The sequence below is a fragment of the Dasypus novemcinctus genome, chromosome 9, assembly GCF_030445035.2.
Source record: "Dasypus novemcinctus isolate mDasNov1 chromosome 9, mDasNov1.1.hap2, whole genome shotgun sequence".
Taxonomy (NCBI): Eukaryota; Metazoa; Chordata; class Mammalia; order Cingulata; family Dasypodidae; genus Dasypus; species Dasypus novemcinctus.
In genome coordinates, this window is record NC_080681.1 from 99827824 (window position 1) to 99899371 (window position 71548).

Consider the following 71548-nt stretch of genomic DNA (forward strand, 5'->3'; position numbering starts at 1 on the left):
CATTCCTCGATCTTGAGGATTTTGGGGTGGTTTTGCTCACTCTGCTTCCAATTGAGAGGGAACTTAGATTGTTGGAAGGTTTTTTTATTTTTTATTTTTTTAAAGGAGTTACCAGGGATTGAACTTGGGACCTCATACATAAGAAGCAGGTGCTCAACCACTGAGCTATACCTGCTCCCCTGGAAGGTTTTTGATGACTGATTCAATCTCTTTACTTGTAGTTAGTCTGTTGAGGTCTTTTAATTCTTCTATAGTCAGTGTAGGTTTGTGTGTTTCTAGGAATTTGCCCATTTCATCTAGGTTATCTAATTTGTTAGCATAGAGTTGTTCATGGTATCCTCTTATGATCCTTTTTATTTCTGTGGAGTCAGTAGTATGATTTTATTTACTTGCATCTTCTCTTTTTTTCTTTGACAGTCTAGCTAAGGTTTTGCCAATTTTATTGATCTTTTCAAAGAACCATCTTTTGGTTGTGTTAATGCTCTCTATTTGTAATTCTCAATTCTGTTGATTTCTGCTCTAATATTTGTTATTTCTTTCCACCTGCTTGCTTTGGGTTTACTTTGCTGTTCTTTTTCTAGTTCCTCCAGGCGTGCAGTCAGGTCTCTGATTTTAGCTCTTTATTACTTAAATTTTTTTTTTCATTTTTTAATTAGAGAAGTTGTGAGCTTACAAAACAATCAAACATAATGTGTCAATTCCCATACAGCAACCCTCCATTGTTGTGGAACATTTGTTACAGATTATGAAAGAACAGGATCAGACTTAACCCTAACTATGGTCCATAGTGTAAACTTGGTATATTTTTTCATATGGCCTCTATTATTCTTTATTGCTTTTTTTAGCAAATCAGTTTTATTGATACATATTAATAAAGTATACAATTCATCCAAAGTGTACAATCAGTGGTATTTGGTATAATAACATATTTGTGCATTCATCACATCAATCATTATTGCAACATTTTCATTATTTCAAAAATAGTAATAATAATAAACAAGAACCAGATAAATAAGAAAATGCTACACCTCTCCATCTGTTTCCCCTGCTGTATATAGCTGCTATTTCTAGCTATTCTTGCACAATTATTTATTTATTAAGTAGTTTTATTAAGATATATTCACATACCATATGATCTATCCAAAGTGTATAATCAATGGATTTTTAAAAACAAATCAATTTTATTGATACATATTAATAAAGAATACAATTCATCCAAAGCATACAATCAATGGTATTTGGTATAATCACATAGTTGTGCATTCATCACTTCAATCATTATTGAGCATTTTAATTACTTTTTAAAAAAAATTTAGACATATAAAAAGAAAATTCCTCATCTCTCAATCTCTCTATACTTCCCCCACTGTACATAGCTGCTGTTTCTGGCTATTCTCTCCAAAGTGTATAAACAATGGCTTTTAGTAAAATCACAACGTTGTGCATTCATCACCACAAAAAATTTTAGAACCATTTCATTACTCCATAAAGAAAAACTCCACACCATTTAGTGCACCTTCCACAGCCCTACATAACCACTAATCTAATTTCATCTTTAATAACTGATTTATATTTATATTTTATATAAATGGAATCATACAATATGTTACATAATATATTTAGTTCATAGTAGCACAATCATACAGTATTTGTCCTTTTGTGTCTGGATTGCTTCACTCAATGTAATGTCCTCCAGGTTCATCCATGCTGTCATACGCTTTATGACTTCATTTCTTCTTACAACTGCATAATATTCCATCATGTGAATACACCAAAATTTGTTTATCCATTCATCTGTTGATGGACACCTGGGTTGTTTCTCCCTTTTCACAATTGTCAATAACACCGCTGTGAACATCGGTGTGCAGATGCTTATTCGTGTTTCTACTCTTGGTTTTTCTGGGCATATACCCAGTAGTGGTATTAAAGAGTTACATGGCAAATCTATACTCAACTTCTTTAGGAACTGCCAAACAGTCCTTCACAGTGGCTGTACCATTCTGCATTTTCACCAACAGTGAATAAGTGTTCCTATCTCTCTACATCCTCTCTAACACTTGTACTTCTCTGACTTTTTAATAGTGGCCACTCAGATAGGTGTGAAATATCTCATTGTAGTTTTTGTTTGTTTTTGTTTTTTTGAAGTACTGGGGCAGGAGATTGAACCCTAGACCTTGTATGTGGGATGCTCAACCACTGAGCCACATTTGCGGCCCTGAGTTTGATTTTTTGTTGTTTCCTTGTTGGCTTTTTTTTCAGGAGGCACTGGGGACAGAACCCAGGACCTCCCATGTGGGAAGCAGGTGCTAAATAGCTTGAGCCAAATCTGCTCCCCCTCATTGCAGTTTTGATTTGCATTTCCCTAATTGCTAGTGATGTAGAATATTTTTTTCATGTGCTTTTTTTTTGCCATTTATATTATTTCTTGGACCAATGTCTATTCAAGACTTTTTTTTAATTAAAAAAAAAATCTCTCCCCTCCACCCCCAGTTGTGTGTTCTCTGTGTCCATTTGCTACGTGTTCTTCTTTGTCCGCTTCTGTTGTTGTCAGTGGCACAGGAATCTGTGTTTCTTTTTTTGTGTTGTGTCATCTTGTTGTGTTAGCTCTCTGTGTGTGCGGTGCCATTCCTGGGCAGGTTGCACTTTCTTTCGTGCTGGGCAGCTCTCCTTATGGGGCACACTACTTGTGCGTGGGGCTCCCCTATGCGGGGGACACCCCTGTTTGGCAGGGCACTCCTTGCACGCATCAGCATTGCACGTGGGCCAGCTCCACACGGGTCAAGGAGGCCCGGGGTTTGAACCGCGGACCTCCCATGTGGTAGACGGATGCCCTAACCACTGGACCAAGTCGTCTTCCCTATTCAAGACTTTTGCCCATTTTAAAATCAGGCCATTTGTCTTTTTGTTGTTGGGTTGTAGCATCTCTTTATATATCATGGATATTAAATCCTTTTTGGATATGTGATTTCCAAATATTTTCTCCCATTGAGTCAGTTGCCTTTTCAACCTTTTGACAAAGTCCCATGAGGTGCAAAATTGTTTAATTTTGAGGAGGACTCATTTATCTATTTTTTCCTTGCTGTTCTTGCTTTGGGTGTAAGATCCAAGAAACCACCACCCACCACAAGATCTTGAACATGGTTCCCTACATTTTCTTCTATTAGCTTTATGGTCCTGGCTTTCATATTTAGGTCTTCTATCCATTTTGAGTTGATTCTTGTATAGGGAGTGAGATAGGTATCCTCTTTCATTCTTTTGGTTATGGAGTTCTCCCAGCACCAGTTGTTGAAGAGGCTGTTTTGTCCTGGTAATATGGACTTGGTAGGTTTGTCAAAAACCAGTTGGTCTTAGAGGTGATAGTTTATTTCCAGACTTTCAATTCTATTCCACTGATCAATGTGTCTATCTCTATGCCAGTACCATGATGTTCTGACAACTGTAGCTTTGAAATATGTTTCAAGGTCAGGCAGTGAAATTTCTCTTGTCATTCTTCTTTTTTAGAATGCTTTTTGGCTATTTGGGTGCACTTTTCCTTCCAAATGAGTTTAGTAATTGCCTTTTTTATTTCTGTAAAGTAGGTTGTGGCAATTTTGATTGGAATTGCATTGAATCTATAAATCATTTTGGGTAGGATTGACATCTTCACAATATTTAGTCTTTTAATCCATAAATGTCTTTGCATTTACTTAGATCTTCATTGATTTTTTTCAGCATTGTTTGGTAGTTTTCTGCATATAGGTCCTGTACTTCTTTTAAATTGATTTCTATGTATTTGAGTCTTTTTGTTGCTATTGTAAATGGATTTTCCCCCTGATTTCCTCCTCAGATTGTTCAATACTAGTGTAGAAAATCATTACTGATTTTTGTGTGTTGATATTGTATACTGCCACTTTGCTGAACTCATTTATTAGTTCAAGGAGCTTTTTCATAGACCCTTCAGAATTTTCTAAATTAGGGTTAAGTCATCTGCAAATAGTAAGAGTTTTACTTCCTCTTTTCCTGTTTGAATGTCTTTTTTTTCTTGTCTAATTGCTCTAGATAGAACTTCTAGTACAATGTTGAATTATAATGGTGACAGTAGGCATCTTTGTCACATTCCTGGTCTTAGAGGGAAAGCTTTCAACTTTACCTCATTGAGTATGATGTTGGATTTTTCATATATGCCTTTTATCATATTGAGGAATTTTTATTCTATTCCTGTCTAAGTGTTTTTATGAAGAAAGGATGCTGGATTTTGTCGAATGCCTTTTCTGCATCAATTGAGATAATCATGTGGGTTTTTCTCCTTCAATTTGTAAATGTGGTGTATTATGTTGATTGATTTTCTTAAGTTGAAACAGCCTTGCATACCAGGAATAAATTCCACTTGGTCGTGACGTAGAAGTCTTTTGATATGCTATTGGATTTGATTTGCAAGTATTTTGTTGAAAATTTTTGCATCTATGTTCTTTAGAGAGATTGGTCTGAATTTTCTTTTCTTGTAGTATCTTTATCTGGCTTTGGTATTAGGGTATTGTTGGCTTCATAAAACATGTAGGGTAATTTTCCCTCCTCTTCAATTATTTGGAAGAGTTCAAACAGAATTGATGCTAATTCTTTTTGAAATGCATGGTAGAATTCACCTGTGAAGCAATCTGGTCCCAGACTTTTCTTTGTTGGGAGATTTTTGATGATGGGTTCAATCTCTTTAAATGTGATTGTTTTGTTAAGCTCTTGTATTTCTTGTAGCATTAGTGTAGGTTGTTTGTGCAGTTGTAGGAATTTGTCCATTTCATCTTGGTTGTCTAGTTTTTTGGAATAGTTTCTTTTAATATCCTCTTACAATCCTTTTTTTCTTCTGTGGGGTCAGTCATAACTTCTCCCTTTTCATTTCTGATTGTACTTATTTGCATATTCTCTTTTCTTCTTTGTTAGTCAAGTTAGAAGTTTGTCAATGTAATTGATCTTCTCAAAGAACAAGTTTTTTTTTTTTTTTAATTTTTTAATTTTTTTTATTGACTTTGTAATAATATTACATTAAAAATATATATGTGAGGTCCCATTCAACCCCACCCCCCCACCCCCCCTCTCCCCCCCCCCCCCAACAACACTCGTTCCCATCATCATGACACATCCATTGGATTTGGTAAGTACATCTTTGGGCACCTCTGCACCTCATATACATTGGTTCACATCATGGCCCATACTCTCCTCTATTCCATCATGTAGGCCCTGTGAGGATTTACAATGTCCGGTGATTACCTCTGAAGCACCATCCAGGGCAGCTCCATGTCCCGAAGACGCCTCCACCTCTCATCTCTTCCTGCCTTTCCCCATACCCTTTGTCCATTATGTCCACTTTTCCCAATCCAATGCCACCTCTTCTATGTGGACACTGGATTGGTTGTGTCCATTGCACCTTTATGTCAAGAGGAGGCTCGGATTCCACCTGGATGCTGGATGCAATCCTCCCATTTTCAGTTGTAATCACTCTAGGCTCCATGGTGTGGTGGTTGTCCTTCTTCACCTCCATCTTAGCTGAGTGTGGTAAGTCCAATAAATCAGATTGTAGGTGCTGGAGTCTGTTGAGGCTCAGGATCTGGCTATCACATTGTCAGTCCAGAGATTCAAATCCCCTAAATATATCTTAAACCCCAACATTAACTGCACCTCCAGCACATTAGCATGAAAGTCTTATGAAGGGAGATCCCATCTGAGTCCAGATTCATCACACATAAACACCATTTCCAAAGAGGGGCCATCTGCCCTGGTAGTTAACCCCATCGGCCATGACCATAACTCCCATGGGTCTCTCTTTAGCCCTCAAAGGAACCAATATCTGGGGGTTGTATCTGCTTTATCTGTCTCTCTGACTCTGCTCAGTTGTGCATGAGGGCAAACCTTCTGCCAGCCTCCAGACTCTTTTTTAGAAACTCGTAGCCATATAAACTCATTTCTCCTTTCCATTTCCCCCTTACTTTAGGTCAAACAGCATTTTAAAGTCATGGTATTTTATGTAGACATGGATATTCTGCTGATCCGCATTGAACCTTCCGTATAAGGTCATTTTCCAGTTGCATCATCAGTTGGTAGTTGATAGTGGTCCCTCGGTGCCAGGGAGGCTCATCCCCGGGTGTCATGTCCCACGCTGGGGGGAAGGCATTGCATTTACATGCTGAGTTTGGCTTCGAGACTGGCCACATTTGAGTAACATGAAGGCTGACAGAAGGAAATTCCCAGGCACAAAGTTGCTCTAGGCCTTGTTATTATTTTGGGTTTATCAGCTCACAAGCATAGTCATTAGTATCAGGGGCTCACTGTTGAACCCTCACTCCCTCCCGGTCCCCACCACTGTACCTGGGAGACTGTCGCTGCTCCCCTAGGGACCACGACAGAGCACCACTGGCCGGGAACCCAGTACCCCCCCTACTGTGGTTTTTAATTGTTGCCACTATGAGTATATCCAAACATTACCCTGCACCCTGGACATATGTTCTGTACAGCTCCCTGTCAGTCATATATCATCTGTCATTGGTATCCCATACCAGTATCCCTCCATTGCCATTTTTGAAACACTCTGTGATCCAGAACTCCCCGAAATTTGAAGCCCAATATAATGTCATGGTCCCTTACTAGGGAATGGCATATAGCGATGAGTTTAAAGGATAGATAAAGAACTTGGATAAAGTTAGATAAAGAACTTAGATAAAGAATGTTGACTTGAAAAAATTCCACATCCTATTTTTTTTTTTTTTTCCCCCCCCCCCCTAATTATTCAGCTTTTCTTCACAGGAGTCCTAGACCACAGCAATGTATATATATAATATACAGCACTCCCACACATCCACCAGAAAACCTTTTCCCTTCCACAGTGATACTCTTACGCCCTATTCATATCATATTTACTTAAAGTGATGTACAGAGTCTGAGACATTAGCTTTCTAACAAGGTGACATCTGTATTTACATTATGGTGCATACTTTAGGATACACAGTTCTTTACATTTTTAGTTATCCTATGTTTTACATTATGGTTTACATTATCAGTCTGTCATCTCCTATATGTTATGGTGTAATATTACATGTTTTATATCCATCCTTGTGTACTCTCAAGAAACTCCTCTCTTACCCCCCATTTACTTTGGTTCCACACATTTAACGTCCATTTTCCCTTCCACCTTAGTGCCCTCAGTGATAGCCAACCTCCGTTTCCTGAGGAGCCACTTCCAGAGATAGATGGAATAGTGTTCAGGGCCTAACTTGCTCAACTGCCCCAATGCCCTGGGAGCCACCCTTTCTCTCGAGGGATACAGTTCCCTCTATTGGATGGCATTAGTCCTCCCCAGGATGTGGGTCCACCCCCACTCTCACTACTTGGGTTTCTACCCCATGGTGTCACCCACTCTGGCAGAATGAGCATTTAGACATTCCCCAGGAGCCCGTCCTGCATCAGACCCTCCCCTCCGAGCATTCTAAACAGGTAACCCTCTTTATTATATTTTGATATGATTTTCTCGGCATTTTACTCTCCACCAACACCTGACCCTCTCCTGGTTCGTATGCTACCCCTCCCTCCCCCCGCTTTTGGGCAACGTTACCCACCCGTCCCTCCCCAGCCACCCTCAAACCCGCAAAGCCCCAAGCAAAGGCAACCCCTTGCCCCCCTTTTATCTCTTCTTTGTGTTCATACTTACCACCATCTCGTCTTAAATTCCACCCCTGCAGACATCGGCTCATATCCTTCCTCCACCCTCCTATTTCCTGCAAGCCTATCGTTCAGTCTCTTGCTATCTAGGGCAGCTTGTTTATTTCATATCATTGAGGTCATGTAGTATTTGTCCTTCAATGTCTGGGTTGCTTCACTCAACATAAGGTTCTCAAGATTCATCCATGTTATCACATGTGTTTGTAGTGTGTTTGTTCTTACAGCCGAGTAGTATTCCATTGTGTGTATATACCACATTTTATTGATCCACTCGTCTGTTGATGGGCATTTGGGTTGATTCCAACTTTTGGCAATAGTGAACAATGCTGCTATGAACATTGGTGTACATATATTGGTTTGTGTTCTTGTTTTCAGTTTTGCTGGGTATATTCCCAGCAGTGGTATTGCTGGGTCATATGGCAAATCTATGGCTAGTTTTTTGAGAAACCGCCATACTGTTCTCCAGAATGGTTGGATCCTTCTGCATTCCCACCAGCAGTGGATGAGTGTTCCCCTTCCTTCACATCCTCTCCAGCACTTGTATTCTTCTGTTTTTTTCATAGCTGCCAATCTTATGGGTGTAAGATGGTATCTCATTGTGGTTTTGATTTGCATTTCCCTGATAGCTAGAGATTTGGAACATTTTTTCATGTGCTTTCTTGCCATTTGTATTTCTTCTTCGGAGAAGTGTCTGTTTAAGTCTTTTTCCCATTTTTTAAATGGATTGTTTATCTTTTTATTTTCAAGATGTAGGAGTTCTTTATATATGCAAGTTATAAGTTTCTTATCAGATATCTGATTGCCAAATATTTTCTCCCACTGTGTGGGCTCCCTTTTTACTTTCTTGACAAACTCCTTTGAGGTGCAGAAGGCTTTAATTTTGAGGAAGTCCCATTTATCTATTAGTTCTTTTGCTGCTCGTGCTTTTGGTGAGATATTCATAAATCCATTACCTATTACAAGGTCCTGTAGATGTTTCCCTACACTGCTTTCTAAGGTTTTTATGGTCTTGGCTTTTATATTTAGGTCTTTGATCCATCTTGAGTTGATCTTTGTATAAGGTGTGAGATGGTAATCCTCTTTCATTCTTCTACATATGGCTATCCAGTTCTCCAGACACCATTTGTTGAATAGGCCACTCTCTCCCAGTTGAGAGGGTTTGGTGGCTTTATCGAATATTATGTGGTTGTATATGTGAGGTTCTATATCAGAGCTTTCAATTCGATTCCATTGGTCTATATGTCTCTCCTTATGCCAATACCATGCTGTTTTCACCACCGTAGCTTTATAGTATGTTTTGAAGTCAGGTAGTGTGATTCCTCCAATTTCGTTTTTCTTTTTCAGTATGTCTTTGGCTATTCGGGGTCTCTTTCCTTTCCAAATAAATTTCATAGTTAGTTTTTCTAGTTCCTTAAAGAAGGCTGCATTGATTTTTATTGGGATTGCATTGAATGTGTAGATCAATTTTGGTAGGATAGACATCTTAATAATGTTCAGTCTTCCTATCCATGAACAAGGAATAGTCTTCCATTTATTTAGGTCTTCTTTGATTTCCTTGAACAATCTTGTATAGTTCTCAGTGTATAAGTTCTTTACCTCTTTAGTTAAATTTATTCCTAAGTATTTGATTTTTTTATTTACTATTGTGAATGGTATTTGTTTCTTGATTTCCTCCTGATCTTGCTCATTATTGGTGTACAGAAATGCTACTGATTTTTGCGCATTGATCTTATAACCTGCGACTTTACTAAACTCATTTATGAGTTCTAGAATCTTCGTTGTAGATCTCTCAGGGTTTTCTATGTATAGGATCATGTCATCTGCAAATAATGAAATTTTGACTTCTTCCTTTCCAATTTGAATGCCTTTTATTTCTGGTTCTTGCCTCAGTGCTCGAGCAAGTACTTCTAAGACAATGTTAAATAGGAGCGGCGACAGTGGGCATCCTTGTCTTGTTCCTGAGTTTAGAGGGAAGGAGTCTAGGATTTCTCCATTGTAAACAATATTGGCTTTAGGTTTTTCATATATACTCTTTATCATGTTCAAAAAATTTCCTTGTATTCCAATCATTTGGAGTGTTTTTATCAAGAAAGGGTGCTGTATTTTGTCAAATGCTTTTTCTGCATCAATAGATATAATCATGTGATTTTTTTCCTTCAATCTGTTTATATGGTGTATTACGTTGATTGATTTTCTTATGTTGAACCATCCTTGCATACCTGGGATGAATCCCACTTGGTCGTGGTGTATAATTCGTTTAATGTGTTGTTGAATACGATTAGCAAGTATTTTGTTAAGTATTTTTGCGTCTAGGTTCATTAGAGAAATTGGTCTGTAATTTTCCTTTCTTGTGATGTCTTTGTTTGGCTTTGGTACTAGGGTAATGTTGGCATCATAGAAGGAGTTGGGTAATGTTCTTTCTGTTTCGATAGTTTGGAATAGTTTCAGCAGGATTGGTGTCAGTTCTTTCCGGAATGTTTTATAGAATTCACCTGTGAAGCCATCTGGCCCTGGGCTCTTCTTAGTTGGGAGATTTTTAATAACTGATTCTATCTCTCTGCTTGTGATTGGTTTGTTAAGATCATCAATTTCTTCTTTTGTCAATATGGGCTGTTTATGTGTTTCTAGGAATTTGTCCATTTCCTCTAGATTGTCATTTTTGTTGGAATATAGTTTTTCAAAATATCCTCTTATGATAGTCTTTATTTCTGTGGGGTCAGTGGTGATATCGCCTTTCTCATTTCTTATTTTGTGTATTTGCATCTTCTCTCTTTTTTTCTTTGTTAGTGTTGCTAAAGGTTTGTCAATTTTGTTAATCTTCTCAAAAAACCAGCTCTTGGTCTTGTTTATCTGTTCAAGTGCTTTCTTATTTTCTATTTCATTTAGTTCTGCTCTTATCTTTGTTATTTCCTTCCTTCTTCTTCCTGTTGGGTTACTTTGTTGTTGTTTTTCTAATTCCTTCAAATGTGCAGTTAGTTCTTCAATTTTTGCTCTTTCTTCTTTTTTGATATATGAATTTATGGCTATAAACTTCCCTCTCAGTACTGCTTTTGCTGCATCCCATAAATTTTGGTATGTTGTGTTATCATTATCATTTGTTTCGAGGTAGTCATTGATTTCTTTTGAGATTTCCTCTTTGACCCACTGTTTTTCTAAGAGTGTGTTGTTTAATTTCCAAATCGTGGTGTGAAATCTGGGCTTCTTTCCCTTGCAAATCTCCAGCTTGACTCCACTGTGGTCAGAGATAATGTTTTGTATGATTTCAATCTTTCTGAATTCGTTCAGCCTTTCTTTGTGGCCTAGCATATGATCTATCTTGGAGAATGATCCATGTGCGCTTGAGAAAAATGTATATCCTGCTGTGTTTGGGTGTAGCGATCTATATATGTCTATTAGATCGAGCTCCTCTAATATACTATTCAGATGTTTTGTGTCTTTGGTGATTCTCTTTTGAGATGTTCTGTCCAGAATTGATAGTGGTGTATTAAAATCCCCCACTATAATTGTAGATGTATCTATTCTTTCACTTAGTTTTTCCAGCGTTTGCCTGACGTATTTAGAGGCACCCTTGTTAGGGGCATAGATATTTATGATTGTTCGATATTCTTGACAAATTTTCCCTTTGACTAAAATGTAGTATCCTTCTTTGTCTCTCACAATTGTTTCACATTTAAAGTCTATTTTGTCTGATATTAATATAGCTACTCCTGCCTTTTTTTGGTTATTGTTAGCTTGTATGATTGTTTTCCAGCCTTTCACTTTCAATCTCCATGCGTCTCTGGGTCTAAGATGTGTCTCTTGTAGACAGCATATGGATGGGTCATATTTCCTTATCCAGTGTCCCAGTCTGAATCTTTTGATAGGTGAGTTTAATCCATTGACATTCAGTGTTATTACTATCAAGGAATTATTTGTGTTAGCCATATTTTGATTGGATTTGTGTTTGTCATATTTTGTTTGTATATTTTTTTTTTGTCTTTTTTGTTGTTGTTGTTGGTCTTATACTCTCCTCCAACTTTGCCTTTCCTGTTTTTTCCTTTCTTCCTGCAGAACTCCCTTTAGAATTTCTTGAAGGGGAGGTTTCTTGTTGGTATACTCTTTCAGTTTCTGTTTGTCTGCGAATATTTTGAACTCTCCATCATGTTTGAATGCTAGTTTAGCTGGATAGAGTATTCTTGGTTGGAAATTTTTTTCCTTTAGTACCTTGACTATATCATACCACTGTCTTCTTGCCTCCATGGTTTCAGAAGAGAAATCAGCACTTAATCTAATTGAGCTTCCCTTGTATGTGATGGTTTTCTTTTCTCTTGCTGCTTTTAGGATCTTCTCTTTGTCTTGAGCATTGGATAATTTGACAAGTATATGTCTTGGGGTGGGCCTGTTGGGGTTTATGACTTGTGGAGTGCGCTGTGCTTCTTGGATATGTACATCTGTCTCTTTCAGTAGATTTGGGAAGTTTTCAGTCATTATTTCCTGCAACACTCTTTCTGACCCCTTTCCCTTCTCTTCACCTTCTGGAATGCCTATAATACATATGTTTGAGCGTTTTGCATTGTCATTCAGGTCCCTAAATCCTAATTGGATTTTTTCTATCTTCTTATTGACCCCTTCTACTATCTGCTTGATTTCTGATGTACTGTCTTCCACATCACTAATTCTCTGCTCTGTCTCTTCTAGTCTGCTGATATTTGCTGCAAGTGTATTTTTGATTTCTTGAACTGTGGTGTTCATTCCCATCATATCTGTTATGTTTTTGCGTATGTCTGCAATTTCCCCTCCAAGTGATGTCTTCATGTTGTTAACCTCTTTCATTACTGCATCAAATTTGTCGGTGATAAATGTTCTGAGATCTTTCATTGCTTGTGCCAAGTTTTGCTCCCCTTCGTGATTATTGGTTTGTTGATTGGATTCAGCCATGTTTTCCTGATTATTGGTTTGGTTCGTAGATTTTTGTTGCTTTCTGGTCATCTCTTTATTTTGATGAATTTAATCAGTTCCTTAGCTTCTTTGTCTGCTCTTGGAGGTTAATTAGTTGTTATTTTTGCACAGGTGTTATATCTTCTCTTTGTCACTTTTTTCTTCTTATTCTAGTTACTTGTTGTTGGTTAAGTTCACTTTAGAGGAAAGTATTAGTGTTGGGGAAAGGCAATTGTGTAAGCAAGGGAAAAGTGTAAAGTTGTATTGGTGATGTATGTTAATAAAGCAGGAATATGAGATCTGGGAGGATGGAGGTTAGATTCATGTAGATTGTATAGAGTTATAGCTGTAGGTAGAGTACCTTTTATGAAGTTGATGACTGAATTTGGGAGGAATATGGTATGAACTACACAGCTATTGTTTTCATGAGAGAGGGAAAAAGAAAAGAAAGGTAATAGTTTCAAGAGTGGATAATAGACAGAAAACAGAACAAAGGTATTAGAAATTAAGAGTTAGACACTTTGTGGATCAAAGAACGGGAGGTGGGGGGTGGAATATAGGAGAGACAGTAGATGATAGTGGATATCAAGATGCAGGGGAAGGGGGATAGTGTAGGTAGCCTAAATCAGTTCACACAGAAATGAGGCAGTGGAGGATGGGAAAACCCAGCAAATGTGAGGTGTTCCCTGTAGCACCTATTGTATACTTGAATTAAAGTAAAAATAAGTGGAAGATGAGGGACAAGAGGGAAAGAGAAAACCGAAAAAAAAACAAAAAAAAAAAAAAACAAACTAATTATAATAGAGAAAAAAGAAAGGCAAGAAGAAAGGAAGAAAGAAAAAGAGGATGGGCAAACGGTGGGGAACGGATAGGGAGAAGAGAGATACAGGTACACACGTGTCACAATTGCAACACTATCTAAAACAACAACTTCCCCCCGCTTTGCCCTAAAACCCCCCCCATCTGTCTGCCCAAATGGGTCTGCAAGCACCTCCCTTCCCACAAACCCCCAATAGGCCGCCCAGGGCCCACGAACTCCCCAATACTGCAGATGCTCAAAAAAAAAAAAAAAAAAAAAAAAAAATTTAAGTAAAATTAAAAAAACAAACAAACAAACAAACAACAAAAAAAAAAACAAAACAAAACAGAAACCCCTCCGCAGGCCCGGCTCCGCCCGCCGCGGAGGCTCGGACCGGCTCTGCCCGGCTCCTCACGCCGCCTTGGCCTGGCCTGGCTCCGCCCAGCTCCGCTCGCTACAGCGGCCCAGCCGGCTCCGGCATCCACCTCCCGCCACCGCGGCCTGGACCGGCCCTGCCCGGCTCCGTACCCGCCGCGGCCTGACCCGGGCCCGCCCGGCTCCAAACGCTACCGCGGCCCGCAGCCGGGGCCTGACCCGGCCCCGCCCGGCTCCAAGCGCTACCGCGGCCCGCAGCCGGGGCCTGCACCGGCCCCGCCCGGCTCCAAGCGCTACCGCGGCCCGCAGCCCGGGCCTGCACCGGCCCCGCCCGGCTCCAAGCGCTACCGCGGCCCGCAGCCCGGGCCTGCACCGGCCCCGCCCGGCTCCAAGCGCTACCGCGGCCCGCAGCCGGGGCCTGCACCGGCCCCGCCCGGCTCCAAACGCTACCGCGGCCCGGCCCGGCCTGGCTCAGCCCCACCGAGCGGGGCTAGATGCCTCGTCTCCGCCTACCCAAGAAGGGAATCCTCTGCAGGTAGCTGGGATCTCCGTGTATATTTCACAGACGAATCCTCTCTGTTACCTTCCCTCCAAATCGATGTCCAGACACCTCCGGACCAGCAAAAATCCCGAAACAATCCGGTCCCAAAGAGTCTCCAACGCCGCCCAGCCGATTCCCTGCAGAAGACTCTAACAGGGATGTTCACTCAGCCGCCATCTTGCCCCCTCTCCAAGAACAAGTTTTAAAAAAATTTTTTTCTGTTGTTTTTTTGTTCTCAATTTCATTTATTTCTGCTCTAATCTTCATTATTTATTTCCTTCTGCTTGCTATGGGATTGGTCTTTTGGTTTTGTTTTTTTTTTGTAACTTCTACAGTTGTTCAGTTAGATCTTTGATTTTAGCTCTTTCTTCTTTTTCAATATAGGCATTTAGGGCTATAAAGTTCTCTCTCTGTATCCCGTAAGTTTTGATAAGTTGTTCCTTTGTCTTGTTTTCATTTGTCTCAATATATTTACTGATTTCACTTGTAGTTTCTTCTTTGACCCACTGATTATTTAAGAGTGTGTTGTTTAGCTTCCACACATTTGCAAAATTTAATCTTTCTGCCTATTATTGATTTCCAGTTTCATTCCATTATCATCTGAGAAGGTGCTTTGTATGGTTTCAGTCTTTTTCTATTCACTGAGAGTGGCATTGTGACCTAACATGTGGTCTATCCTAGAGAAAGATCTATGGGCACTTGAGAAGAATGTTAAACCTGCTGAGTTTGGGTGCAACATTCTGTATAGGTCCGTAAGGTCCAACTATCATACTGTTCAGGTTCTGTTTTCTTGTTGATCTTCTTTCTAGTTGTTCTGCTTAATGATGTGAGTGAGGTGTTGAAATCTCCAGTGATTATTATGGACGTGTTTATTTCTCCCTTCATTTTTGCCAGAGTTTGTCCCAAATATTTTGGGGCACCTTGGTTAGGTGCATAGATATTTATGACTGTTACATCTTCCTGGTGGATTATCCCTTTTATTAATATATAATGGCCTTCTATCTCTTATTACTTTTTTTGCATTTAAAGTTTGTTTTGTTCAAAAACAGTATAGCTCTTTTTGGTTCCTATTTGCATGGAGTATCTTTTTCTAAACTTTCACTTTCACCCAGTTTGTATCCCTGGGTCTAAGGTGAGTCTCTTGTAAGTAGCATATAGATGGCTTATGTTTTTTTTATCCATTCTGTCAGCATGTACTTTTGTTCGGGGAGTTTAATCCATTCACATTCAATGTTATTACTATAAATGCATTATTTACTTCCACCATTTTTTCTTTGGTTTTATATGCATATCTTATTTTTGTCTGTCTGTTTACTCTTTTGGTTATCATTTCTGCTATTCTTTCTTCATACTCTCCTCCAAGTCTCTCTCTCCTGTCTTTTTCTTTCAAGCTCTATGGCCTCCTAAAATATTTCCTGCAAAGGTGGATTCTTTTTTGTGAAATCTCTTAGTTTCTGTTTGTGAATATTTTTTACGTATGTTTATGTTTGAAGAACAATTTTGCTGGATAAAGAATTCTCGACTGGCAAATCTCTTTCAGTAACCTAATTGTATCATACTCCTGTCTTCTTGTCTCCATGGTTTCTGATGAGAAATCTGTACTAAATCTTACTGGACATCCCTTGTATGTGATGGTTGGTTTCTCCCTTGCTGCTCTGAGAATTTTCTCTTTGTCTTTGACATTTGACATTCTGAGTAGTATGTGTCTTGGAGTCAATTTATTTGGATTTATTCTGATTTGAGTATGCTGTGTTTCACAGACATGTAAGTTCATTTCTTTTGTGAGAGTTGGGAAATTTTAGCCATTATTTCCTCAAATACTCTTTCTGCCCCTCTTCCCTTCTCTTCTTCTCTGGAACTCCCATGACATGTATGTTGTCATTCAATTCCCTGAGCCCCTCCTCAAATTTTTTCCATTCTTTCATCTCTTCAATTTCAGCTGTTTTGTCTTCAGTATCATTTATTCTTTCTTCTATCATTTTGAGTCTGCTATTGTTTTCAACATTTTTTTTAAAGATTTCTTTTATTTACTTCATTTATCTTCCCTCCCTCAGATGGTTCTCTCATCTGTCTGCTTGCCTTCTCCAGGAGGTACTGGGAACAAAACACCCAGGACCTCCCACAGGAGAGGTGAGTTTCCAACAGCCTGAGCAACATCTGCTCCCCGCAGGCTGTGGCTTTTGCTGACTTATGGCATCTACTTGTTGCAGTGTGAGGTGGTGTCTAGCTTGCTGTGGCAGGAGGTGGCATCTAAGCTCACTGTGGTGGGAGGTGGTGTCTTTTAGAAGGCACCAGGACCCGAACCCTGGACCTCCAATGTGGTAGGTGGGTACCACCTCTGCCACATCTGCATCCCTGCAATATGTTTTTGATCTCACCTACTGTGTATTGTATTCCCATGAGCATTATTACTTTTGTATTCAGGTTTTCAAATTCTTCTCTGTGTTCATTCACTGTCTTCTTGATATTGTTTATCTCTTTAGACATATTGTCTTTCTTTCTTTTTTTTTTTTTTTCTGTGTGGTTGCATCATTGTCTTTTTGGTATGTCTCTTTGCTGTGTGGCGGCCTGTGCCTCTCCACACCACCCAGATCTGGAACACCTTTTTCCTTTTTACCAGGAGGTCTGGGCATTGAACCCAGGTCCTCCATATTGTAAATGGGTGCTCAACTGCTTGAGCCACAGCCACATCTCTATATTGTCTTTTTTTTTTTGAGTTAGGTCAGTAATTTATTCAGGTAGGGAGGGAAGAGAAATGGGAGAAAGTAACAGACCATGGGTTCCAGGTGAAAAGCAAGGGGCTGAAAAGTGATAAAGAGGGCTAATTTACAGACTACAGTTTCCCATTATAGATTATAAATCCCCAGGTTTACTTGCGTAGTGATCCAAGTTGAGGGAGAAGATGACCAGAATCAGGGTCCAAAGGTGAGAGAGAGCGTTCAGGCCTTGTGCCTGCTTTTTTTCCCCTCTTCCTTTTTAAAAAATTATTATCTTTTTTTTAAAAAAGATACATAAATCACAAAAAGTTACTTTACCATATAGTCTTTCAATTCATTAATTTGATTTTGGCAATTTGTGTACTCTCATTAATTCGTTTTCTCAAATCCTGTGTTTCTTCTGTGGCTTCGACATATTCCTTTTCTTGGGTCATGCCTCCCATTTTCTTAGTGTGGCTTGTACTAAGAAACTTCCTTGTACAAAGAATGAAAAGGCATCTGATTAGGATGGTGAGTTTACTCAGATGCTCAATTTCTCTCTCTTGCATAGGGATTTAGTAGTGGGAGGCTGTTACTGCCATTCTCTGATTCTTGGTTCAACCTGGGTCTTTAGGATTGTCCCTGTTAGTTGCTCAAACAGGGCTCTGGACCAGTAATGGGTTGCAGACCCAGTTCCTGGGGCTTTGGGGAGGGAGGCTATAAAGGCTGGAGAAAGCCTCTCTTACTTACTTACTTTTGATTTCCTCACATGCACTTCCTTGGTCTGCCAGCTGATGGTGCTTTTTGGCAGGCCTCTAAGTTCAGTGCCTTGTGCTAGTGTGTTTGCTCTATCAATGTGATGCAGGTTCATGCCTGGAGGCTAAATGCCTTGTAATTCAAACTTTCTCAGAGACAATTCTCTAACCTTCAATGGCAGCCCCATTCCTTTTCCAGGAGGGGAAATAATTCTACTACCCTCTTCGTCCTCAACAATTAGTCCTGGTTAGTAGGGAGGGAGATTGAGAGGGTTAGATATCTTTATTCCTGGATCCCTTTATTCCTGAGCTGGCTCCCAAGGCAAACAATGGCGTGGCCCAGATTGGAAGTGCTCATGGGACACAGCAGACCAAATTTGTGGGTCAAAAGCTGAGTCAGCCTTAGGCTGTGTCCCTCTCTCTCCCCTTTCCTGGGGAGATGGATCCCTGGGGTCCCCTTTGTCTGTAGCTGCTGGCCCAGAGGACTGCAAATTCAAAAGTGTCTTTAGTGTGAGGGATTCTTTTCCTTCGTCCCTCTATCTTCTGGGCTGTGTCCAGCCTTTCCCTGGTATCCTAAACCTTAGAAGATGTTTTTTTTCCAGGCCATTTCAGCCTGTCCTCTAGCTATTTTTCTGGAAGAGAAGAGAGTCCTGTGTCTTTGAGTCCACCATCTTCCTGGAACTCTTTTTCTCTTTATTGCTTTTTTTTTTTTAGGTACTGGGACCAGGGATTGAACCCAGAACTTCGTATGTGGTTGGCCCCGCTCAACCACTGAGCCACATAGGCTCCCCCTGAGTTGGCTGCCTTATCTGTTTGCTTGTTGTTTTTCTCATTGTCTGCTTGTTGTTTTTGCTCGCTGTCTATTTCTTTTCTTTAGGAGACCCTGGGAACTGAACTCAGGACCTCCAATGTGGGAGGCGGCACTCAAATGTTTGAGCCATATCCGCTCCCTCTTTATTGCTTTTTAATGTAATATTTAGGGCTATAAATTTCCTGCTCAACACTGCTTTCACTGCATCACATAAGATTGGATACGTTGTGTGCTTATTTTCATTTTGTCTCAAGATATTTACTGATGTTCCTTGTAATTTCATCTTTGCCCCACTGATTGTGTTATTTAACTTCCATATACTTGTGGGTGTTCCCGTTCACTGCCTTTTATTGATTTCAGCTTCATTCCATTATGGTCAGAGAAGATGCTTTGTATAATTTCAATATTTTAAAATTTATTGACACTTTATATATGTTTGTGTATATTTTTGAATTTATTTATTATTTATTTTATTGACAATTGTTTTGTGACCCAAAATATGGTCTACCCTGGAGAATGATCCATGTGCATTTGACAAGAATGTATATCCTGCTCTTTTAAGGCACAAGTTCATTTATCATATTATTCAATTTCTCTGATTCCTTATTGATCATCTGCCTAGATGCTATCTATTGATTAGCGTGGTATATTGATGTCTCCAACTATTATTGTAGAGGTTTCTATTTTTCCCTTCAGTTTTCCAGTATTTGCCTCATATATTTTGTATTTAGATGCATAAGTATTTTTTAAAATTATTTATTTATTTATTTTTAAATTACATTAAAAAAAAATACGAGGTCCCATTCAACCCCACCGCCCCTGCCCGCCACTCCCCCCACAGCAACACTCTCTCCCATCATCATGACACATCCATTGCACCTGGTAAGTTCATCTCTGAGCATCACTGCACCCCATAGTCAATGGTCCACATCATAGCCCAGAAGCACTATCCAGGACAACTCCACGTCCCAAAAACGCCTCCACATCTCATCTCTTCCTCCCATTCCCCACACCCAGCAGCCCCCATGGCTACCGTTCCCACACCCATTCCACATTTTCTCTGTGGACATTGGATTGGTTGTGTCCATTGCACACCTATGTCAAGTGAGGGCTTAGATTCCATATGGGTACTGGATGCACTCCTCCTGCTTCTAGTTGTAGACACTCTAGGCTCCATGTTGTGGTGGTTGACCTTCTTCAACTCCATGTTAGCTGAGTGGAGTAAGTACAATAAATCAAAGTGTAGGAGCTGAAATCTGTTGAGGCTCTGGGCCTGGGTGTCATATTATCAGTCCAGAGATTCAAATCCCCTACATATATCTTAAACCCAGCACCAACTACAATTCCAATAAAGTAGCATGCAAGTCTTGTGAAAAGAGATCCCCTCTGAGTCCAATTCCATCACGCAGAAACACCAGCTCCAAAGAAGGGCCATCTGTCATGGCAGTGAACCCCTTCTGCCATGACCATAGAACCCGTGGGTCTCTTTATCCCTCAAAAGAACCAATACCTGGGGTTGTATCTACCTTATCTGTCTCTTACACACAATGGAATAGATGCATAAGTATTTTTGATAGCTATTTCTTTTTTATAGGTTGACTCTGTTATTAATATATAGTATCCTTTGACTTTTAACAGCTTTTGACTTAAAGTCTATTTTGTCTGATATTAGTATAGCTTCCCCAGCTGTTTTTTGGTTACTATTAGTGTGGAATATCTTTATCCATTCTTTCATTTTCAATCCATTTGTGTCTTTGGGTCTACGATGAGTCTCTTCTAAACAACATAGGTTGGATAATGCTTTTTAAATCCATTCTGCCAATCTGTGTCTTTTGATTGGGGAGATTAATTGATTAACATTCAGTGTTTTTACTGCAAAGGCAGTACTTAGTTCAAACATTTTGTCCTTTGGTTTTTATATATCATATCATATCATAAAATCATATCACATCACATCATATCACATCACATCATAACATATCGTGTCTCTTTTTTGTCTCTCTTTTCCTTTCTTATAACCTTTTCTGTATAGTGAATCTTTTGTGATGTATCTGACTGACCTATTTCTCAGTTTTATTTCAGTATATTTTAAAAATACTTTTTTTTTAGTTACCCTGGGGTTTGTATTACACAAGCTAGATCATTAATCAACTTGTTTGAAAATATACCAGCTTTGCTTCAATTGCATACATGTTCTCTGCTCCCATATCTCTTTGCTTCCCTTCTTTTTGTTGCTTTTGTCCCACATTACCTCTTTATATTTCATATGTTAATTATCAAGAATTATATCTTTTTCATTCAATTATATTCTGACTCTTACAGGAATTAAAGAGTAGAGTTGTATATTGAGGATTTAGTACTATTGGGTTTTAGTTACCTTTACAGAAGATCTTCATTTCTATACTCTATGCCAAGCTACTCTCTCTGTCTTTTCATTTGAATCTGTAGCACACTCTTTTGTAATTCTTGCAGGGTAGGCCTTTTGCTGACAAACTCTCTGTTTCTGTTTATATGTGAATATTTTAAACTCTCCCTTATTTTTGAAGGACAGTTTTTCCAGTTAAAGAATATTGGCCTGGCAGTTTTTTTCTTTCAGTACCTTAAATATATCATACCACTACCTTCTCACTTGCATGGTTTCTGATGAGAAATCAGCACTTAGTCCTATTGAGAATGCCTTGTATGTGATGAATCATTTTTCTCTTATTGCTTTCAGAATTCTCTTTTTATCTTTGGCTTTCGATATTCTGGTTAGTATGTGTCTTGGAATCAGTCTATTAGGATTTATTCTGTTTAGAGTATGTTACATCTCTTGGACATGTATATTTATGTCTTTTATAAGAGCTGGGACATTTTGGGCCATTATTTTCTCAAACGTTCTTTCTGCCCCTTTCCCTTCTCTTCTCCTTCTGGGACACCCATGATACAAATGTTTGCATGCTTTGTGCTGTCACTCAGATCTCAGAGACACTGTTCAAGTTATTCTATTCTTTTCTCTATCTCTTCTTCTGACTATTACTTAAAATGTCATGTCTTCTAGTTCACTGATTCTTTCTTTTGCCTGTTCAAATCTGCTGTTATATGCCTCTAGTGTATTTTTAATCTCCATTATTATGCCTATTATCCCCTTAATTTCTGTTATGTTTCTTTTTAAACTTCCAGATTCTTCTTTATGCTCACACATTGTTTTCTTAATATGCTTTAGCTTTATATCCATATTTTCCTTCATCTCCTTGAACTGATTTGGGAGATTTGTTTGAACTTCTTTGATTAGTTCCAAATTCCGTGTCTCTTCTGAAGTTTTAATTTGTTCCCTTGACTGAGTCGTATCTTCTTGTTTAGGTAGCTCAGTAAACAAAGACTGGGTTGAGTATGCATACCTCTTGCCAACAGTTCTGCTGTGGTCTCTTTTCCCCCAACTCCTGTAGGAGCCCTTTTGATGTGGCACTCCTCAGCAGCTTGTGTTCAGCGCTGGGTGTCTGTGGACTTGTGTCCCTATGCCTGTATATGCATGGGGTTCTAACTAGCTGCTGTGAGTAGCTCTACAGTCTGCTTCCATGGCAGGAGGGACCCAAGCTATACTGCCTCTTTGTGACTCCCAAGCTGTGTGGGGACTGAATGAGGGGGTAGGCTTCCAGGCTGGTGAGTCCAGAACCTACCTCATCTTGGAGATTTTTTTTCTTTTTCTTTGATTCAGCATTTGTGGAGTCCTCCAGTCTCTGTCATCCTCCAGACTTCTAATCAAGTGGGATTTGTCCTTTTATTTGTTGATTCTGAGGGGAGACTTTTCCAGGGGCTGTCTTACATTGCCATGTTGATGACATCACTCCCCTCTATATCTTTTTTAAAATTTATTTATCTCCTCTTCCCCTCCAGTTGTCTGCTGTGTCCATTTGCTGTGTGTTCTTCTGTGACTGCTTTATCCTTATCAGTGGCACCAGGAATCTGTGTTTCTTTTTGTTGAGTCATCTTGTTGTGTCAGTTCTCCGTGTGTGTGGTGCCATTCCTGGGCAGGCTGCACTTTCTTCATGCTGAGTGGCTCTCCTTACGGAGTGCACTCCTTGCACGTGGGGCTCTCCTATGCAGGGGACACCCCTGCGTGGCACGGCACTCCTTGCGCGCATCAGCACTGCCCATGAGCTGGCTCCACATGGGTCAAGGAGGTCTGGGGTTTGAACCGCAGACCTCCCATGTGGTAGGTGGACGTCCTATCCATTGGGCCAAGACTGCTTCCTCCCTCTATATCTTTTAACCTCTTTTATATTAGGTTCTATTTCATTGTCTATTTGTCCTACATTTTGAGTAATGTCTTGAGATTTTTCTTGCAGTTTACTGCTTTTCTCTTTAGTTGTGCCTAATCTGCTTTTTAACCCTTACATTACTTTTTATAAAATCAGCTTTAATGAGCTGTAAGCTACATATAATAAAATTCATTGATTTTAAGGGTACAGTTCAATGAATTTTGACAAATGTAAATGGTCATTTAACCATCGCCACAATCAAGTTATAAAACGTTTCCATCATACCACAAAGTTCCTTCCTGCCCTTTGGCACTCAATCCCTTCCTCCTAGCTCTAAAACCTGGTAACTGACCATTTGCTTTCTGTCACTTTAGTTTTGTCTTTTCTTGAATTTCATATAAATGGAATCATATAGTATGTTGTCTTTTGTGCTTGACTTTTTTCACTTAGATGTTTTTGAGAATCATCCGTGTTGTTGATATGAACCATCTTTTCTATTTTAACCATCTAGTGGGTTTTGTAGTGGTATTAATTTGCATTTCCCTAATGGTTAATGATGTTGAACATCTTTTCATGTGCTTATTTACAATATGTGTATCTTCTTTGGTGAAACAGGTCTTTTGCCTATATTCTAATTAAATTGTTTGCTTGTTTTGAGAATTCTTTTGGGTAGTTTTCTGCACACAACTTCTATACCTGCTTTGTTAGATATACACCTGAGTATTTCATTTTATTGAGTGATTATAAATGATACTGTATTTTTTTGAAAGATTTATTTATTTCTCTCCCCTTTCCCCTGTTGTCTGCTCTCTGTGTCCATTCACTGTATGTTCTTCTTTGTCCGCTTGCATTATCAGGCAGCACTGGGAAACTGCATCTCTTTTTTGTTGCGTCATCTTGCCGTGTCAGCTCTCTCTGTGTGTGGTGCCTCTTCTGGGCGGGCTGTGCTTTTTTTTTTCATATGGGGTGGCTCTCCTTGCAGGGTGCATTCCTTGCAGGGTGCACTCTTTTTGCATGGGTCACCCTGGCACGGCACTCCTTGCGCGTGGCAGCACTGCACGTGGGCCAGCTCACCACACAGGTCAGGAGGCCCTGGGGATTGAAACCTGGACCCTCCATATGGTATACAGATGCTCTATCAGTTGAGCCATGTCCGCTTCCCATGATACTGTATTTTTAATTTTGGTGTTCATGTGTTCTTTGCTTGTATAAATAAGTACAATTGATGTTTATATGCTTTTCTTGTATTTTGTGACTTTGGTGAACTCAACTCACTTATTTGTTCTAGGAGTGTATTTTAGTTTACTAAAAGCTGCTGGGAGAAATATATCAGAAATGGGTTGGCTTTTATAATGGAAATTTGTTAGGTTAAAAGCTTACAGTTTTAAGGTCATGAAAGTGTTCAATTCAAGGCATCATCAGAGATGCTTTCTCACTAAGCTGCAGGTGTGGATCAGGCACATGGCAGTGGTTGCTCTTCACTCCCCTCTTCTCTGGGTCTCTTTGCTTTCAGCTTCTGGCTTCTTCTCAGCTTCTGTGTTCTGTTGATTTCAGCTTTTGACTCCTGGGGCCTTCTCTCTTAGCTTCTGGGTTCCTCTCTGTCTCTGAAGACTTTTTTATGTGTCTGTAGATTTTTATTTCTCCTTTTATAAAGGACTCAGAAAAAGGCGTGAGACCCAACCTGGAACATGCCCTGCTGAAGTGTCTAATCAAAAGGAAGATCCTTCCCTGAATCTAATCAAAAGGTCCCATCCACAATAGGTTTATACACACAGGAATAGATTGGCTTTAAGAACATCCTTTTCTGGGGTCCACAAAAGACTCAAACTGCCACAGGGTATGTTTGTTCTGTTTTTAGATTCTTTGGGATTTTCTATATAGAAAAATCATGTCATTTTTTTCAAATGGGGACAATTTTACATCTGTATATCCTTTATTTCCTTTTCTTGCCTTACCGTACAGGCTAGAACATTCTGAACTATGTCAAATAAGAGTGATGAGAATAGACATTCAGGCCTTGCCTTCAATTTTAGGGGGATAGCATCCAGTCTTTCACCATTAAGTATAATATAGTTGTGTTTTTTTGTAGATACTCTTTATCAAGTTGAGGATGTTCCTCTTTGTTTCTATTTTATCTCAGACTTTTAAAGCATAAATGAGTGTTGAAGTTTGTCAGAATCTTTTTTTGCATTGATCAATAGGATCATTGATCATGACGGATTAACTGGTTGATTTTAAAACATTAAATTAGCCTTGAATCCCTGGAATAAACCCCACCCAGTCATGGTGTATAATACCTTTTAAATATTGCTGAATTCTATTTGCTGAATTTGTGATATTAAAGTTTGTATGTGATATTATATTTATCAGAGTGGGTTTGGGTTTCAAATTGCTTGAGAAATATGAGGAAGTTCTCTAGTGGCCTGCCTCAGGGGACTTTCCCAGTTTCTGTTCTGGTCAACATTTTAATCAATGACTGGATGATGACATGAATTGTGTCACAGAAACGGACTCTTGTTTAAAACAATAGAACAGAAAAGGAATTTAACTGGAAAATTTTTAGATAGCCCATGGAATTGACCAGAAGTTCAGAGTATTGGGCTTGAACAAGTCCCACGATGGCAAAACCCAGTCAAAATCTCACACACTTAGGACTTTGCGTAGGACTTCTCAGCTGGTGATGTTGTCACAGGCCCCTTCCTAAATTGCTATCTCTTTACTTCAGCTTCCATAATGGAGGAAGATTCTGCCTTCAGTTTATCTAAGAACTCCTTCCCTAATAGCTATATGCCCTCAGGTTCTCTGTGGTGCTTTGTTTCGCTGCCTCTGCTTCTGTAGGGGTAGAGTGGAGCAAAGGATATGGCTTTTAGAAATAGTATTTTGCACTTAAAAAAGCCTCAAATACAGAGACCTAGTAATAAATACCATCTTTACCAAGGGAGGTCCTTAAATTGTATTAAGCCTCTCCGATTCATCAGATGAAGGATAAATATGATTTATCAATGCTAGGAATGGCTTATACTCTGATGACAGAATCTAGATTTAATGGGATGGTTATTATCAGTTGGAGCAAGAGCTAAAACATACATGATTGCTTTGAATGGTGCAAAGGTCAGAAATGTCACTTTTAATGACCTCATTCTCAATTATATAACATCATGCTGGGGGAGATAATGGTTTAGTGGCAGCCCATATGTACAAGGTTTAGGGATTCTAGTTGGAAGTATTTCCAATTATTTTTACCAAACTAGCATAGCCTTGATAACAGAATATCTCCAAATGGCACACAAAGATGCTCTGCAACAATTTTACTTGAGGGTTTAGTTGATGTGTTTAGCAGTTTGATATTATTTATGAATTCCAAAAAGAAATATAGATTACATTTGTAATCTATGTTCCTCTGGCTTGATAACCCTTTGATTGCATTAGATTCAGCTGAAACATCTGATTAAATTATAATTAAGATTAGGCCTCTGATCCAACCTTGTCATTAGAGTGTGACTGAGCGTCGAGTCCCAGCAACCTTGGATTGATAAAACAGACACACGGAAGTAAAAACACAAAGTCAGAAATGCAATGAGAGAGTGCTCTATAGACATAGCCCCAGGAAGAGAGATGAACCTGATAATCTACAACTGACCTTGTGGAGAGAAGAGAGCATCTGAGCCCCGAAAGAAATGAGCCCTGGAGAAAATGACGAGCCTTATGTCAGGCTACAGCTAAGATCAGAAGAAGCTGGGACCACAGAGCCTTAGGAGGAAGGAAGAAAGCTGAACCCTCACAGACATCGCCCACCATCTTGCGTCAACACGCAGCAGACTACATGAGAAAATACCTCTTATGGCACCTTGAGTTGGACTCTTTAGGGCCTGGTAACTGTAAGCTTCTACCCCAAATAAATATCCTTTATAAAATTCAGCAGAGTTCTGGTACTTTGCATCAGAACTGTTTGGCTGACTAATACAATGTGTAAGCAAAATGAGAATATATGGTGTGATAAGATGAGGCTACCATGAAGCAATTCAAATAGTAATTTTTGTGTTTGTGGGGAAATGTAAATTACTAAAATAGATTCATGAAGAAGAAAACTTGAATAGATAAATAATTGCTGAAGACAGTGAAAAAGTTTTTGAAGAATCATATTTTTAAAAAAGCACTGAGTCCTGGAATCCTGCAATTAAAATGATTGCATCCTAAAAAAAAAAGGGATATAGTTCAGTGGCTGGGTGCCTGCTTCCCATGTACAGGGTCTTGGATTCAATCCCTGGTACTTCCTGAAAAAAAAAAAGATTACAGAGCATAGGATCTATTCTCATACTTTAACTGGTCATTGGCCTAGGTATAGGATTACAGGTTGAAAAGAATATTCCTCAGAATTTTGAATGTGTTGTTTCATTGTCTTCTAATTTCTAGTCTTGATGTTACAAAGTCTGATACCATTCTGATTGAGACTGTATATGAAACTGTGTCCCCTCTCTGCAAACTTATAGGCTCATCTCTCTGTCTCCAGTGTTCTGAAATTTCCCAACAGTGCCAACCTATATTCATCTATTGAACTGAGCACTCAGTTCAATAATTTCAATCTAGAAATTACTGAATTTTCCCTAATTACTTCTATTTCTCATTTTTCTCTTCTTCTGGAGAATTTCTGGAATTCCTTTTAGTTGGACCTCTGGACTGGCCCTCTAATTGCTTTTTTAAAAATCTTTTAAAATTTTTTAATTTTTAATTTCTCTCCCCTCCCCCTATCCCCCCCCCCCAGTTGTCTGTTCTCTGTGCCCATTCGCTGTGTGTTCTTCTGTGACTGCTACTATCCTTATCAGCGGCACCAGGAATCTGTTTCTTTTTGTTGCGTCATCTTGTTGTGTCAGCTTTCCGTGTGTGCGGCATCATTTCTGGGCAGGCTGCCCTTTCTTTGCACTGGGCGGCTCTTCTTACGGAGCACACTCCTTGTGCGTGGGGCTCCCCTACACGGGGGACACCCCTGTGTGGCATGGGACTCCTTGTGCTCATCAGCACTGAGCATGGGCCACCTCCACACGGGTCAAGGAGGCCCGGGGTTGGAACCATGGACCTCCCATGTGGTAGGCGGAAGCCCTATCCATTGGGCCAGGTATGCTTCCCTCTAATTGCTTTTTTATCTTTTCAATTGTCTATATCGTTGTCTTTTACTTTCTGGACGCCCTAACCACTGGGCCAGGTCTGCTTCCCAGAACCACTTTTTATTTCACGGATGTGATAGCCTTTGTTATCTTTCTGAAGAAAGCCGTGATAGTTTTTAAAGTGTTTTATTCTCCATGCATAATCTCTACTAGAATGCTTTATTCTGTTTGTTTTGGTCTCTTTCATATAAGAAGCTTTCTTCAGATTCCTGGGATCCTTGGTTGTATGTCATATTTAAGAGAGGGTCACTAAAAAGGCCTTTGGGCTCTCTGAGTGAATGGTTAGGGCTTACTGACTGTGATCTTCATTATGATGCCATCTAGCTATTTCCTTAGGGAACTCCCAGTGCTGATAGCTTTAGGTGTCTTCCTTTGGGTCTGTCAGATTCCATTGAGTAAACCCTTCCAAACTCCTGCCTAGAGAATATATACTTGGCTTTTAGGATTCCCCCGAAAAGTAAAAGTAATAAAGGGAGATATATCCTCCTAGTTATTAAAATGTCTCACAAAGCTATGGTAATGAAAAGAATGGTAGTGTCATATAAATTGATACATCAATGGAACAAAATAATAGGTAATCCAGAAACAAACCATTTTATGTATAAAAATATAGCATGTGGTTAAAGATGATATCACAAACTAGTGTAGGAAGGATTAGTCAATAAGTGCTGCTGGAACCGTTGGTGATTTTGGGGGAAATGTTAGCACTTTACCTTAGATTATATTCTAAAATCAATGTATTTCTTCATTCTTTCATTTTATTCAACAATTATTTATTTGTTCCCTACTGTGTTTAAGGCAGGTAAAAGCATTAACTGTATACAATTAGAAGTAATCTTAGGGTTGATAAATTTGACTACATAGAAATTAAAAACTTCTGCAGACGAATAGACAAAATAACAAGCTGAGAAAATTATTTACCGCAAATATGCTAGATAAGGAATTGATATCGCTATATAAAAAATGTCCACCCTCACTAGCAATCAAAACTTGCCCATTGAAGCACAATGCCATTTTTGTTTGGTCTATTTAATAAGCAAAGGAATTAAAAATTTATAAGGAATATAAAAATTACAATAATGTTGGTATGATGCTTGAAATAGGCACTTGCATATAGTACTGCTGAATGTGTAAGTCATTTTTTTGGAAAAGCAACTTGGCTAGTAAATGTAGCTCAGTGGTTGAGTGCCTGCTTCCCATGTAAGAGTCCTGGGTTCAGTCTCTGGTACCTTCTAAAAAAACAAAAGAAAAACACAAGAAAAACTTGGCGGTAAATACCCCAAACAAATCTGAGTGTGAAGTAGTGAGCATGGTGAAATGGTGAGCGAAGCAGGCGGCGAGGGGCCTGCGTGATGTCCGGGCCTCTGAGCCCTGGGTGCTGAGCTAGCCGGGACAGACAAGCCCAGGAGGGCGCCGTGGGGATCCGTGGCTCCATCTGGACGATGAAATTTGCTGGTGGACTAAAAATCCCTGGGCTTCACATAACCCCACATAAGGCAATGTCAACAGCAGGAGTTGTTGCTCAGAAGACTACAGTCCCCTTAAGAACTGGATTTCTACATAATGGCAAAGCCAAGGGGATACAAAGACCACTGGGGACGTGGCAATGAGTTTGAGAATTACTTTTCCAACAGTAACCATGACGATAGTCTGAACTCCACTGCTGAGGTGCACCTAATGTCTATTGGGCGTACTTCAAAATCTGTGCTGATGGATGGTCACTACTTTGCAGAAAATGGTCCACCTCAGAAGCCTAGCTTGCCCCCTCCTATTCCTCCACACGAAAATTTGGGACAACATAAAGAAGATCAAGTTGCATATAGTTTTTTTCTTCCCCTTCCTCTCCCCGCCCCCCCCTGCTTTTTTTTTTTTTTTGCTGTCTGTGTCTGTTTGCTTTGTGATCTTCTGTATCTATTTCTCTCTTTGTCTTCTCTTCTTGTTTTTCTCCTCTAGGATTCACCGGGATTCAATCTTGGGGACCTCTGATGTGGGGAGAGGTTCCCTGTCACTTGTGTCACCTCAGTTCCTGGTTTCTGTTGCACCTCACCTTGACTCTCTCCCCTTAGTCTCTCTTTTGTTGCATCTTCATCTTGCTGTGTGGCTCACTTGTGTGGGCACTGGCTTGCCATGCAGGCACTTGGCTCACTGTGTGGACACTTACATGGGCACTCAGCTTGCTTCACGGGCACACTTTTTTTTTTTTTTTTAACCCAGGAGGCCCCAGGGATTGAACTCAGGTCCTCCCATCTGGTAGGTGGAAGCCCAATCACTTGAGCCACATCTGCTTCCCTGTTGCATGTGTTTTTTTGTTGTTGTTTGTTTTTTAATTTTTAATTTAAAAATACTTTATTGAATTAAATCATTTGTATATAAACACATATAAAGTACAATTGTATAGTGAAAGTTGTGAACTTACAAAGAAACGAGTAACATCATACAGGGCCCCCATACATTACCCCACCACTGATAACTTGTGTTGTTGGGAAACATTTGTTACAAATTATGAAAGACCATCATCAAAATATTACTATGAACTATGGTTCATATTTTACATTTGATGCATTTTCCCCTAACCTAACCTAACCTATTTTTAACACCCTGTATTAGTATTATGTATTTGTTATAGTTCATGAGAGAATGTTATTGTATTTGTTCTGTTAACTACAGTCCATATTCCACTACAGGATTCAAAGTGTTATACAATCCCATGCCTTGTACAATGCATTCAAAGCATATACTCAGTGGCTTTCATTTTCATCACTGAGTTGTGCTATCAAAAACAAAATGTCTTTAACTTTTTTCATTATTTATATTTTCCAACTTTCTTCACATTTTATTTTCAACATGTATGTTTCTTTTTAAGATTATAATTTCTTATTAACAACATAGGTTTATATTGTGTTTTTATTAACCATTCTGATAACCCTTGTCATTGAGTTGAATTTTAGGTTGATTTTATTAAATATAATTACTCTTTCATGTTGGTATTCTGTTTCCTTCATGTTTGTTTTGGTTTCCTAGCTACTAAAACAAATACCCTACACAGAGTTGATTTAACAACAGAAATGTTTTGGCTCCTGGTTTCAGAGGCTAGAAGGTTTGCCTCCCCCCAGAGTCAGTATCTTCTGGGCTAGCCAGGAATCTTCAGGTTCTTTGGCTTTTCTATCACGGTGCAATGCACATAGAGAAATTTTCTCCTTTCCCTTCAGCTTCTGGGTGCTCATCATATCGTTTCTTTCTGTGCCTTATACTACGAGACCTCCATTCACAGGATGAGCACCCATCCTGATACAGTTGGGCCACACTTTAACTGAAGCAGCCTTATCAAAACTTCCTGTTTACAAGGCGCTGACACCTACAGGAATGGATTAAGATTAAGAACATGATTTTCTGGGTACATAATTTTATTGTTGCATGTGGTTTTAAGAAACTTTCAGTAAATAGGGTTTGAGCTTCCACCTCTCCCATTAAAAAAACTCACTTTTCCTCTTCCCCTCTGCAACTCTTTGTGAAGGGCTCCAGGTCCCTTCCACCACTGCCAGTCTCTGAAGACCTCTCTCTGGAGGAGATAGACTGTGAAGTAGAATTCCTAACTAACTCAGATACAGTCTTCCTTTCAGAAGACAGTATACTTTTTTGACTTCAAATATGGCGTTTCTGGCAGGCGAAGCTTCCATGGGTGTGCAGATCAATTAAGTGCATTTTGATATTCCAGCTGTTTCTGCAGCAGAAGATCTCAATCATGCATGCGACCAAAATGGATGTGTGCAAACTTCAAATCCTCCTCCACCTCAAGTCCACTAATAGTTAAGAAGATCTCATTCAGGACCAGGTGGGTCTTTTAACAAGCCAGCCATAAGGATATCCAGCTATTTACACAGAGCTTCTCTGAATTCTGATGAAGACAGTCCTGAGGTTCTCCCCAGGGTTCCCATATCTCCTAGGCCAGTAAAGCCAGATTATAGAAGGTGGTCAGCAGAAGTGACTTCTAGCACCTACAGTGATGAAGAAGGCCTCCCAAAGTACCCAGAGAACCTTTATTAGGGAGTAACTCCTGCACACCAAGCCCTAAAAGCCTTCTGTCTTACCTCAGTGGAGTCATGCCCCCTTTTCAGAGATTTGCCCCTGACCCCACCTATGTCAGTAGGAGAACCCTGCAAAGACAGAACAGCAAAGGACCTGCCAGTAAGTTTCCCTGCATTCTGAGCATTTTTGAAAACAGGAAGAAGGTAAGTTCAACACATTATTACCTACTCCTGAGAGACAAATATGAAAATTTTTTTAGGGAAGCAGAAGAAAACCAATGCAAGCACCCAAGTACCCAGTTCCAGCCATTATCTGCTAGTGGCAGTATAGTTTTGGCCCCAGAAAAACTGGACTCCAAAACAAGAATGGACATAGGGGGCCAGGTGAAGAATAAACATTTATCCTATGTGGTTTCTCCTTAGACTTTGGGGTCGTAATTCAGCAGAGGGTATATAGGAGCGAATGGTTCTCAAGCAGTTTTCCAGTTTGATTGAGAGTCACTGAGAAAGCTCTTATATTGCAAAGTAAATAGTTGAACTCTGTCTCAAAGAGGGAGGTTAAATGCAATTGTGAAATGCTGTTCTAATGAGTAGCCCTGATTTTGTTAGCATTGGAGAAAAGTCCATTCGAGTTTAAAATGTAAAGATGTGATGATGGGAGGGGGGATAGGAAGATGTTTATATATGCATACATTATATACAATATATTGACTTGTGCTGTAACCATTGACCATAGTGGCAGGTTTACTAATTAGGTACTACCTTTTTTTTTTTTTTTAAGATATATAGATACGAAATGGTACATTAAAAAATATGAGAGTTTCCCATATACCCCACTCCCCACACCCCCCACTCCTCCCATATCGACAGCTTCTTTCATTAGTGTGGTACATTCACTGTATTTGATGAATACATTTTGGAGTATTGCTACACAGCATGGATTATAGTTTATGTTGTAGTTTACACTCTCTTTCAGTCCATTCAGTGGGTTATGGCAGGATATATAACCAGGATATATAACCCTGCTTAGGGTAATATATGTTCAGAGTAATAAAAACTCAAGCTGGAGAAATGACTCTTAATAGATTGAAAGCTGAGTAAATAGAAGAAAACACAGGTTTGTTTAGACCAGAATCATTAAAAATGATTTTTGTTTAGTAAGTTTGAAGATTTCTGGCTTTTAGGGCAGTTATATTTTGTTTCATTTATTTTTTTATTTTTTTTTAAGATTTATTTATTTTATTTCTTTCCCCTCCCCCCGCCAGTTGTCTGTTCTCTGTGTTTATTTGTGCGTGTTCTTCTTTGTCCACTTTTGTTGTCAGCGGCACAGGATTCTGTGTTTCTTTTTGTTGCGTCTTCTTGTTGTGTCAGCTCTCCGTGTGTGCGGCACCATTCTTGGGCAGGCTGAACTTTCTTTTGTGCTGGGTGGTTCTCCTTACGGGGCACACTCCTTGCGCGTGGGACTCCCCTACGTGGGGATACCCCTGCATGGCACGGCACTCCTTGTGCACATCAGCACTGCACGTGGGCCAGCTCCACACGGGTCAAGGAGGCCCAGGGTTTGAACTGCGGACTTCCCATGTGGCAGACGGACGCCCTAACCACTGGGCCAAGTCTGCTTCCCATGTTTCATTTATTTTTGCAAATGGTCTTTTCCATTGATGGCAGGGTATACATTCTTTACAGTGACTGTACCTACTTAGTTTAAAACCTGTCCCAAGGTCTATACTTCTTCCAGGTTTTGCTTTTTATTCTGTTGAGGGGAGGGGCTAGCACGTTATCTGGCAGCGATATTTTCATTTGTATGTGTCTCACATTTTGAAAAATGAAAAGATGATAGAATTAGTAAATAATTTTTCCTTACACTTCCTACTTTACCCCATCCACTCAAATGGCCTGCTGTAGTATGTGCCTCATAGAGACAGCCGTACCAGCTAGGCTCATATTGGAAAGCATAATAGTTGCCAGTTTGCAGGATGTCAGTTTTAAGCAATAATGAAGCAGTTAGCTATGTGATTGAGAGTTCTTGTGTGGAGATGTGTGTTGTGTTTTTTTGTTTTTGTTTTTTAGACTGTATTAATAAACAACACACGCACACACACACACATAAACCAACTCTGAGCAACTAAGGTATCAAGTCCCTTTCTTCTTCAGAGTCTTGGAATTTGCTATTCCTTCTGGCAGGAATGTTCTTCCTCATCACTTCTTTGGATCATTCCTCTTCCCGTCAGGCGCAGAAGTTCACCCCCTCAAGGCAGCCTTCCATGGCCTCCAGGTCAGAGCAAATCCTCCGCACAGCCCTAAAGGGCATTCAGGGAGCCAGGCAGGGGGAGAAGCTGGGCCTCTCACTATTCGATATTGTTCTCATTACAGGACTCCCAGCCCTCGACTCTGCATAGCATTTTTGCATCCATGCACTGTTTTATCCTCTCTGAAGAATAAACCTCTATCCTTCCCCATTGGGGGGGAGGGGGACATCGAGCCGCTCAGCGTGGAGGAGGGGATCCACGGGCCTAAGGACTTTCTGTTGGGTTTTCTGCTTTCAGCTCCACCTCTACTTCTACTCCCAGAGGTAGCTGGTGCCCTCCCTCATGTTTTACTTTTGCTTTTGGCATTTCTGAGATCATCTGCACTGCATTACTTTCATAATCAGAAAAAAGCCCCTGCATTTTTTATCTAAACTTTCATACCTTTTGAGCCAGTATTTGCCTTTCTTGAAATGTCTTTCTTAAGGAAACAGAAATTTGGAAAAATTTTATGCACAGGCATTTACATCACAGTGCAATTTATAATAGAATAATTAGTTGTAAACAATCTAAAATACAATAATAGGGTCGTGATTAAGTAGTTAATGATAAAGCCACTAAATGACACTTCCAAAGATATTTAATGATATGGGGGGGAAAGACTATGGTTTAATGCAAAATGTAAAAAGTGGGATATGAAATTGTAAGTATACCTTTAACTCAGACTTGATTAAAAAATATACGTGGAAGAAGGCTAGAAGGAATTTTGAATATTAGCAGTTTTCTTGGACAGTGGCATGTCATTGCCTATAGCAATCATGTATTTACCTTTATAATCTGGAAAAAACTATATGTGAAATGAGAAGAAACTGGAAAAGTTAGTGTAATCCTAGGTTGCATTAGTAGAGGTAGAAGTTTTGGGGCAAAAGAGGTATGATCTGGATTCTGGTTACCTGTAGTATCATCTCCAGCACTTGGGGGAAGGGGCACATGTTAAGAAGAAAGCAGACAAAGTGCAGATTGGCTAGAGACTTCTGGAAATCACAGTTGGCTGGAGGAATGGGAGGAGAGTAAGCTCAGAATGGGCCTGCTGGCTCTCTGCCTGTGACAGCAGCGCTCGAAGGGGACAGACAGAGCAGCTGAGTCCAGGGCAGTCCTTGGGGGTCAGAGCCAGGGCTTGTGGGAGAAGATATGAGATGAAGAGGGAAGTTACAATAATCCTGTGACGGATACCTTTTCCCACAAATATCAGTGGTCATGCTGAGGTTGACGTGGAAAGGAAGTAAAGGATTCCCCGTCGAGGCACCGGAGGTCAGTGGTGGGACCGGGAGGCTCGAGCCTCAGGGAGCCAGCACATTGGACTGGGAATCAGTTTTGACATCACCAGCCCGACAGCTCTGTTTTTGTGTATGTCCAGCTATGCTGTTCATATGCTCCCATGGGTCACGGGATAAGGTGACCTTGGGTTATGCAAAATTCCCAGTGCACTTCTCATGACCCCAGCCTTTTCTTTCCTACCCAGGAAGGCAATGAAGTCAAGTTACTGGAATTGACCTTATTACAGAAATAACTGAATCAGTTCTAACTTATGAAAAATATTACATCACTCATGAAATTCAGACCAATGGTTATTGACAAATTACCCCATGCAGTGCTCCTTATACCTAACTGCCACCTCCCTGTTTCTATTCCAATCCCTACATTTCGCAGTGGAGAAACAGAGGCCCAGAGAGGGAAAATTGAGTGTGACAAGGGTGGGAGGCAATAGCTAAGCTTCCTAATAACTCCATATAACTGAGGGCTATGTGTTGTCCACTTGGATTTTGAGGGATGGGGTGGTGGAAAGAAGGAAACAAAGGTAGGAGATCACGTGTGAACCTGCTGTGCTCCATCTAGGCCACATCACCAAGGAGATCCTTGTGTCCAAAATATCCTAAGCATTCAGTCCAGCCGTCTACCACCAGTGCTGGGCGGTGAGGGGGGGCTGTGGGGTGGGAGGGCGTCAACAGCCACTCTTCATTGCCTAAGTCTTCACTCTACTGCGCTGCTCCCACCCCGACCTGTATGGCCCCATCCCCACTATACTCTCTTCACCCTTAAACCCCTAACCCCCAGCCTGAATGCCCTTGTGTTGTGTGGCCACTAGTTTAGGACCCAACCCCAGCCTTGCTGAAGGTCCAGGTGTCTGGGCCCTAGCCTGATGCCAGCCCCAGCACCAAGCTCGCAGCTTTGAGGGGGGAGGCTGCTCTCCTCCTTCAGCGAAGCCTCTCCTCTCTTGCTGGAGCTCGTAGGGAACACCTGAAACAGGCTCCCAGGGCCCTCGGGTGGCGCTGGCTCTAGAAGACCAAGCCCTAACCCACAGTCTTTAGCCTCTCACCTTTGGAAGGCGGACTGTGCTTCCAGGAGTCACACTCTTCCACTTGTCAACTGCCTCCTTTCTGCCCAGTCTCACTCCCTCTCATTTCATAGTCAAAGCGAATGCTGGGCTTGGCACGTGGGGAATAAAAATGTCTCCCTGGAGATGCTTAGAGTCTCTTGGGGGAGATGATATGGGCATGGACTAAGAAATGGTCCAGAACTCTGAGGCAGAGGAGGTCATTGCTGGGGGGTTGGCTGTGGGAGTCAGGGAGGGCTTCCTAGAGGAGGCAGGATCTAAGCTGGCCTTGCTGCAGTGGGCAAACTAAATTTTATTACATGACTACCATGAGCTAGGCACATTCATATACATTTTAATTTTATTTCTTGCCACTTGTGAGGCAGGCAATGTTATCTGCATTTTACAGATGAGAAAACTGAGGCTCAGAGAAGTGAAATGGTTGGCTTAAGACCACATGGCTCATACATTTTGGAGGTGGTGTTTAAATTCAGGATCCTCTGATGCCAAAGCTCTTTTTACATTTGCACTAAGGCTCTGCCTTTCCCAGGGCACAGTGTTTAAGGGATTGGTGGGCTTTGGAGTGTGAGGGGAGGGGCTCCAGGCTGGCAAAGGAGCAGAGTGGGGCACGGGGAGTGTGGGGAATGGTGTGGAGGCTGGCCTGGTTGGGACGCAGGGACTGAGAGGAGACAGTGGGAATCCAGGCTGGGCGAGGAGGCCTGTAACTTAACCAGGCTGCGCGTTCACACTCGATGGGAAGGCAGTGAGTGACAGCTGCGGGGTGAGGGCGCAGCACTGCTCTTCACACCTGCCCCGACCGGAGAGGGGCCAAGTGGCCAACCTGCTGGAAAGGCATCGTGGCTTTCGAGGGACGTGGCCACATGAGTGAATCCCTTTCCCTTCTCCAGTTTGGGCTCCAGATCTCCCCGGAGGGGGAGGATGCCAGCTTTCCCCAGAGGGCCACTACCTGAGTGCTCTCCCCCACCTGGGCCACCTTCCACCCGCAGTCAGCTCAGCCAATCCTGGGCTTGTCTTCAGCTGCGCAGACCCGGTGGCTCATCAGACACTCCCAGCCCTCCCAGCCCCAGGCCTTTGCACAGTGTTCTTTGAATAGTCAGTGCCCTCCCCAGTGAAATCCTGGTCACCTTTCAGGGTCCAGCTCCAAATTTTAAGTGCAGTTGTTGTGACTCAGGCGAGTGTCAGTCCCTCCGGTGGACTCTGACAACCTCCCCACCTCTCTGTACTGCCATTTCTGTTCTGTGAGAGCTTTCTGGGTGCATGGGGAGGAGTAACCCCTTCTTGGGGCAGGCTAGGAAGGGCCAAGGTAAGAAGGGACAGTGACCTAACACATTTAAGCTGGACTCTGAAGGACTTGGCAGGAAAGCACGCTTGGGGAGAGCAAAGCGTCCAGTAAGGACCAGCACACTGAAGGGGCGGCCTGGCTGGGGCAACAGATGGGCAAGGGGTGGGATGGGGAAGGGCACTGCTCTGGCCTCTGATGAATGGGCAGGTTGCTGAGGCCGGGGCAGTGGGGGTGAGAGAAGTGGATGGTGCCAGAGGCATTTCAAAAGGCAGAGTGGTTTAGGACTTGGAACCCTTGAGAGACAAAATGTAGGAGTTTGAGGGTTTAAGGGTGTTGGCTAGAGTTGGGGTTGCAGAGGTCAAAGAGATTTGCAGGACCAAAAGGAAAAGGAAGCCTGGGGCAAAATAACTGTGCTCCTGGCTCCCATCGAGGCACGTCATGAAGGCATCGATATATACCCAGCTTATGATCAAGTCCTGTTTATTTTAGAAGCACAAACAGTGGAACTGGGAAGGAGTGATGAGGAAGAGGTCCCAGCCCCCTCGACGAGACCAGCTCCAGACCCACAACCTCTCCCCAGATAGCATAGGTTAGGTCTGTCTGTGGGATCAAGGCTGGCCCAGCAGCCTTGATTGGCTTTTACCTGCCAGGAGAGGGTCTGGGCACATCCTGTGCATGGGGTGTGTGGCTGGGCAAGTTGGTGCCAGGTCCCCCTGGACCAGGTAAAAAAGACCAGAGGGCCCACAGCACTCTCAACCAAGAGCACCCCAAATGGAGACCAAGCCGCGTTCTAGAGGGGAAGCCTTGGTGCCTTCTGGTTACCAGGCAGGCTCCAGGTGTTGGAGAACAACCTGCAGTAAGGCCCTCCGGTGAGCAAGGGTACCCTTCCCCAACCTTGGCCATGTCTGCAGAGCCTTCGAGGCAGCGGCATCCAAAGCAGCCAAACTTCCTGGGGTCCCCCTGTTGGGTGACAAAAGCCTCAGGTTCTTACACATATTGCTTCTTGGAAGAAGAGCTGCCGGGGCGACTAGGGGATTTCTGGACACTCTGGGGAGGTGGGTCCAGGTAGAGGGGGGACCGGGAAGAAGCCAGCCTCTCCTCTGCGGTCAGGTTGGCCCAGTTCTGCTCACTGGATGAGAGCCCATTGTAGGTGGGGAAGGGTGGGGACGAGGGCCCCTCGCCCATGGGGAGGTAGAAGAAGACCTGCTCAGCATAAGGGTCCGAGGAGGTGCCCTGGGCTGGGGGGGCATCCTGGCTCTGCCGCACCTTCACCCCTCGGTAGAGGCACTGGCAGAGCAGGTACGCCAGCTCCAGCAGGTTGAGCACCAGGGAGATCAGTCCCACCACCAGCATGAAGATGATGAAGATGGTCTTCTCTGTGGGGCGTGAGACAAAGCAGTCCACTTGATGGGGGCAGGGTGCGCGCTGGCACACAAACGTGGGCGCCATGGTCCAGCCGTAGAGGCGCCACTGGCCGTAGAGGAAGCCTGCCTCCAGCACGCTCTTGCAGAGCACACTGGCCACGTAGGTGCCCATCAGCGCCCCGCGGATCCGCAGGCGGCCGTCCTCTGCCACCGAGATCTTGGCCATCTGATGCTCCACGGCCACCAGTGCCCGCTCCACGTGGGGGTCCTTGGCCGGGAGTGCCCGCAGCTCCCTCTCCTTCTGCCGCAGCCGCTCCTCGCGCCTGGACAGGTAAATGACGTGGCCCAGGTAGACCAGGGTGGGTGTGCTGACGAAGAGGAACTGCAGCACCCAGTAGCGGATGTGGGAGATGGGGAAGGCCTGGTCATAGCAGACGTTGGTGCAGCCCGGCTGGGCTGTGTTACACACGAAATCCGACTGCTCGTCGCCCCACACGGACTCGCCCGCCAGGCCGAGGATGAGGATGCGGAAGATGAAGAGCACCGTCAGCCAGATCTTGCCCACCACGGTTGAGTGTTCCTGGACCTGGTCCAGCAGCTTCTCAAGGAAGCCCCAGTCGCCCATCGCTTCTGGGTCTCCTCCTACAGCGAGACACAGAGCAGGGCTTAGCAATAAGCCGACAGGGAAACTGAGGCCCAGGGAGGGGAAGAGACTGGCCTGGGGGCTCACACCCAGCAGGGCGGCCAGGACCCAAAGCACATCTTTGGATTGTGGGTGCTAAGCTCTTTGCATGGCATGCCCTCATTCTGCTTTTCCAAATGGCAGGGGTATGGGTGGGGTCCTTGTCTAATCTCACATCCGTGTCCCTCTTCCCCCAGCTAGAACCCCTGGCTGATCACTGCCCAGGGAGCTCTGAATCAAGTGAGGCCCCAAGCCTGGGGGGACAGAGAATTTGAGGAATTTATCCAAGGTCACACAGCTGTGCCAAGCCCTTCCTCCCTTCTGCCCAAGGCTGGTACCCACCCCTCCCCTCCTCCCCAGACAGGAGGGGGATATATGTGTACTATCTTTAGCTTCTTAGGTCCCTGCTCCACTCGCACCAGCGCTCACCCAGCCCGCCTCATTCTAACCTCTGACTTTGGGGTGGGGGTTGGGAGGGTTTTAGAAGCAGAAGGTGGCAATCTCCATCGGCTCCACCTGTCAGCAATAATGACCACCTGGGGCTTGGTATGGCTACTTGCACCTGCCCCCGACTGTCCCTCTCCTTCCCAAAGCTGTTGCTGCCAAAGTCTAGCCTCTTGGGAGGAATTGTCAAAGCAGGGCGGACGCACAGTTCACAGAGTTCACAGAGTGCCTGGGGTGGAGTGGGGAGGGGGCGTTAGGGGAAGGGGAGGGGCAAGGTGCTTTTTCCTGGGAGCAAAGACATTTAGAGAACGGCTTCTAGAACGCGACCCGAGTTCAAATTCTACACGCTTTCTCTTTCTTGGGATTTTATTAAACTGGGGTCTTGGATACATGACAACCTCTGGGACCCTCAGTCTCCTCTTCCGTGAAGTGGAAACAGTAATATTCCTACCTCCTAGGTTTGTTATAAGGCTTCCAGGAAGGAAGGTAGAAGCCGGCTTAGCACAGAGCCTGGCCCAAACTTCCTGCTATGGCTGGCGCCCCGCAGCTCCCCTCACTCAGTTCCTGGCAGGTCCCCCAGTCCCCCTCGACTCACCGCCTGCCTGCCCGCCCGACCGGCCCAGGTGGAGGTGCAGTCAGACGATCGCCCGCGAGCGGCGCCCGCCGGAGCCTGCCGGAGCGCGCCCCGCCGCGGGGGCGCCTTAAATAGCCCGGAGGGGGCGGAGTGGGGGCAGGAAACAGGGCGGGGAGGGCCGCGGGGAGCTTTACCGGCCTGGCCTGGGACCGGGAGGAGCGGACTCCAAAAGGGAGGGGCCTGGAAGGTGTCGGCTCTGTGAGTTGGGGCTCCAAGGAGGGCTGCAACACCCCGACCCTTCCCTCTTTCTCTGCAGTCGATATCAGGGTCTGTAAACTTCTAAACTTCCTGTGCCTCAGTTTCTTTGGCCGTGAAATCTGCCTAACTCCGAGGTGAGGATTTTTCAGAGGGGTTTGAAAAGATTGCAGCGGAGCGCTTACTGACCCTGGCCCTGGACTCAGGGGCGCTGCGAGATGAGGTGGGGGGGGCGGGGGTTCTAGCAAAGGGCTGGTCCTTGACCCTGGGGGTCTTGGTGAGAAGAAAAAAAGACCCCTCGTTTGTTAGGTGGCCGCAAGTTCCAGGGACAGTGTCAGGACCTCCGCAGTCAAGGCTCACTGGGACATGGGGACCCACACTGGGAGAGAGGGGTTAGGAGCCAGACTCCCTAGTCTGTGGGGGAGCTGGGGTTTCAGCCCCATCTAATTTCTTCCAGAATTCCGCTTGGGGGGCAGTGCCCCCAACATCTTCATTCCTGGGCAGGCCATGCAATTGGAGGCCACTAAGCAACAGCCACGGCCCTGGAGACGTGGACCCCAGTGTCACACCTCTCAGGTGGGGTGAGGGGCACCCAGAGGAATTAGAAGGGATGGGCAGGCATTGCACGTGGCCTCCTGGCCTCCCAGGCTGCGGCACGAGGTAGGCCTCCAGCACGCGGGGCCTTGGGTAACACAGTTACAGATGGGGAGTGTTTGGAGCAGGACAGGCCGGCTCCCAGGGGACTTGTTCAGGACTGTTTCCTGGAGGAGGCTGAGCCAGGCAGGAAGGACAGTGTGAGCAGAGGACGGGTGCTGCGAGGGCTTGGAATCCTGGGCCGCCTGGCCGGGTGGAGGCAGCAGAGCCTAGAAGCTGAGACTCTGCTGTAGATCCGTGTCCTTAGGCAGTTTGCTTAGAGCTCTGGGCCTCAGTTTCTTTCTCTAGAGTGGGGTTAATGATAGTGCCCACTTGGCAGGGGTGGGAGGGGACCGAATGGACTAATGTACAGCACGGCATAATACTGGTGCATAGAGTAGTGGCTAAAACGTTGTGACAAAACTTTTTAACAAAAATGGTCTGTGGGTGGGTCTTGGTGGGAGCAGAAAGGGCCGAGGGAGGGCAAGCTCAGGGGACCGAGAGATGGTGGAAGCAGGCCCAGCTAAGGAGAGGGCAGGGGCAGGCGGAGGCTGGGGCCCACGGCTGGGTGGCCGAAAGACCTCTGCTTCTCCACTGCAGAATTCGTCTTTGGCCTCCTGGGCTCCAGGACTGAGACTCCAAGGGGCAGAACTTCCGGGATGGCTGCCCCTGGGGGGTGAGGCTGAGCTGGCTCCCCTTCCAGGCCTTTCCCTCAGGGTGAGGCTGAGCTGGGCCTCCTGGATTTCCAAAGCTGGAAGCTTAAGTCCTGACCCTTGAGGGCATGAGAACAGAGGCCGCACTGCAGCCTCTGCTGAGTGCTCTCCTGGGGCAGGCCCAGCTCTCCAGAAAGCCTTTCCGATCCTGTCTCCTGGGAAGGAGGGGCGAGCAGGCGGCGCTCTGGGGAGGCCGCCTTCACCCTGCTCTGACCCCTCCCTCAAGAGTGCTGGGGAGCTGGGCGTGGGTGCTGGGCCCCTTTCCTGGGGGAAGGGGATCAACCACAATGACAATCCCCCACAACCAGGTCATTCCACCTGGCAAATGTCCCCAAACCCCACTTGCCTCCAGTCCCCCTGCGGCCACCATCCCGAAGGGTTTCCTGGCCTTGTCCCCTCAAGCCCGACTCCACACTTCCCCAGAAACCAACCAGGACCCTGCCCTGCTTAAAACCCTTCATTGGCTCCCGGCTGCCTGCAGGGCGAGGCCTGTGCTCCCACCTCTGGGAGTTGGCCGCTTCTCCAGCCTCGTCCCTCTGGTCCAGCCACCTGCGCCACCTGGAGTTCTCTGCGTCCTCCTGCCTTTGTGCAGCTGCTCCCTCTGCCTGGAGCCCCCGCACCTGGCTGAACCTTGCGAGTCCTCCAGGACTTTGCTCAGGTAGTGCCTGCCCGTTTTGTGCTCTCCGAGCCTCGGGCACTACCCCTTACCCTTTTCCCCATTTGACTGAGCCCTTGAGGGCAGGCAGCGGGGTCTTGTGTGCAGCGCCAGGTCACTGTACAAACTTATTAATTCCACAAATATCTACTGTGCACCAGGCATTGATTAGACACTGGCCAATAACCAGGGGTGCAAAAAGAAAAAAATCCCTGTCATAGAATAAGCAAATTCATGGAGTCAGAAACTAGAATACAGGTGTCCAGGGGCTGGGGTGGGGGTCGGGAGTGGGGAGTTAGTGCTTAATTGGTATAGAGCTTCTGTTTGGAGCAAGGAAACTTTTTTTTTTTATGCTAATAGTGGTGATGGTAGCACAACATTGTGAATGTAATTAATGTCACTGAGTTATATATGTGAATGTGGTTAAAAGGGGAAATTTTCAGTTTGGATATATGTTACTGGAACAAATAATAAATTTAGAAATTCATAAGACCATTCAACACAGTGAACCCTAATGTAAACCATGGATTGTAGTTCATAATACAATGATAATCTTTCATCAGATGTAACAAAGGTACCACACTAATGCAGAGTGTTAATTATAGGGGAGTTATTTGGGAACTCTGTATGTTCTGCATGATTTTTCTGTATATGTACAACTTTTCTAATAAAATGCTAAAAAAAACATCCCTGTCCTTGTGGATTTTACATTCTAGTGGAGGGAGACAGGCAATAAAATAAAATATAGGACATGTTAAATAATGATAAATGCTATAGAAAAATAAAGTAGAAAAGGAGGATGGAGAGGGGCGGTGTGGGGGGAGCAAGTTTCCATCTTGAATAGAAGAGTCAGAGAAATTCTCACTGAAGAAGACGCTGACATAAGATGCAATTCTGGTAGGAGGGGAAGGAGCCCCATCCTGTGCTGTTCGAGGGGACAGTATTCCAGGCAGGGGAGCAGAGAGTGCAAAGGCACTGGGGCACGAACGTGCCTGGTGTTTCCTGCTTGAGGAACATCAAGGAGGCCAGTGTGGCTGGAATGAGGAGAATGAGAAGAAATGAGTTCAGAGAACTCACCAGCAAGGCATGGGGTGGGGCAGACCCTGTAGACCTTAAAGGTCCGTGTAAGATGCCTTAAGAGGCTTTGGGCAGAGGGGTGACGTGATCTGACTTATGTGTTGACAGGATCACCCTGGACGGTGGGTGGCAGACACAGAGCCCCTTCAAGAAAGGGCTGCCTGCCCAGTGGTGAGGGGCTGGTCAGCCGACAGACTCTCAGGTCGGCCTCAGCTTTCCAGGTGATACCCAGTGCTTCTTGGGATGCCCCCAGGCAATGATTGTGCCAAGTGGGGGTACAAGGCCCAGCCATTTCCACCCAAAGTGGGACTCCTCAAATGGGCGTGATAGATCTTATTGTGCAGTCCTGCTTCCGCTCCTTTTCCATTCACAGATGTTACTTCCAATGAGCCCTTTACACTAACTCCTCCTCCACGTCTGCTTCCCAGACTCAGGGGAAGCTCTTGGAAAAGAAGGGAGACTGTTGCAATAATCCAGGTGAGAGATAAAGGGGTTTGGACTAGGGGAATGAATACAACATGTTACTGTTTACCTTGGGCTGCAGGGCTGGCTGTTACTTTATGTGGTAGGTGTGGATTTGAAAATTTGTGTATCTGAAACCTAGATCTATCATGCAAATGATGGGAAGAATCTTGCAGTGAATCCTTGCGCCATGGACAAGGAGGAGGTAGAGGTGGGTACCTTGAGAAGGCCAAGGTGATGCGACAGCCCTGGGGACTCTGGGTGGTAAACAATGGCTCAACACATGCTGGATGAGAACAGCCAGCTGCATGCTCAGAATAGCTCTCAGGCCAAAGGTGACTTCCGCAGACCTGGAATGTTCCCTCATCCACGGTCCTGGGCCCAGCAGCCTGGAGAAGCGGGACCAGAACTGGAAGGTGGGTCCATGCGGAGAGCTCAGCCCTGGAGGGGAGGGCTGAATGCTGGTCTCCGGTTGCTCTGACCTCAAGCCACCATTGGCCAGTTAGCCGGAGCCACCCAGGAAGATGCTGGAACGGAGTGTGAAAAGTAGGTACCATCACCCCTCCTGAGACCTTTGCAGCCATCCAGCCCACTCTGGGGCTGAAATGACAATGTGGACCGAACAGCTGCCAGAGGCTTTCCTAGGTTCAGTTGTACCTGGCTATTTACTGAACCCTATTAGGTGCTACGCTAATGCTTTACCTACAGCATTTCATTTTAGCGCCACAATTATGCTATGAGGTAGGTATTGACCTGTGTTATGCGTGGAATACATTCTACTTGGCCTCCAGATCTACTCTCCACTCTTCTTCATCCTGCCCTATGCCCTAGGAGGGTGCCCTTTACTGGCCACCCCACTGGTACCATCTTGCCCTCTGGCTTCTGGTTGGGTTGCGTCAAGGGGAACCACTGGCAGGAGAGCAGGAGATGGAGGGAGATGCTTATTTGGTCGCTGTGGTTGGATGCCAGGGCCCACAGCACTCCTTGTGGTCTCCGTGGTCATGCCCACACCTTTGAAAACAGTCCCTCTAGAAACTCTTAAATTACTCCATTTGAATGTGTCATCTACTTCAGTACATTAATACAATTCCCATTGTATTGATGATGAACCTTAGACTAGGAAAGATGCCTCAGGCGCCCAGTGGTGAAGCTGTGGTGGTGAAGTGGTCAACCTCCAATTCAAACCCAGGGGGTGGGGTGGTGTCCGCCCAGCCCTGGGCCCTTTAAACTTGGCTGGCATATCCACTCCACCCCCACCCTAGAATGGCCACACGTGAGAGCAAAGGTGAACCACGGGGTGTTCTGTCTACACAATGACCCCACCTCTCCCTGTTTGCCTTGGCTCCCGGCTCCGGCTCACTGGCTTCTGGCTTGGCTTTGATAGTCGCTAAATGTCCCTCTAGGTTAGTATAGGCTTCACTTCCTTCCGCATCCCATTCAAGTCCGGCCTCCGCTGTCCTTAGAGGTTGATGTCCTCTTAGTTTCAGGTCACCACGCAGTCTTGGGGGTGGTGGTGGTGCTGTGAGTCACCCCAGGGGTTGGATAGTGCAGGAGAGGAGATGGGCCTGTGTTTGTTTCCTTCAGACTCTGTGCTCCTTGGGCAGGGCTGGCTCCTACCCGCTGATGCTGTCCGAGCGTCCTGCCAGGGGCCTGGTATGGAGAAAATGCTCAGGGAGAGTGGAGTGAGCTGAATAAAATGCTCGGGGGAGGCTGGGACTGCCCCCTGCAGAAGAGACGGCAGAGTGAGAGTTTGTGTAACTGGGATTGTGTGTACACTGGATGGGGATGTGGTTTGTGAATGTCAGTGATTGTGTTACAAAGGAGGGGACAGTGTGGGCTGTCTATAATGAGAATGACAGTGATTTTGTGTATTTACTCAGGGCAGGGTCTGGTTTGAAATGTCCAGAAACATTCTGTAGAGGGAGCACAGTGCCCTCTCGTGGCCGCACCTAGAACTACAACATGTGGGTCCATAGGTTCCACTCCAGCCTCCACCACCAAGACAACCCCAGATCCCACCTCAGTCAACCCCAGCCCCAGCCCAATTTCAGCTCTAGCCTTAGCCACAGCCCCTACCCTAGCTTCACTCAAGCCACGGAGTTCTTTTCCCCTCCCTCAGGATCCTGTGGGTGGGAATGTAGGAGAACAGAGGGCAGAACCAACCTGTATAAAACAGAGACTTTATTGGTTTCAAGGAAACTGCCCTGGGATGTTTTTATGGGCTCATCCACCGTTCCTGTTCCCCGGGAGCAGGCTCTGAAAGGCTGGCACCAGACTTGGCACATTTGCGAGGAGGAAGATGGGAGCAAATCTACCTGAAGCTGGGGGAGGGGGGTTTGAGGGGAGGGAAAAGATTTCCCTGAGGGTACTGGTGACCGAGAGGTTCCTGTCTGTTTGGAGCAGGGACTGGGTTCATCAGAAACTCCTTCTCTTCCCAAGTTCCCTCTCAGGCCTCCAGACCTTGCTGCCCTGGGGGAGTGAAGGTTCCCTTAGTTTGGTGCATCTCACTTTCGGTGGCTTCCGGTGCTCTATACCAGCTGTATTACTTCCTCTGGGGAGCCTGATCGCCCCTCCTGGACTAGGTAGAAGCACCTGCTACGAAGCCCCTAAGTCTTCCCCTGCACACAGGTAGTCAATTCACTTGTTAAAAGGTCTGTCTCCCCCGAGGGCTGGCACTGGGCTTTAGGCATCACCTATTTCCAGAAAAAGGCACAGTGCCCAGCACTGTTGGCTGGCTTAGCGAAGTCTTGGGGTGGGGGTACCCAGCCCCTGTAGGGCTCCTCCACCTTTGCAATAACCCCCTGCCCATCCCCAGTGGCAGCCCCAGCCTCACCCCCAGCCTGCGGTCAGACGGGGGTCAGGTTGGGTGCTGAAGCCTGGGACGCGTCATCGCCTGGGTTGGGGCTCGGCCCCCCAGCCTGCAGCAGCTTGTGGTGGCAGCGGCAGGTGGAGGCCCGGCTGGCAGAGGACGAGGGGCCGCGGGCCTGCGGGGATCTGTCCTTGTGCCGGCGCATGCCCCGCATGAGCCTGTGGAAGATGAGGTAGCAGATCTCGCAGATGGTGAGCACGATGCAGATGGCCGAGGCGCCCACCATGAAGTAGGTGAAGATCTTCTTCTCCGTGGGCCGGGCGATGTAGCAGTCCACGGTGTTGGGGCAGGGTGCCACGCTGGCACACTGCACCAGGCGCGGCATGCCGAAGCCGTGCCACAGGGTGTGCAGCACGTAGAGGAAGAGGAGCTCCATGATGAGCTTGAAGACGAGGCTGAGCAGGTAGGTCCACCACAGGCCGCCGTGCTTCTTGCCCGTGTCGTCGTACAGCTTGGCGCACTGCTCGCCGTGCTTCTGGCGGTGCTTCCGCTCACGCTCCTCGCGGTAGGCCACGTGCAGGATGACCAGCAGCGAGGGGCACGTGACGAAGATAAGCTGCAGGGCCCAGAGGCGGATGTTGGAGATGGGGAAGAAGTGGTCGTAGCACACGTTGGTGCAGCCCGGCTGCTTGGTGTTGCAGTCGAAGTCCTTCTGCTCGTCCCCCCACACGCGCTCCGCGGCCACCACGTACACCAGCACCCGGAAGACGAACACCACCGACAGCCAGATGCGCCCGAACGCGGTGGAGTACTTGTTCACGCCGCTCAGGAGGCCCTGGAGGGTCTTCCAGTCCATGGCGCCCGGCGGGGAGGCGGGGGCCTGGGCCTACCTGGAGGGACGAGGGAAAAACATCACACGCGTTACCGGGTGACATGTATTGAGCATTCACTGCGTTCCCGGCACAGATCTTTAGGTGGTTGGACTCGTGGGGTCATCACGATGAGCCTCTGTCATTCTTCCCAATCTACACACAGGGAACGAGCACAGAGAGGTGACAGGCCTTACCCCAAACCACAGAGCCACCAGGCAGGCAGGGGATGTGCATTTGCTGATGATCACAGTAACCATGACTGAGCACCTGCTAGGAGCTGGGGACCGAGCGAAACACTTTATGCGTAGGATCTCATGCAGTCCATGTAGTGGCCCATGAGATAGACACTGTGATAATCTCCTTGTACAGACGAAGAGACTGGTAAGCAAATGAGATGACGATCGCAAAGCCCTTGGTCCATAGTGCGTGTCCAGTCAGTGCTGGCACATGTTACTGTGCATTCCAGAGAGATCAGCCTAGAGTCGAGGCGAGGCCAGGCCTTCTGGTGAAGGGCCTGTGCTCGCCGCCCCCTGGCCTCCCCTTCCCCGCTGGACGCCTGCCCCAGGCCAGGTTCTCACAATTGTTACCTCGCTGAGGCCTCACTACCAAATGGGGTCATGAGTCCTGTTCTACAGAGAGGAAACTGAAGCTCAGAGACGGTCCATCACCTACCCAAGGTCTCACAGCAAGCGGGTAGTAAAGATGGCAGAGGAACTCAGGGGGTGGGCCCTTGGGGTACAGTTCGACTCCTGGAAGTTCATCAGATCCAGGAACTATCTAGAGGCAATCCCTCCTCCCTGTGCCATCGTCTAGAGGGGACCCCCAGGCATCCCCCATCCCTGCTGGTTGCCAGGGCTCTGTGGTGGGGAACCTGCTGTTTTCAGGTCCCCCAACCACACATCTCCTTCCCCTGGAGTGACTCAGAGGGTGTGGACGGGTGGTGTGCTGTGGACGTGTCTGCGTGCTGCCGTGCGCGTGGGGGTGTGGAAGCACATGCCTCTCCGTGTGCGGGGGCCTGCGTGCTCATGTGCCCACTTGGTGCACGCAAGTGCTGGCTCAGAGCTGGGTGGGTGACATCCAGCATGTGTGATGCCTGCGTGTCCCCCCTGCAAGACTATATTCCACTGTCACTGCTCTGCTCCAAGCCACCGTTGCCCTTGCCCATGTTATTGTCACATGCCCCTGGAGTCCATTAAACTGGATCCTATCACTCCTTTGTTTAAAACTCTCTGCTACATCTCATTATGCCTGGAATTAAACTCTGAAGTCTACATTCTCCTCCTCCTCTCTCTGCTCCAGCCATGCCAGGAGCCTCTGGGGCTTTCTTCCTCCTGTCTGGAATGCTCTTCCTCCAGAACCTCACATGGTTGCATCCTTCTCATCACGGAGGCCTCTGCTCAAACACTGTCTCCTCGGAGGACTCCCCACATGACCCCACCTGAAAGAACCCCTGCCTTCCCAGTCACTCTGCTCCTGTCCCCTTTATTTTCTTCATAGACCTTAGTCACCGTTTGAAATTGAAGTATTTCTATTTTTTCTTCTTTATGGTCTATCTCCCCCACTAGAGTGTCAGCTCTGGGAGGGCAGGGGCTCCACTCTCTTGCTCACTGCTCTTTCTATTAGTGCCTAGTGTTTCGCACATAGTAGGCACCCCATAACTGCTGAAGGAATAAATGAATGAATGCTGAGTGCTCAGACAGGCAGCTTGGAGGAGGGGCTGTGAGGTGTGGGCAGGAGCCTGGGGGGCCGAGGGGCACAGTCTGGCTAAGATACCTGGGGAAAGACTCCTCTGCTCTGGAGAGAGGGAGAAAGTATGGCTCGGTCTTGGCATCTTACCCTCCTGCGGCATGTCTGCTCTGGGATCATTCTCAGACAGGATGGGTGACTCATCCCTGGAAACCCTCCTCGTCTTCCCCACTCTGTGCCTTCTAAGTAAGTCCTGGCCTTTTGGGAGGGGCAGGGTGGGGGAGTGGGAGATACATTGACCAATGAGTCACACCTGGATTAAAACTTCTCCATTTACTTCTGGGTGACATTCAAAAATTCTCTAATGTCATTGACTCTTTCCTTCTTTCTAAAGGGAAACGTTCCTACTTTCCTGGGCTGTTGTAAGAATCACAAGGCTACTCCGGCTTCAACCTGCCACTCACCTGGTAAGAGTTCAAGAAAAATGAGTTGTTGTTGAGGTTGGAGCCCTGTTCTCCCGGCCTGGGCGGAGCAAGGACCCTGACATGCTGTTTCCACCTGCTGCGCTCCCCTGGCCCCCCACCTTGCATCTCTCCTTGCTGTCTGCCCAGTTCTGCCCGACACACCCCAGGGAGCGACTCCCGGGTAAAGAATTTCCTCCCAAGCCCAGGGCTGGACTGGTGGAGCTGGTTCTGGTCCCTGCAGCTGTCCCCCAACACCAGCTCCCAGGGCATCCACTGCTTCCAGTCCGTGCCCAGCTTTTGCCCTCCAGGGGTGATCAGCCCCCCAAGGCTAAAACTATTGCCCCCACCCCAGTTTCCCTCCATCCGGGTTTCCAGCAGTTGGTGTGTCCCTCCCTGCCCAGAGTAGAGGACAAGAGGGCGGTAGCGGGGGTGGAGGCCACCTCCCCACCCCCTGAGCCCGTCTCGGCAGCGCTGGCAGGATAAAGCCCCAACCGCGCCGCGGGAGGTCGCCGGGGGGCAGGCGGCCCCGCGGACCTCGCCGGGTGTGGCACTTACCCGCAGCGCCGGGGCCACCGCGGGCGGCAGAGGCGAGCTGGGAGCGAGCCCGCGCTGGCAAGTCAGGGAGGCGCGCGGCGGCGGGCAAGCCCCGTGGGTGCGTGGAGCAGGGAGGGTCGGGGCGGAGCCGGCCCCGACCCCGGAGGGTCCGGGTGCTAGTCTCGTCGCTGCCACTCGTTCTCAGCACCTACTTCGGAGGGGCTCGCGGTGCCTCTGAGCCTTCATTTGTCGAGTGGGGAAATGGGCGCCCATGGGCAGGGCTATTGCAAAGGCTCCAATGAGATTAGAGGCGTAGAAACCCGGTGTAAACTGTGAAGTGCCGTGGCCTCGGGACCCACTGTAATCGTGACTCGCCTACGCTCGTTACCACGGATACTGCACCCGCGCCCTGCCAGTCACGGTCCCCGCCTGGCATGGGCCAGTGGGCGCGCTCCTGGAGACCCGCCCTCCGGGCGGCGGGGAGGGGGGTGGTCCTCGATGGCCGTGCCCGGCTCGGGCTTTGCGTTCCTGAATGAGGCACGCGAATTTCGGAGTAGCAGAGTGGGGGGCAGACCGTGCGCCCACAGCTGGAAGAGGCATGACGAGTCTGGCATGGAAAGGAGGGCTGGGTGGTCTTATGCCCGGAGGTGAGGGCGGGGAGGTGGGGTCATTCCCTGGAGTTACCGCAAGAGGCAAATCCTGTGCCCAGGGGAGCAGCTCCTCGGAGTGAGGGGTGGACCTGGGCTTGGAGTGGTGGTGAGGTGGGGAGTGAGGGCAGACCCCAGCCGCGGGAGCCTGGCCTGTGGTGGGGTGCGCTGGGCTGGGCTCTGGGAACCAGGAGGCTTTGTCTTATTTGCTAGTGTGCGGTGCCTAGGAAACCAGGGGAACCCCCGGGTTTCCCTCCTCCCTGGGAGTCCCAGGATCTTAGTCACCGTCGGGCTGTTTGGATAGAGTCCGTGCGCTAGCACAAAGGCGGCCATACAGCACGGTTTGCTGGGGACTGTATGGGTTTATGTCTGTGGCCTCGGCATAATTAACAGCACCCCGTTTTTTTCTGAGATGTCTCAGTCAGAGGGATCGATCCTATGGTCACCCTCCCCACACTGAACTGGGCGCTGGGAGCCAGGCAGCTGTGCTTCAGGCTTTATTTAATCCTCCTGGCATCCAGACTTGGGAGTTATCAGCCCTCCCCCTCTACAGATGAGAACACTGAGGCCCAGAGAGGTTAGGTGACTTGCCCGGGGTCACCCAAATAACGAGCAGCAGAGCCAGCTCTGGAGGCCTCCACTTTGTTGAGTTTCTGGATAGGTCCAAATCACAGGACAGAGGCCACCTTTCACTCACCAAGGTCGTGGCCCTTGGAAATCTTTGCTGAGGGGTGCCATGCTGGGGTGGTCCAGCTGCTTCTGTGGATGGGTCAGTGTGGGCAATGTGGAGGTGTGACAGTGTCCCAGGGAAGGGCCCCCTGATCCTGCCACCTGCTACTTACCACCTGTGCTTGGCTCCATTTCAGAGCAAAACTTGCTTTACACTTCCTCACCTCCTAGTCTCTCTTCAGCCCATTGAAACAATGTTTCTGTCCATACCATGCCAAGAAAAACAACCCTATCAAGGTCACCAAGGATCTCCATGATGCCCAACCCAATAAGCACGTCTCTCCCCATCTGTCCTGACCTTCAAAAGCACCTGGCAGTGGATCACTCCTTCCTTCTCAAAACACTTTCTTCCCTTGACTTCTTTGACTCCACACTCCAGGTTTCCTTGTACCTCAGAGGCCTTCCGTCTCCGGTGTGGGCGTTTCCCAGGGCTCAGCCTTTAGCCCTCTGCTCTCCGCAGGTGATCTCACCCAGTCCTGGGGCTTGAAATATCATCCATTCGCTGCTAGCCTCACATTTCTAGCACCAGTCCTGACTTCCCCCTGAACACCAGACTGTTCCAAGGATGCCTGCCTGACAATAAGAGTGACCAGTTTCTTGTTCAGCCTTCCTGAGAGCATTTGTACATATTCAGTGATATAGTCTTCTTTTTACATTTACACTAATGGAGATGTGCTATGCACACTGTTCTGCGATTTTCTTTTCTCATTTAACAAAATATTGGACATCTTCCACTATCAGTAGATATAGAATTGTCACCTTTTAAAAAAATAGGTGAGTAGTATGTGTACTATAATATATTTAATCAATCCCCTATTGAGGATGGAAGACAATTTATTTCCAGTCTTTCATTTATTTTTATTACAAACATCATTGTCATGAATATCTTCCAGTAAGCATCATTTAACACATTTTTATTATGTCAATAAGTTATATTCCTAGACATGGAATTTGTGGGTTAAATTTAAAATTTTAGTGGGCATTGCCAAACTTCTTTCCATAGAAGTTGTATCAGTTTATATTTCCATAAGACATGAGAATGCTCATGTCTCCATAAACTCACCATTATCAAACTTTGTGATCTTTGCCAGTGGTATCTCATATACTTTCTTTTTAAAGAGTTATTTATTTTATTTATTTCTCCTTCCTCCCCTCCACTTTGTCTGCTCCCTGTGACCATTTGCTGTGCATTCTTCTGTGTTTGCTTGTCTTCCCTTTAGGCAGCACTGGGAACTGATCCTTGGACCTTCCAGAATGGGAGAGAGGCGCACATTCTCTTGTGCCACCTCAGCTCCTGGTCTGCTGTGTCTCTTATTGTCTCTCCTCTGTCTCTTTTGTTGCATCATCTTGCTGCACCAGCTCTCTGTGCGGGCCAGCTTACCACGTGGACCAACGTGCCTTTACCAGGATCCACAGGAACTGAACCCTGGACCTCCTATATGGTAGAGGGAGCCCAATTGCTTGAGCCACATCCGCTTCCCTCATTACACTTTTATTTTGTGTTTCTGTTATTAAGAGTGAGATTGAGCATTTTTTCATATGTTTAAGAGCCATTTGTGTTTCTTTTTCTGTGAGCTGTCCTTTGCCTTTGTCCATTTTTCTATCAGGTAGTTGCCCTTTTTTTTTACTAGTGATTTCTTAGGTGCTCTTCATGTATTAGAAAAATGAGTCCTTTGTCTGTCATAAAAATAGAAAGGATATTTTCTCTGGCTTGACCCTTGTCATTTCACTTGGTGGAGTTTTTGCTGTGCACAGTTAAACACATTTAGTTATATCAATCTTTTCTTTTTGGCCTTTGGGTTTGGCCATACTTAGAAAAGCCTCCCTCACTCTGAGACTTGGAAAACATGTTTTTCTCCCATGGTTTCTGTAGTCAAAGTAGTATTATAATGTCAGATGTTACTCCTCTATTAAATCCTCTCTTCCATTTATTATTACCTTGAGACGAGCACCCGCTCTCTCCTGATCAAGGCCTGCAATGCCCCTCATGATCGCCTCCTGCCTCTCCTCCTCTCACACGCCCCTCGGCCACTGCTACCCTGTCATAGTGGCCTTCTTCTGCTCCAGGGACAAGCCCATTCACTCCTGCCTTTGGAACTCTGCATTCGCTGTTCCCTCTGCCTGGTCCGGTCTTTCCTGACCCTTCACCCACGGGTTCCTTCTTATTTAGGCCTCATCTTCTTAGGGAGGTGCTCTCTGGTCACCCATCTACAGGTATCTACCACACGCCCTCGGCAGTAAGTCTGTCACATTTCCTGAAATGACCTCCAGGAGAGGAGCAGATCCTTGGGCCTGGAACGTAGCAGATGCCCGGGTCCTATCTGGGAAGTAAATGTTGTGGGTGCACATGAGGTTGTGTGTGAGAATTCTCTGTGTGTGCCAGACTGGGTGGTTTTATGTTCAAGGGGGACAAGGGTGGGAAGCGTGTGTGTGCGTTTTGATGTGTGTGGTAGTGAATGTGTGTAACTGTGGAGGTGGCTGGTATGCTTTTGTGAGGGGGTGTGTGTGGTTGTATGTGAGGTGGTTGTGTGTGGTGGTGTCTGTGTAACTCGGCTGTGGACCAGGTGATTTCATTGCTTGGTCCTATCACCCTGACCCTATCAGACATCACCCCTCACTCTAGGCACCAAATGGGGCCTCCAACAACTGGCCTTTGCTTTTCTCTGGGGTGGGCTGGAAGAGGCCCCATTCCGAGAGAGGCTCTGAGGATATTAAGACCCTCTTTTCCCACCCTGAATTTTGTTCCCTGAGCAGGGGAATGTATGGAAGGCCATCTAGGCCATCCCCCTGCCTCAGGGCAAGGCTGTGTTGCACCAGGGCTTGCTTGGCAGCTGCCCGAGCCATCCCCGCTTCCCTGGGGGCCTACACTTGCTGACTGGGGGTGGTGGGCCCTGAGCTGCCACTGTATCACCCAGGCCTCCATCCCAGGCTGTGCCCCTCTTCCCAGGTCTTCCTGGGTTGGGGCAGGGCCTCCCCTCTTGGCTGGATTTTCCCGTGTGTTTGTGTGTGTGTGGAGGGGCCTGGGATCTCAGGGGCCACAGGGCAGCAGGTCAGGTATGTCCAGGACTGGGGGTCAGAGAAAGAGAGAGGCCAGGACCCAGGCAGGGGTGTTGCTTTCCTTCCAAGCTTGACTGGGCTTGGAACTTGTGCCCCCACAACTTTAGCCTCAAATGGAGGTAAGAAGTGACCTTGCTGGAGTGTTGTCAGGATCCATCCACTCTACCTGTGCGCTGGAGCCCATCGAGCCTTCTCATCTACCAGCCACCTCACTCCACGGCCTCTCTTTCTCCTCCATCAGCAAATTTTTGTCTTTAAGGGTTCTTTCTCATTACAATAAACATTCTGCTATTTCTCCATCTTAAACACACATACACACACACCGTCCCTTGATTTCACTTCTTGTTTCAGCGTCTTTATAGCAAAACTCAAGAGTTGTCTTTTTTTTTTTTAGGTTTGTTACAATTTTTTTTGTCTTTATTTTTTTAATGTTACATTAAAAAAATATGAGGTCCCCCTATACCCCCCACCCCCCTCACCCCACTCCTCCCCCCATAACAACCACCTCCTCCATCATCATCAAACATTCATTGCACTTGGTGAATACATCTCTGAGCAGAGTTGTCTTTACTCATGGTCTCCAAAGTCTCTCCGTTCTCTTCTGAACTTAACCTAATCAGGATTTTCCTTCTCCTACTTCACTGAAACAACTCTGGCCGAGGTCTGCCGTGGACTCATCCGTAGTGAAGCCCCATGGTCGAGTTCCAGTCTTGATCATTCCTGATCTCTCAGCAGCCATGGACCAAGGTGATCCCTCTCTCCTGGAAACACTTTCTTCCTTCCGCTTCCAGAACATCACCTACTCCTGATTTTCCCCCTTTCTTTTCTCCTTTGTTTCTGCCTTTCTTATCAGCTCGCTCTGACTTCTGTGTATGGGGTTGCCCCAGGGCTCAGTCCTTGGACCCCTCCTCTTTTCTGTCCTGGCTCCTGCCCCTGGTGGTCTCATCCAGGCCCAGGGCTTTAAATATCAAGGACAACTCTGAAATATTTACCTTCACCCCAGACCTTTTCCCTGAACCTCCTGACCCATCTATCTGGCATGACCTTTCCCTGTAGACAGCCAGTCTGTATCTCAAACCTATTAGGTCCCAAATTAAGTTCTTTACTTATTGGGGTTGCAACAAACAAACAAACAAACAGGAAAACAGGATGCTCAGTTAAATTTAAATTTCAGATATTGCATGGGATATCATAATACTGAAAAATTGTCATTTATCTGAAATTCAGATTTAACTAAGCACTATGTATTTTGTCTGGCAACCTACCCCTTCTATTCTTTTTCAAACCTACTCTTCTCGCATACTCTTCTGGTAAATGACAATTTTACTCCTTCCCTTGTTCAGGCCCCAAGCCTTGGGGTCATTGTCAACTCTCTTTTCTTGTACCCTACGTTCAATGCTAGTGAATTGTTGTGGTGCTTTTTCATAATCTTTCCAGAATCTGACCCCTTCTCACTAACTCCATTAATGTCATTTGGTAACATTAGAGCCATGGATCATTTCTTTCCTGAATTATTGCGCTAGTCTCATAAATGGTCTCCCTGCTTTAGCCCTGGCATTCAGTCCATTGTTAGCACAGTCACCAGAGGGGAAGCTCCCCTGGCTCCCCTCTGCCTCTGAGTGACAGCCAGGCCCTAGGTGACCGGGCCTCATTTTCCAAGCCTCTCGGCTCACTCACTGCCCCGCCGCCTCCTTGACTCCTTGCCATTCCTGCTGCATTCCAGGTCTTCCCCAGCGTCGGTCGCCACCGCTTGCTGTGCCCTCTGCCTGGAATACTTTCCCCCTGGATACCTGCCTGACTCGCTCCCTCGCCTCCCCTGCCTCCCCATCTAAAACTGCAGGTCCCCTCCCAACACTGCCTACGCCCCTTCCTGCTTTATTTTTCCCTTGACCACTTACAATCATACACCACATTCTCTATTTTACTTTAATTTTTTTCTTGTTTATTGCTTCCTCATCACTAGAATCCACAAGGACAGGAATTTTTGTCTGTTTTGCCCTTTGCTATATTCCCAGTGTCTAAATCAGTACCCAGCACATAGCTGACAAAAAAGAAAACTATTTGTTGAATAAGTGACTGAAACTCATAGAGCACAATAAGCTCCTAGCCAGATCAGCACATAGCAGCTATTTACTCATTCCCTTCTAGCTTAGCATCCCCATCCTTCTCCCCTTTGGAAGTTCTCCCACTGACCACCTGCCCTTCTTTGGAAGCCTTTGCTGAATGAGCTTCCTTTCTCTCCCCTTCCTCCTGCCACCAGACCCAAGGGTCCAACGGGCTCCTGGCTGGCTGGAGCCTGCCTGCCTGTCCCACTCAGGCTCTGCTCTCCTTACTGGGGGAAGGAAGCTCTTTGCTTGGTCTGTCCCTTGAGCCGTAGACTGTGGAGTCAGCCTAGGTAAGGTGCGTGCAATGTGCCTGAACTCAGTCTTGAACCTGCAGTGCAGGAGCTCCTTGAGCCTTAATCCTGGGCTGGGGAAGTGGTGGGCACAGGGCATCAAGGAACAGAGCCTAGACTGAGTCTGGCCTGAAGGACTGTGGTTCCTGAAATTGTTGTCCCCGCAAACTGAAGTTCTGACATGAGCAACTGAGTAGATGGTTTGCCGTGAACTGACCTGGGGAGCACAACAAGAGAAGCAGAAGACAACAATGGGGCGTTTTCAGATGTACAGAGTTTGCAAATGTATTTGCAGTAATTGTTTTCTATAAAGTCACTGTGAACACTGAATTAGCAAACACTGAGCTATTGCTCTTAGGGGAAATACATGGTTAGGTTCCTGTAAGCCTCTGGTCACATCTCATCTACTGATCAATATATAACCTTGTTTTATATATGTTTCTGTTTAAAGACCCCTTAGTTAGTATATATTGTTGATTTATTAACACTAAACCCATGGCCAATGCCACTATAACTCATGCCCGAGTGAAGCTTATCTAATACATGTATAAGGCTCATCACAGCCATCTTGAGTTTAGGAACAGTGCTATGCTTGGGGACCATTTAAAACAGCAAAATCATCAGCAAAAAGCAAAAAATGAAAAAAAAAAGTGGTGTTAAATCTACCCCAGGAAGGACACTTGTTTACAGTATGAGAGCTGAAACAAGAAGGAAGAGCATTGCCTTGTTCCACTTCAAATGACTGCTACAACACAACAAATATTGATTTTGGGGTAGATGGATTTGCAAATACAGAATCCCTGAATAATGAGGCTCAACTGGATAGGTTTTTAAATGCTATTCTGATGCAACCATTTTTTACAAGGCTGTTGGGACATTTGACCTGGACTTTAGAAATCCCTTCTTATTATGATGCAAGTGCACAGCAGTTTCACTCCATCCCACACTCTAATCTGACCATCCCATACTCTAATGTGACCTCCTACCCCATCCTGGGGCTTTAGGGATGAGGTGTGACTCAAAACTGGTTATTTACACACAGTCAAACAAACTGGCCTCTGCATCCAAATGCCCTGCTGTGGCTGGGTCTGACATTCCTGTGGGACCTGTGAGACACACACATGTGGGTGCCCAGAGACAGTGAAATGTACGCGTCTTGTGCTCATGAAAGAGGAGGGGGTCTTGAGATATGGATTTGGGGGTCAAGTGTCCAGCTGGCAGTCAAAGCCATTGGAGTGGGTGAGATCACCCAGGGAGAACGTGAAGAACGCGGAGGGCAGGAGGCCTGGGCCAGAGCCCCATAAAACTCAGTAATTAAGGGGTAGGTTGAAGGAAGTTGAGAGGGAGTGGTTGGAGAGGTGGGAGGGAAAGCAGAAGAGGGTGGTATTGGAGAAGCCAGGTATATGAGTCATCACTCTTGGTTGCAGATGACAGAGATCCAGCTTGTGTTAGTTTGGGCTCAAAGGGAGAATTTATTGGTTTGTAGAAAGGTGGGGAGAGCTGTGGAATGTTGCGGCCTCAGAGATACCCGGAGTCAGGGCTGGAGTATGTCTAAGACCTCTCTCCTGCTTGTCTCATTTCTATTCTTCTCAGAGTGTTGGCTTACTTCTCTCTAGAACAGATGTGCTTTTGCACAGAGCTTTTGTACCTGGTCACCAGCAACTCTGAGCTCCCACCTTCCCAAGTTTCACTACTACATACGCGCCTTAGAAACTATTAAAATAACCTAGGGAGGATTTGGATTGGCCTTCCCTGGAGCACATATCCCCCCTGAGTCAAGGGTTAAGGCACACGATTGGCAGTCACTTTTAGAATCCCATGTTTAGAGTGGGAGGACGAGTGTTGGGTGGACAGAATGAAGGTGTCCAGGACGTAGGGAAGAGGCTCAAGAAGGAAGATGGATTAACCTATTCCATGTGTCATCCCACAACCCAGGGTCTAAACAGCATCCATTGGACTTAGCAACAAGGGAATCGTAGGTAAGCTTGGCAAAGTCAGGGCACTTTGAATGGCATGATGGGGACAGAGAAGAGATCGGAGTTGGCAGGTGGGTGAGTGGGAGGTGATACAGTGGAGGCAGTAAGCACAGACATCAGAGATGTGGTTTTTTCTTTTTTTTAAAAAGATTTATTTATTTATTTATTTATTTATTTATTTATTTATTTATTTATTTATTTATTTAATTTATCTTCCCTTACCCCCTCACCCTGGCTGTCTGTTCTCTGTGTCTATTTGCTACGTCGTCTTCTTGTCTGCTTCTGTTGTTGTCAGCGGCATGGGAATCTATGTTTTCTTTTTAGTCGCATCATCTTGTTGTGTCAGTTCTCCATGCATGCAGCACCATTCCTGGGCAGGCTGTACTTTCTTTCGCGCTGGGGCTCTCCTTATGCTTGGGGCGCACTCCTTGCACGTGGGGCTCCCCTACGAGGGGGACACCCCTGCGTGGCACGGCACTCCTTGCACACATCAGCACTGTGCGTGGGCCAGCTCCACACGGGTCAAGGAGGCCCGGGTTTGAACTGCGGACCTCCCATGTGGTTGATGGACGCCCTAACCACTGGGCCAAGTCCGCCACCCAGAGATGTGGTTTTAAAGGCCCAGAGGGAGAAGGTGGCAGCTGCAGAGGACTTGAGGTCAAGGAAGTTTTTTTTTTTTTAATGCAGAAATCTGAGCTTAAATACTGGACAGAGTCTGGAGAGAGGTAGAGGTTGAAGACACAGGATAGAGTGGGGGTGATGGAGAGGGAACGGAGGTGGGAAGAAAGGGGATCCTGAGCCTACATGGGGGATTAGAGCATTCTCAGGAGCAGGCCCAACCCTTCCACTGTGCTGGCAGAAAGGGAGGATGGATGTGGATACATGTGGGTGTGTAGGTTTGGTGGAGGTTGAGAGGAGAGCTGTTCTTAGATAGCTTCTACTTTCTCTGAGAAGTAGGATGTAAGTAAGATGGAATGGGCTGGAAGGCTGGAAGAGAGTGGAGAAGATTGAGAAGGCTACCACCATCAATGATGGCAGAAAGACAACGCACGAGAGAATGAAAGGATTGTCAGGTAGCACCAAGGGCCCAGGTGGGGCTGGAGAACCTGAATTTGTAGTGGCCTCACTGTTTGGTTGTGTGATTTACTCTAGCAGAGCCCAGCCAAGGGTGTAGAAATGGAAAGCACCGTTGGATTGATTGGGGTCTGGAATTTTTCTAAGCAAGGGGAGCAGAAGTACCATGGTGATATGAGTAGGACAACAATTAATTCTTGTCATTTCCTCAACAAATAATTAGGGTTTCACTGTGTCCCAGGCATTGCGTGGAGCCAAGGATGCATTGGCAATCCTGACAGATACTGTTCCTGCCCTCACAGAGCTTATAGTCTAGTAGGGAAGGCAGACACCAGTCAGAGACTCCCATGTGTGAAGAGGGTGAATGATAGAGACACTGGAACCTAGACGAGGCTGGCTACAGATGGAGGCGAATACAGGAGGGGGCTGGACGGTTGGAAGCAGGTCACAGGGTCAGGTCTGAAGGTGCCTGTGTGGTCCTGAACAGATTTTTTAAAAAAGATTTATTTTGTTTATTTATCTCTCCTCACCTCCTCATTTTTTGCACTTGCTGTGTCTGTTCGTCTTCTTTGTTTCTTTAGGAAGCACTGGGAACCAAACCTGGGACCTCCGATGTGGGATGGAGGTGCCTAATTGTTTGAGCCACCTCAATTCCCTGCTTTGTTGTGTCTCTCATTATGATTTTCTTCTTGTGTCTCTTGTGTGATCTTGTTGTGTCAGCTTGCTGCATATGCCCTTTGTGCCAGCTCACTGTCTTCCCTAGGAGGCAACGGGAACTGAACCACAGACCTCCCATGTGGTAGGCGGGAGCCCAGTGGCTTCAGCCACATCCGCTTCCCATGAACAGATGTTGAAGGAAGAGATAAGTGAGAGGGCGGGGAACAGGAAGCTGTGGTCAGAGAGTGGGATGCCTGCACCTGTGGACTGTTTCCTCTTTCTTCCTCTCATAATAGCCAACCTGCCCCTCTGCCTGAGACTCGAGCCTCCATCTGGGCTCTGCTTCCTTCCTTTCTTTTTTTTTCTGATTATTAAGTTTCTCTTGACATAAGTTTTAGGTCACTAATTCACATATACAATATATGGTACTCCCACATATCCAGCATCAAACCCTTTGTCCCTTCCCCAATAGTGATCTTTTTACATGTTCATATTATATTTTGCTGCAGCTAATGTACAGATATTGAAATGATAGCTTTCAAACATGGTTCCATTTGGATTTACATCATGGTTTATATTTTAGGCTATACAATTTTCTAAATTTTTAGTTATCTTATGTTTTACATTATGGTTTATATTTTAGCCTATAGACTTTTATACATTTTTGGTGTAATTTAACATGACCTATATCCATCTTGGCATGATCTTGTGGAACACTTCCATTGCCCCACAGTTACCCTGATTCCAAGTATTCAACACCTCTTTCCCCCTCCCCTGAGGGCCCACCATGACAATCTCAATCTTCATTACTTGAGGAACCATATTCAGAGATACTTGCAAAAATGTTGAGGGCTTGACATACTTGACTGCCCTAACCCATTGGGAGCCACTGATTCTCTCAAGAGATAGAATTTCCTCTGTTTGAGAACATCAGTCCTCCCCAGGATGTGGCTATACCTTCACTCTCATTGTATGGGTCTCCACGCAATGATATAATCCACTATGATAAAATGAGCACTCACACACTCCCCAGAGGCTTGCCCAAACAGGCAACCTTCCATATTACATTCTCTAAAGAGTTTTCTCTGCACCACAATTTCAACCACATGCCTGACAATCTCCCATGATCAAATGTTCCCCTCATCCTCTCCCCAGTTTCTTGGGCAATCTGACCCATCCTCCCATCCCTAGTGCCCCTAAAGCCCATGCAGCCCCACCCTAAGTTATCCTTATGCCCCCATTTTATCCCTTCCCTATACAAATACTTACCTCCAGCTTATCATAGATTTCACCCAAGTAGCTGTCAGCTCACAACCTTCCTCTACCCTCCAACTACCTTAAAGTTTATCATCCAGTCTCTAACTCTCTGATACAGCTTGGTTTACTTATTTCATATCAGAGAGGTCAAGTAGTATTTGTCCTTCAATGCCTGAGTTGCTTCACTCAACATAAGGTTCTCAAGATTCATCCATGCTATCACGTGTGTTTGCACTGTATTTGTTCTTATAGCTGAGTAGTATTCCATTGTATGTATATACGACATTTTATTTATCTATTCATCTGTTGATGGGCATTTGGGTTGATCCCAACTTTTGGCAATAGTGAATAGTGCTGCTATGAACATTGGTCTGCATGTATCAGTTTGTGTCCTTGTTTTCAGTTCTGCCGGGTATATACCCAGCAGTGGAATTGCTGGGTCATATAGCAAATCTATAGCTAGTTTTTTGAGAAACCACCAAACTGTCCTCCAGAATGGCTGGATCCTTCTGCATTCCCACCAGCAGTGGATGAATGTTCCCATTCCTCCACATCCTCTCCAACAATTGTAGTCTTCTGATTTTTTTGATAGCTGCCAGTCTTATGGGAGTAAGATGGTATCTCATTGTTGTTTTGATTTGCATTTCCCTAATAGCTAGAGATTTGGACCATTTTTTCATGTGTTTTTTAGCCATTTGTATATCATATTTGGAGAAGTGTCTGTTCAAATCTTTTCCCCATTTTTTAAATGGGCTGTTTGTCTCTTTATTTTCAAGGTATAGGAGTTCTTTATATATGCAAGATATTAGTCTCCTATCAGATATATGGTTACCAAATATTTTCTCTCATTGTGTAGGCTCTCTTTTCACTTTCCTGACAAACTCCTTTGAAGTGCAGAAGGCTTTAATTTTGAGGAAGTCCCATTTATCTATTTGTTCTTTTGCTGCTTGTGCTTTTGGTGTGAAGTTCATGAAACTGTTTCCTATTACAAGGTCCTGTAGATGCTTCCCTACTTTGCTTTCCAAGGTCTTTATGGTCTTGGGTCTTATATTTAGGTCTTTGATCCATCTTGAGTTGATTTTTTTTAAATAAGGTGTGAGTTGGTAATCCTCTTTCATTCTTTTACATATGGATATCCAGTTCTCCAGGCATCATTTGTTGGAGAGGCCATTCTCTCCCAGTTGAGAGGGTTTGGTGGCCTTGTCAAGTACCATATGGCTGTACATATGAGGATCTATATCAGAACTCTCAATTCAGTTCCATTGGTCAATGTGTCTCTCCTTGTGCCAATACCATGCTGTTTTCACTACTGTAGCTTTGTAGTATGTTTTGAATTCAGGTAGTGTGATTCCTCCAATTTCATTTTTCTTTTTCAATATGTCTTTGGATATTCTGGGCCTCTTTCCTTTCCAAATAAATTTCATAGTTAGTTTCTCTAGTTCATTAAAGAAGGATGTGTTGATTTTTATTGGGATTGCATTGAAACTGTAGATCACTTTTGGTAGGATAGACATCTTAATACAATTTAGTCTTCCTATCCATGAACAGGGAATATTCTTCCATTTATTTAGGTCTTCTTTGATTTCTTGAACAGTGTTGTGTAGTTTTCTGTGTATAAGTCTTTTACCTCTTTAGTTAAATTTATTCCTAGGTATTTGATATTTTTATTTACTATTGTGAATGGTATCTGATTCCTGATTTCCTCCTCAGATTGCTCATTATTGGTGTACAGAAATGCTACTGATTTTTGTGCATTTATCTTGTAACCTGCGACTTTACTGAACTGATTTATAAGTTCTAGAAGCTTTGTTGTAGACTTCTCAGGGATTTTCTATGTATAGGATCATATCATCTGCAAATAGTGAAATTTTGACTTCTTCCTTTCCAATTTGGATGCCTTTTATGTCTGGTTCTTGCCTCAGTGCTCAAGCAAGTACTTCTAAGACAATGTTAAATAGAAGGGGAGAGAGTGGGCATCCTTCTCTTCTCCTTGATCTTAGAGGGAAGGATTTTAGGATTTCACCATTGTAAATGATGTTTGCTGTGGGTTTTTCATATATACTCTTTATCATGTTCAGAATTTTTCCTTCTATTCTGATCTTTTGCAGTGTTTTTAATCAAGAAAGGGTGCTGTGTTTTGTCAAATGCTTTTTCTGCACCTATAGATATGATCATGTGATTTTTTCCCTTCAATCTGTTTATGTAGTGTTTTACATTAATTGATTTTCTTATGTTGAACCATCCTTGCACACCAGGAATGAACCCCACTTGGTCATGGTGTGTAATTTGTTTAATGTGTTGTTGAATACGATTAGCAAGTATTTTATTCAGGATTTTCACGTCAAGTTTCATTAGAGAGATTGGTCTGTAATTTTCCTTTCTTGTGGTGTCTTTGTTCGGCTTTGGTATTAGAGTAATGTTGGTATCATAGAATGAGTTAGGCAATGTTCCTTCTCTTTCAATTTTTTGGAAGAGTTTCAGCAAGATTGGTGTTAATTCTTTCCGGAATGTTTTGTAGAATTCACCTGTGAAGCCATCTGGCCCAGGGCTCTTTTTAGTTGTAGGTTTTTAATGACTGATTCTATCTCTTTACTTGTGATTGGTTTGTTGAAATCATCAACTTCTTCTTTTGCCAATGTAGGTTGCTTATGTGTTTCTAGGAATTTGTCCATTTCCTCTAAATTGTTGTTTTTGTTGGAATATAGTTTTTCAAAATATCCTCTTATGATAGTCTTTATTTCTATGGGATCAGTGGTGATATTTCCTTTCTCATTTCTTGTTTTGTGTATTTGCATCTTCTCTCTCTTTTTTCTTTGTTAATCTAGCTAAGGGCTTGTCAATTTTATTGATTTTCTGGAAGAACCAGCTCTTGATTTTGTTTATTTTTTCAAGTGCTTTCTTATTTTCTATTTCATTGAGTTCTGCTCTGATCTTTGTTGTTTCTTTCTTTCTTCTTCCTTTGGGGTTAGTTTGTTGTTTTTTAACTAATTCCTCCAAGTGTACGTTTAGTTCTTCAACTTTAGCTCTTTCTTCCTTTTCGATGTATGAATTTATGGCTATAAATTTCCCTCTCAGTACTGCTTTTGCTGCATCCCATAAGTTTGGATATGTTGTGTTATCATTTTCATTAGTTTCAAGGTAGTTTTTAATTTCTTTTGAGATTTCCTCCTTGACCCACTGTTTTTCTAGGAGTGTGTTGTTTAACTTCCAAATCTTGGTGCCAAATCTGGGTCTCTGGCCCTTGCAGATTTCCATCTTCATTCCACTGTGGTCAGATAAATATTTTGTATGATTTCTATCTTTCTGAATTCATTGAGACTTTTTCTGTGGCCTAGCATGTGGTCTATCTTGGAGAATGATCCATGTGCACTTGAGAAGAATGTATATCCTGCTGTATTTGGGTGTAATGTTGTGTATATGTTTATTAGGTCCAGCTCCTCTAATATCTTGTTCAAAGTCTTTGTTTCTTTATTGATTCTCTTTTGAGATGTTCTGTCCAAGGTTGATAGTGGTGTATTAAAGTCCCTCACTATAATTGTAGAGGCATCTATTCCTTCACTTAGTTTTTCCAGTGTTTACCTCACATATTTGGAGGTACCCTTGTTAGGAGCATAAATGTTTATGATTGTTTTTCTTCTTGAAAGATTATCGCTTTCACTAATATGTAGTGTCCATCTTTGTCTCTCACAATTGTTTTGTGTTTAAAGTCTATTTTGTCTGATATTAATATAGCTACTCCTGCCCTTTCTTGGTTACTGTTTGCTTGTAAGATTGTTTTCCAGTCATTCACTTTCAACCTCCTTGAATCCCTGGGTCTAAGATGTGTTTCTTGCAGACAGCATATAGATGGATCATATTTCCTTATCCAGTCTTCCAGTCTGAGTCTCTTGACAGGTGAGTTTAATCCATTGACATTTAGTGTTATTACTTCCAAGGAATTACTTATATTAGCCATATTTTCTTTGGATTTGTGTTTGTCATATTCTGTTTGATTTTCTTTTTCTCTTTTTGTCTTTTTAGTTGCTCTTACACTCTCCCCCAACTCTGTCTCTCTTGTTTTTTTCTTTCTTCCTGCAGAACTCCCTTTAGTATTTCTTGAAGGGCAGGATTCTTGCTGGCATACTCTGTTAGTTTCTGTTTATCTGTGAAATTAACACAGATAATTTTGAATGCTAACTTTGCTGGATAGAGTATTCTTGGTTGGAAATTTTTTTCTTTTAGTATCTTGACTATGTCATACCACTGTCTTCTTGCCTCCATGGTTCCAGATGAGAAATCAGCACTTAATCTTATGGAGCCTCCTTTGTATGTGATGGTTCTCTTTTCTCTTGCTGCTTTTAGTATTTTCTCTTTGTCTTGAGCATTGGATAACTTGACAAGTATATGTCTTGGGGTAGGCCTGTTGGGATTTATGCTATTCAGGGTGTGTTGTGCTTCCTGGACAAGTACATCCATCTCCCTCAATAGGTTTGGGAAGTTTTCAGCCATTATTTCCTCCAGCACCCCTTCTGTCCCCTTTCCCTTCTCTTCTCCTTCTGGGATGCCTATAATACATATGTTCACACGTTTTGCATTGTCATTCAGGTCCCTAAGTCCCTGCTGGATTTTTTCTATCTTTTTATCAATCAGTTCTACTATCTGTTTGATTTCAGATGTACTGTCTTCTACATCACTTAATCTTTCCTCTGCCTCTTTGAGTCTGCTGTTATTTGCTGAGAGTGTATTTTTGATTTCTTGAATTGTGCTGTACATCACCATCATATCCACTATATTTTTGTATATGATTGCAATTTCTTCTGTATTCTCTCCAATTGTTTTCTTCATATTCTTAATCTCTTCCTTCGCCTCATCAAATTGGTCACTATTATATGTTTTGAGATCTTTAGTTACTTGTTTGATGTTCTGCTCCTCTTCCTGGTTTTTAGTTTGTTCATTGGAGTGGGGCATGTTTTCCTGATTATTGGTTTGGTTTGTAGTTTTTTGTTGCTGTCTGGTCATCATTTTATCTTGACGAGTTTAGTCAGTTCCTTAGCTTCTTTGTCTAGTTTGGAGTTTAATTAGTTGTTGTTTTTGCATGCGTGTTAATTCTTCTCTTTGTCACTTTGTTCTTCTTATTCTATTTCTTTGTTGTTGGCTAAGTTCACTTGAAGGAAAATATTAGGGCCAGAGAAAGCAAAAGGAGTAAGAAAATGAGTAATAGTAGTATTGATAGTAAATATTAACATAGGAGCCATGTGAGATATAGGAAAATGGATATTAGACTCATGTAAGTTATGTGGAGTTATTACAGTAAGAAAATAGAGTATGTAAAAATCTGAATATGGGGAGGAATACAGTGTGCATTAAGAGGCCTGTGTGTTCAGGAGAGAGGGAAAGAGAAAAGAGAGGACTATAATATAAAGAGTGAATATAAGGCAGAAAACAGAACAAGGGTATTAGTAATAAAAAGTAAAAAAAATAGGGGGGTAAACAGAGAGGTGTAAAGTAAGAGAAACAATCAATGATGGAGGATAGAAAGATGTAGAGGAAAGGGAATAGTGTTGGTGGCCAAAATAAAAAAGAGTAAATGGAGGATGAGGAAATACAGCAAATGTGAAGGAAGCTCTCCTTGCAGCACTTAATGTAAGAAGAATAAGAAAGCAGAGAAAGAAAGAGAGAAAAAAAGGGACAAAAGGGAATGGGGAAGTAAGCAGGAAGAAGAAAAAGAGAAAGAAAGGAAAAAGAAAAAGAAAGAAAAAAGGGCCTTGTGGGGATAAAGAGGAAGGAAGAACAAGAAAAAACCAACCAAATACTAGGGAAAGTTTCAAGCAAGGAATCCTGTTTGTAGTTACATAAAACGCTTACGGATCTGACATTCCCCATTTTCTCCCTTCCTCACTTCCCTCTCACCCAAGCAGCAGGAAAGCTGCCTGAATGGTCCAGTAGGAGATTCAAGTGGGTCCTTATTGAATCAGCTCCGCACAAAAAACAATGACTCTTAATTTCTAGAGAGAGAGCACCCACACCTCACCAGGAACCCCAATTATGCTTGGAAAGCAGCTTCTACAGTCCCTTGGAAAGCAGCTTCCACAGTCCCTCTCCTTTAGGTGTGCTATGAGAGGTCTAGTTGACTTTCTGACTCCACCTTCTCCCAGGCCAAGTTTCCTATCGCAGGGTATTTAGGTGAATCGGGCTTTCTCAGCAGATTTGCCACTCCTCTCTTCCCAGACTCTCTCCGAGCCAGCAGGTATGCTCTTCCAAGCGCAAGAAAAGAAAAAAAGAAAAGAAAAAAGAGGGAGGAAACACCACACCAGAAAATCAAACCCACATTAGGCAGGCCCCTCTACTGCACCCCCCCACCAAATCCCTCCCACCCATGGAGTCAGTCCAAAATTGGAGGGCTAAGGCTATCCCGGACTTCAGGGAGCGCTGGACTTGGGAAAGGGAAGTCCGGGACTCTGCAGACCCAGGGCACGTAGGTCCATGGAACACGGGCTACAGGGGGCTCAGGGGACGGACCTGGGGACCACGCATCCATGGACCACGTGGCCCAGGAACACCACCGCACAACCAACAATTCTCAGGAAACACCATGGCCACCAGTCCCAGGGGGAAGGGTCCCGCCAGTCCACAGCTTCCGACCTCTGTACTTATAAGCCGCAATTCTACCTTTAGCAAGCACCACCTCTGCCACTCTCTCTCCAAATTGATGTCCACATACCCTCCACACAGCAAGCCCCCAGCCTGCTCCAGCAAGACTGCTCCGGCAAGACTCCAACCCCACTCGGCTGCCTCTTCGCAGGAGAGACAGTAAGGTGCACTCACTCAGATGCCATCTTGCCCCACCTCTTCCATCTGGGCTCTGGATCCATTCCTTCTGGCTCTTTTTTTAAAAATTTTATTTATTTCTCTCCCCTCCCCTCCCAGTTCTCTACTCTCTGTGTCCATTTGCTGTGTGTTCTTCTGTGACCACATCTATCCTTATCAGCGGCACCGAGAATCCGCGTTTCTTTTTGTTGCATCATCTTGCTGCGTCAGCTCTCCGTGTGTGTGGCGCCATTCCTGGGCAGGCTGCACTTTCTTTTGCGCTGGGCGGCTCTCCTTATGGGGCGCACTCCTTGCGTGTGGTGCTCCCCTACGCGGGGGACACCCCTGCGTGGCACGGGACTCCTTGCGCGCATCAGCACTGCGCATGGGCCAGCTCCACACGGGTCAAGGAGGCCCGGGGTTTGAACCTTGGATCTCCCATGTGGTAGGCGGACGCCCTAACCACTGGGCCAAGTCCGCTTCCCCCTTCTGGCTCTTTCATTTGCAGTCAAACACCATTCTGTTCTCTTGCTACTCACACCCTTTCCTTTCCTCTTCTTTTCATAGCCGCCATTCTCAAAGCAGTTGTCCACACTTTCTGTCTCCATTAGTTTGGCACTTACTGTCACTCCACGTCACTGGGATCTTGTTTCTGTGTCCTATCCTCTATAGAAGCAGCTCCTGCCAAGGATATCAAGATTGTCCTCTTGTTGATTTAATGGGTATTTTTAAGTCCCTATCTGATTTGATCTATGGCAATGTTTGGCCTTGATAACTCCTTTCTTTTTCTAGATACTCTTCTTTGGCTTCTGTGTCTTCCTCCTCTTTCTGGGCATCATCTTCCCTTGGCTTCTCTGACATATATTTACCTCTCAGTCCCCTTCATGAGCTTTTCCCACTCGATTTGGCCTTGAAACCCCCATTCTGGGGCATCTTCCCATCTCTTAACACCCCCTCCCCAATCTCTGTATAGTATTCTCTACTACCATAGAGGCCTGGATATAAGATGACCCCAAATTAAAAATAGCCTTCCATATTCCCAATGATAAGACCCTCCAAAAAATTTAGAGTTGAATACATATACTTTTTGCATGAATGAAATAATAATTTATTTTATTAACTTAGTTTGCTGTGCATTTTAAAGTTGCCCAAATATATAAAACAATATGTTGATTTAGAAGTATCTGTTTTCTTCCTTCATATTTTATAAGGCAATTTTATTTAAACTTCTCACATTTTTTCTTTAATATCTGGATCAATATCATTAGAACTTTATTTTTATCATTAATATTTTACAGAACACAAACTATTTCTGTCCAGGTTATTTGTGATTTTGTGCTTTTTGAATCTGTGTTTAATGCTGTCCTGGGAATTTTTTTCTTTGCCACACAAGCCTAGTTGCATAACATTGGATTGCATAAATTAAAAAAAAAAATCAGCTTATATGTATTTGTCATCTCCACAACATACCCCTTCCTTTAATGTTTTTAAAGTGATTTTTAAAAAAGGGTTGTTTACAAAGACAATAGTTAAGATTGTAAGATGATACCCCAAGGAATTAAATGTGTGCGAAACATCTTTGCCACATCTTTTTCGTGATTCTGCCAAGTGACCTCAGTGAATATCCATAACTTCATTGATTGAGGTTATTTCAGGCTAATGAGTTTTCCCCAAAGCATTTTGTTGTTCAAAATACAATAATTGAGATCATGCCCCAGAATGGGGAGACTTTGTAAGGACTTGAATCTAAGACAAACCCTGTCTACCTGACATATTTTTATTTTTAGGAAAATATCTTGCCTTAAATTCAGGTATTTA

General features: G+C 44.7%; 2 protein-coding genes and 1 pseudogene across 2 annotated transcripts; 1 reads left to right on the plus strand and 2 right to left on the minus strand.

Annotated features, from left to right (window-relative positions):
• The first annotated feature begins 29479 nt into the window (after positions 1 to 29479).
• Positions 29480 to 32428, plus strand: LOC101446790 (ERBB receptor feedback inhibitor 1-like; annotated as a pseudogene).
• A 5963-nt stretch (positions 32429 to 38391) lies between these two features.
• Positions 38392 to 41105, minus strand: GJA4 (gap junction protein alpha 4). The gene is made up of 2 exons (XM_004464480.4): positions 41014 to 41105; positions 38392 to 39934 (listed from the first exon to the last, which is right to left on the minus strand). The coding sequence occupies exon 2, from the start codon at positions 39915 to 39917 to the stop codon at positions 38916 to 38918; it is 1002 nt and encodes a 333-aa protein (XP_004464537.1). The 5' UTR covers positions 39918 to 39934; positions 41014 to 41105; the 3' UTR covers positions 38392 to 38915.
• Positions 41106 to 47031: 5926 nt separating this feature from the next.
• Positions 47032 to 48452, minus strand: GJB3 (gap junction protein beta 3). The gene has a single exon (XM_004464479.3). It carries the CDS (start codon positions 48450 to 48452, stop codon positions 47634 to 47636), a length of 819 nt encoding a protein of 272 aa, XP_004464536.1. The 3' UTR covers positions 47032 to 47633.
• Positions 48453 to 71548: the final 23096 nt, after the last annotated feature.

Coding starts and splice junctions, on each gene's coding strand:
- GJB3 (XM_004464479.3), bottom strand. CDS start 48,452: ATGGACTGGAAGACCCTCCAGGGCCTCCTGAGCGGCGTGAACAAGTAC.
- GJA4 (XM_004464480.4), bottom strand. CDS start 39,917: ATGGGCGACTGGGGCTTCCTTGAGAAGCTGCTGGACCAGGTCCAGGAA.